The sequence below is a fragment of the Gossypium hirsutum genome, chromosome A05, assembly GCF_007990345.1.
Source record: "Gossypium hirsutum isolate 1008001.06 chromosome A05, Gossypium_hirsutum_v2.1, whole genome shotgun sequence".
In the NCBI taxonomy this organism is placed as follows: Eukaryota; Viridiplantae; Streptophyta; class Magnoliopsida; order Malvales; family Malvaceae; genus Gossypium; species Gossypium hirsutum.
In genome coordinates this window covers 45225774-45297862 of record NC_053428.1, presented here as the reverse complement: position 1 = coordinate 45297862, position 72089 = coordinate 45225774, and the positions used below count along the sequence as shown (strand labels likewise).

General features: G+C 35.0%; 1 protein-coding gene and 1 non-coding gene across 5 annotated transcripts; one reads left to right on the top strand and one right to left on the bottom strand.

Moving 5' to 3' along the window:
* Positions 1–3489: 3489 nt before the first annotated feature.
* Positions 3490–3596, top strand: LOC121229908 (small nucleolar RNA R71). Its single transcript, XR_005927861.1, has one exon. It is a non-coding gene; the product is annotated as a small nucleolar RNA R71 (small nucleolar RNA).
* A 34525-nt stretch (positions 3597–38121) lies between these two features.
* Positions 38122–41157, bottom strand: LOC107960331 (protein RETARDED ROOT GROWTH, mitochondrial). Of its 4 annotated transcripts, none has more exons than XM_016896658.2 (7): positions 40776–41151; positions 40459–40570; positions 39937–40096; positions 39679–39827; positions 39343–39527; positions 38584–38698; positions 38122–38460 (listed from the first exon to the last, which is right to left on the bottom strand). In XM_016896658.2, exons 1-7 carry the CDS (start codon positions 41066–41068, stop codon positions 38320–38322), a joined length of 1155 nt encoding a protein of 384 aa, XP_016752147.1. In that variant the 5' UTR covers positions 41069–41151; the 3' UTR covers positions 38122–38319. The 4 variants fall into 4 exon arrangements, with proteins under 4 accessions (XP_016752147.1, XP_016752148.1, XP_040968512.1 ...); XM_016896659.2 differs by having other exon boundaries at positions 39343–39494; positions 40776–41149; XM_041112578.1 differs by lacking the exon at positions 38122–38460 and having other exon boundaries at positions 38590–38951; positions 39343–39494; positions 40776–41152.
* Positions 41158–72089: the final 30932 nt, after the last annotated feature.

Below are 72089 nucleotides of genomic sequence, written 5' to 3'. Positions count from 1 at the left end.
TACATCTCTAGTGCAATCCCAAACTCGGGTACGCTCAACTGGCGTACTAGACCACCAAGGCAGAACTAGACCGTTCTAGGATCGTCGAAGTTGGTCATGACGGTCTGAAGATGGAATGTCGAGCAGAGCTTCAATGTGAACTCGAGATACGTTGGCTCGAAGATCTCAAAGAAAAGCCCCCACGGGTCAGTCGTCAGGAGGGCTTGGACCGCGTCAGCTAGTTGAATCTGTTCGAGTGCGGCCCACTCAATGCAGCGGCCCACACCTAGTGGTCGGGCCCGTAATATCTGATATAATTCCTCTTGGGGTCCCAAGGGAACCTGGAGGAATGGGTGCCTAATCTCTATGGTAGCACCCGAGGATGACGCTGCTCCTTTCCTCTTCTTCAAGGTAAGAACAGCGGTCTTCTTACCACGTAAGGACAACATTGTACCTGCATTGAAAAATCAAAGTCCAACCACTATGCCCCAAGAATAGTATGGAAAATCAAGACTAAATATGAATATTTCATGAGATTTACGTACTAGATAATACAAACAAAAACAACTAAATATATCAAGTTATAGGATTATAGGAATAATGAATGAATGCATGTGAGTCAGTATAAATTTCATGGAAACAAGGAAAAATGAAAGAGTATCACATAATGTAGTAACTAAAATGACAAAATTTAAAAAGAACAATCATAAGTATTTTAATATTCTAACTATGAAGATTCATTCAAAATAGTTCAATAGAGCAGAGAAATCGGGAAATAAGCAACATATTTAAAGAAAATAGAGAGAAAAGATTAAACAAATGCAAAAGGAAGGAGCTTGGGGCGTCAGAATCAGTGTTGTAGGCGGTGCACGAGCATGGGGGTAGGGCGTGTGGAGTTGCAGTGGCTAGGGTTAGGGATTTTGAGAGAGGGAGATGATGAATAATGAGGAGTTTATATAGATTTTAGGGCACAGGCCGTGGGACACACTCGTGTGGCCTAATTTTTTCCCGTGTGTTTCGCGAATTTTGAATTTGGGCACGTCTGATATTCAGACCATGCTCGTGTTCTTTGACCGTTTTGGTGTACATAGCTGTGTCTTGCTTCGTTCACTTCTCCCACGCCCGTGTACATAGGTCAATGCCCGTGTTCATTTTGACAGTGTCGACCACGGGTGGATGGCACGGGCGTGTCACACGTCCGTGTTACATTCTCAGTTTCAACCACGATTTCAAGGCACGGGCATGTCTCACGCCCGTATTGTTCTGGTAGTTTCGCCCACGGCCATATCGCACGGCCGTGGCAACTTATCGCACCCCGTGTTGGGGAAAAATCTTACCCTATTTTCACACGGCCTAATACACACCCGTGTGCCTGGCCATGTGGTCTTTAGAAAGCTAGCGTTCCCTGATTCGGTTAGTATGTTAGATGTTAAAAACTAAAATTTAAAAAAATTAACACTGTTAGTGCTCGAGTTGCCTCTTGAGAAGCGCTTATTTATAGTCTAAGCTTGATTTACCTCTCTTATGCATGGTCAAGGTGATGCGAGGAGTTTACACTCCTCATCCCTACTATAAACTTTATCAACATAAGGTTTAAGACGAGTATTGTTTACCTTAAATGTGTCGAATTTGGGATGATTTACCTCGACTGTACCATATAGGGAAATACTGAGTACCATAAGAGGAATTTCTTCATTAGGTTCAGAAGTGGTAATGCGAGGATCTGCTGCATCTAGTAATACTTTGTCTCCAACCTTAAGTTGATTTGGTGAGGTATTGAGCTCATCCTAGCTCGGTTTTAGTTTATCAGGTGTTCTCGATTTTTGTGTCCGTAATTCATCTAGCTCCTCGATTTGTAGCCTTCGTTCTTCATAGATAGATCCTTTGTTGTTGTTTGAACACGGCTCATATGCATTCTTCGTAATTGTTTCCTGCACAGAAAGTTTCACCACATGATCAGTACTAGTAGAATGATTTATGCAACCACCTTCAATTTTTGATGTGTTACTCGAATTACGAGCTTGAAGGATGACTGTTTCGTCTCCCAAAAGAAGTGTACGTTCACCTGTGCCAACATTAATAGTGGTTCTAGCAGTCGCTAAAAAGGGTCGTCCTAAAATTAAAGGTGCGTTACTATCCTCTTCCATGTCTAGAACAAAAAAGTCTACTATGTATATAAATTTATCGATCTTAACAAGAACATATTCAATAATACCCCTAGGAAATCTAATGGTTTTATAAGCCAATTGAATGCTCATCCTAGTTTGTTTGGGTTTCCCAAGACCTAGCTGTTTAAACATTTTATAAGGCATAACATTAATACTTGCCCCTAAGTCAGCCAATGCATTATGAACATCTAAACTACCAATTAAACAAGGAATCGTAAAACTCCCTAGATCTTTCAATTTGTTGGGTAGCTTATTCTGTAATATGGCTGAGCAAATTGCATTCAATTCCACATGCGACGCCTCATCTAACTTTCGTTTATTTGTTAAAAGCTCCTTTAAGAATTTGGCTGTGTTTGGCATCTGCGAAAGAGCTTCAATAAACGGTAAATTAATATGTAACTTTTTTAATAATTTAAGGAATTTACTGAATTGTTCTTCTGTGCGGTCTTTCCTTATCGCGTTTGGGTATGGCACACGAGGTTTGTATTCTTTACTTAACGGTTTCTGGTCATTGTTGTCCACCTCACCCTTACCTTTACTTACCATAGTTTATTGCTTCGGTTCTGGTTCAGGTGCAACTAACCCTTCCGCATCTTGAATAGTAATTGCATTGATTTGCTCCCTTGGGTTAGATTCAGTGTTACTCGGCAAACTACCTTGTGGTCATTCAAAAATTAGTTTAGCAAGTTGGCCTATCTGAGTTTCGAGCCCTTGGATTGATGCTTGTTGATTTTTAAGGGCTGTCTCGGTATTTTAGAAATGAGTTTCTGACACTGAGATGAATTTTGTTAACATCTCCTTAAGGTTTGGCTTCTTTTCTTGCTGGTAAGATGGTTGTTGAAAACTCGGAGGATGTTGTGGCCTTTGATTTCCTTGACCGCCCCACGAGAAGTTGGGATGGTTACTCCAACCTACATTATAAGTGTTACTATACGGGTTATTTTAGGGTCTAGAGTTACTGTTACTCATATATTAGACTTGTTCCTCCCCGATACTAGGGTTGAAGGGTTGATATTCTGTGCATGCTCCTCCTCCATTCGAATCGCACCTCATCACTGGATGTACCTGAGTAAAACCACACAAACTATCAATCTTTTTATTTAAAAGCTCTACTTGGTTAGATAGCATAGTAACCACATCGAGGTTGAAAACATCAGCTGCCTTCGTTGGCTTTGTCCTCATAACTTGCCACTGATAGTTATTCAGTGACATCTCCTCAATAAATTCGTAAGCCACCTCAAGTGTCTTATTACTGATAGTTCCACCAGCAGCTGCATCAATCATCTACCGAATCGAAGGATTCAGGCCGTTGTGAAACGTTTGAACTTGTAGCCAGAGTGGTAGCCCATGGTGAGGGCATCTTCATAAAAGGTCCTTGTATCTCTCCCATGCATCGTAGAGTGTTTCTAAATCCATCTGCACAAAAGAAGAGATATCATTACGTAATTTGGTTGTTTTAGCCAGCGGAAAATATTTTAATAAAAACTTTTCGGTCATTCATTCCCAAGTAGTGATTGACCCTCATGGTAACGAGTTCAACCATTGTTTAGTCTTATTCCTTAACGAAAAGGGAAACAATCGAAGGTGAATGGCATCATCAGAAACACCATTAATTTTAAATGTATCGTACAATTCTAGGAAATTTTCCAAGTGAGCGTTGGGATCCTCGTCCTGCAAACCATCAAAGTAAACAAACTGTTGTATCATTTGAATTGTGTTAGGTTTCAGTTCAAAATTATTTGCAACAATAGCATGTCTAACTATACTTGACTCAGTTCCTATTAAATTAGATTTAGCATAATTATACATAGTGCGTGGAGCAGGATTCTAATTTACCGAATCAGCAGCAATCGTAGGAGGTAGCGGATTTTCTTGGTTTTCAGCCATCTCCTCGGTTGTGGTTGAAGTATTGTCCTCTTGCTCGTCCTCTGTGTATCTTAGGCTCTTGTTTGTTTCTGCGAACTGTGCTGTAGATCTCACCGTCAAAAAGTAGTGATCCTAACTGGTTTCTTCTGGTCATAAACTAGAAAAACCTGTCAGAAGAAAATAAATGAAGAATTAGAAAATAAAATAAAATAAATAAATAATTTAAATTGCAATAAAAGTAAAATGGCTAAAGTAATAAAAATCGAGTGTTCCTAATATCCTAATTCCCCGGCAATGGGGCCGAAAACTTGATGCGTGATATTCGTAACAGGTTTTAAAGATTTATAAGTGAATCGTTCTTGAGACTAGCTTATTATCACGATTAAGGCAAGTGTACCTATCGAACAGTAGTATAGTTCAACAAGACCGGATTGTCGAACCCAAAGGAACTACGAGTACTAGTATTTACTTCCTTTTTATTATCTAGCCTAAAAATTAAGAGGTTTGGTTATCTAAACTAATTACTAACTAAGAATGCACAGAAAGAAAACTTGGGAAAATACTTTTGGGAAAATTCGATTGATTGAGACAATACCTAAGGAAAAATCCACCTAGACTTCACTTGTTATTTGACTCTGAATCAGACAATTTATTCATTTGACTTGATCCGTAGAAATCCCTAAGTTATATTATTATCTCTCTCGATATTAATAACATCTAACCCTAGGTTGAATAATTCAAATCTCTTTCTAATTAACAGCCTAGGATTGCATTAACTCGATCTATGGATTCCCTTATTAGGTTTCACCCTAATTCGGAAAAATCTTATAACCCTATCTCTAGGCGTGCAATCAACTCCGCTTAATTATGACAAATTTACTCTTAGACGGGGTCTATTCCTCCTCTGAATAAGAGCTTAACTTGAATCAATATCCTGGAATATCAAAACAAGAATTAAGAACAAGCCCAATATTTATCATACAATTCAGATAATAATAACAAGATCCATCTTAGGTGTAACACCCCGAACCCGAGTCCGACACCGGAGTCGAACACGAGGTGTTAACAAACTTTGAAAAATTTCCAGACACTGCCCAATCTGTGTACTAGTCACTTTAAAAATCATATCTTGAGCTTCACAACTCGAAAATCAGTTTCGTGATTTTTCCCTGAAACTAGACTCATATGCCCATCTACATATTTTTTTCTAGAATTTTTGATCAAGCCAATTAGTACAGTTTATTAGTTAAATTCTCCCATGTTACAGGAATCGACTACCCTGACCTTTGCGCATTACGACTTGGATATCTCCTTGTACAGGGCTCCAATACTGATGCTGTTTGTTTCTATAGAAACTAGACTCAGAGAGGAATCTATAAATATATGGTATGACTCCTAATTATCTCTGGTTAATTTATAATGAATTTCCAAAGTCGGAACAGGAAATCCAGAAACCGTTCTGGCCCTGTCTCATGAGAACCTGAATATCTCTTAACATACTATCCGTATGATGGTTTAGTTACTTTCCTATGAAAGTAGATTCATCAAGGTTTGTTTACATAATTTATTCACTATTTAATTCCCTTCCTACTATTTTTAGTGATTTTCCAAATCTACATCACTGCTGCTGTCAGCATCTGCCTTTAAGGTAGACTTTACCTATTTCATGGTTTCCATGATTCAACTAGCCCTTTTTGCATAAATAGCACAATTTATGAAAGTGATTAACCATCCCCATGGCCAATCCTTGTCAAGCATATCCACACCAAATGATTATAACAATATACTCAAACACATATAAGCCATTTTCGCATGGCTATCCAAAATTTATACAAGTCCAAAGGGTCCACGACCCACAACAAACGGGTAGTCCTATACATGCCATTTCGAAGTTCAACCAAAATTGTACCAAAAGGGGGCTTTGATAGTGTGGGCGACTTTGACCTCAAGATCCCGAGTCCGATAGCTGGAGAACCAAATCTATAAAACAGAGGAGCAATGAAACGGAGTAAGCAATTTATGCTTAGTAAGTTTTGAGCAAGGAATTCCAGCACAACAAAAGTATAGCATTCATATAGCTAAATGGATAATTTCATATGCACAAATTTACGATATCGTACTTGCTTCACATTATCAACCCTTATGTACATACACAAAAGATCAACTCGGCCAAAGGCCGGTAGCTCGTTTATCAACTGAGCGAATACTTATTTGTAAGGGCTCAACTACATTCAAGCACATACGAAACATACCTCAATGTCGGGATGTTTCGAGAGTATTAACTGGAATTTTACAGCAAGTTCATTCATTCCCAAATCACGTACCTTCGGAATTTAACCGGATATAGCTCCTCGTTCAAATGCCTTCGGGACTTAGCCCGGTTATAGTAATTCGCACAAATGCCTTCGGGACTTAACCCGGATTTAGTAACTCGCACAAATGCCTTCGGGCTTAGCCCGGAATTAGTATCTCGCACAAATGCCTTCGGGCTTAGCCCGGAATTAGTATCTCGCACAAATGCCTTCGGATCTTAGTCCGGATATGGTCACTTAGCACAAAGCCTTCGGGACTTAGCCCGGACAGCATTCAATTAATCATGCACATCTAACAATAATTCATGGCACATTCGTATTTCTTTTTCATTAGCAAAACTCAAACACAAGGCACATACCATCCTTGCACATTCGGCTCAATAGCCACACATAGAGCATGATTTTAATTTGCTTAAAACATGATTTAATCACATCGTAATTTAAGCTCTCTTACTCAAGAACTTACCTCGGGTGTTGTCGAACGATTCTGCTAACTATTCGACCACTTTTTCCTTCCCTTTATCGAATCTATTTCCCCTTTGCTCTTGAGCTTAATTAAACAAATAAATTGATTTCATCATTTAGGCATCGAAAAGATGAACACAAGGCACTTAGCCCATATTTATACATTAAACATTAAAGTCACATACATGTGAAATCATGCATCAACACAACATATTAGCTAATTTTTCCCCCTTGGCCGAATATGCATGTCTATTTTTGGGGTCGATTTCAACACTTAATACACACATATACACACTAGTAAAGCATCCTCTCCCTTCCCATCGATTTAACACATGCATTGCTCATTAACATGTAAAAGTTACATTCGGCCTTAGCACACAACTTGCTAGCCGATTCTTCTCCATTTAGCAACCAATGCACATATGTGCTCACACAAAAATGCTAAAAAGGAGGTTCAAGAATCATCAAGTCATCATCACATGCATCATTAACAAACTTCATATTTAGCATGCAATGGCATTAACACAACCTCCACCTAGGCCGAATTTTAACTCATCCTCTTGCCTCATCACCACCACATCAAACATCAACCAAGAATGATGCATCCATGGTCAAATGTCATTTCCATCACATAGCAAGATTTAGACCATGGGCTAGGTAGAACTCAAGCTAACAACTAAAACATGCATGCATCTCATGGAACATCATCAAACATACCTTAGCCTAGCTACATGCATGGCCGAACCTCTTCACCTTTCTTCTTCCTTCCTCCTTAAAATTATTGGCCAAGGATGAACCAAAGGATGAGAAATTTTTTTTTCTTTCTTCCTTAGAACATTCGGCCAAGGGGAAATGAAGAAAGATGGACACTTTTTTTTTGTTTTTCCTTCTTACTTTCACGGCAATGGGGAGGGGAAGAAACAATTACACACATCCTTTCCTTTTTCCATTTCTTTATTCCCCATACTTCTTATTATATTTTATCCTACATACCTCACTAGGCCAACATGTTCCCAACATGTTTCCACCCATAGCATGGCCGGCCACTACTTATTAGGGGGGGAATTTGACATGCAAGTCCCCCCTTTTTTTCCACATGCGCTAATAGGTCCTTACGCATTGACCTATCACATTTTAAAATTTTCTCACATAAGTCCTATTGACTTAATTCACATGCAATCGACTAAATCGAAGCTTGAAATTTTCACACATTCATAGTTACATATTCTAGACAATAAATATCACATTCAAACATTTCGGTGACTCGGTTTAACGGTCCCGAAACCACTTCCCGACTAGGGTCAATTTTGGGCTGTCACATTAGGTTTCATTCCCCTTAGGTATTTAGGGGGTTTAGTTCATACTTATGAAAAAAAATCTCAAAAGCATAAAGATAACAAAACGTAAGAAAACCCAAAACTCCTGAAGGAACTTGAAGGAAGATCTTCAGTCTTGATGATGAATCTGGCTTCTGAGATGGGTCAATCGGATTTCCTTGAGTAATTTCTTACTTCCTACTCTGTGTCCCCCTTCTAAGTGCCTCTTGAGGTATTTAAATAGGCTTTAGAATGCCTAAGAGCCCTCAAAATTGGCCTTTTCCGAATTGGACTAAACTTGGACTCGGTAAGGACACGCCCGTATGACACGCCCGTGTACGTTACTTAAGGCCGTGGTCAAGGCTGTTAAATGGGCACGGACATGTGATCTACCCATGTAAGTCATGCTTCGATCTTACCAAAAGGACATGCCCGTGTGACACGCCCGTGTGAGGAAGTCCGGGCCGTGTTGATTTGTACTGGCCTAAATTCAAGGTTATCGGAACAGTGGTTTCGTAACCACAAATCTAATTTAAAGAGAAATTTATTTTAATATTTTTTCATGAATATTTATATGATAGGAAAATCGTATTAAAATATCGATAGAAAAATTTTACCGATTTAGTGGTTAGTTAGAAAAAAAGGAATTATTGAAGGAATTGGATAAAAACAAAGTATCGAAACCTTGATCTCATAAAAATAAGTAGGAAATATTTTTATAAGTATTTATAAAATGTTGGTGATGTGGTATTAAAATTTCGTTAGAAAATTTTAATGTTTGGGTAGTTAATTAAATGAAAAGGACTAAATTGGAAAAGGTGTAAAAGTTGCTAAAATGATTAAATAGCTTAAGTGTCTAATGAGAAAGGATTTAAAAGGCAATTAAACCCAAAACTTATTTGGGCTGGACGGAAAGGGCTTGAAATCAGCTATAAACCCCTCAACAATTGGTGGTTTTGTACATTTGCCCTAAGCCACTTTTAGCAAAGTTGAAGCCATCAACTTTGGCACATAGGAGGCCGGCCAAGGGGTGGCTCTTTGGCTTCTATTTTTAGTAAATTTCAGCTTCCACATTCAGCTATAAAAACCCCCATTGGCTGATCATTCAACACATCCCTCATTCACATCTCTTCTCTCACAATTCTTCTCTCCTTTTTCACTTTTTCTCTCATTTTTCTCATTTAAAGTTCCTTACTCTTTTGCTGATTTCTCCCCTTGAGAAAGGGTTCTTCTTCAGCCATTTTGGAGCAGCAATTGAGTGTTCATAGTAGTCTTGATCAACGAGGACAACAAAGAAGGAAGACCGGAGCAACCTAGTCAAGCCATGGAAAAACACTGGATTTGATTCTTGTTCCCTATCTCTTTAATTTTTGTTGTTTTTGTGATGAACATATCTATGAATATTTATGTTGTTGGAATGGTTAATTTAATCAGCTTATCTTGAATTTAATTCATGTTGGGTTGATTGCAGTTCATCCTCTTAAATTATTAAAGTTGTGTTTATGCTGTTATAGGCCTCGGTAAAATGCTTGATTAAGTAAAATCATGCCTAAGTTATTCTTGCATTATAATTGTGAGGGAACTAATGAATTAATTATTTAAACGGATTGAAATTGTAACTAATGGACACAGTACTTAATCAGTGCATGTTTATTCTTCTAAGGTAGCTGAAGGTTAAATTAGCATTGTATCTGGCGATACACTTGCCTTACATAACTTGCAAGATTATTGTGATTAAACTGTTTCAAGGTAAGGATACCTTGTTACGTCACATAGTCTTTTATGTTCTCATTAGATTTAATTAATCGTTTGAATTGACATAGGAATGTGCAAGAGATTAGTTCAATTTAATGAGTATGTATGTGCAATAGCATGCTTGCTTATTAGAATTTGTTTATCGATTGAATTAATATAAGGATATGTTAAGAGATTGATGGATTTGTGTAGGTGAGTATGTTCAGAAGTTAGCAAATTACCGAGTTTCCGTGAATTTATTTGTAACAATATAAACATGAGTTTAATAATTCTAAGATAAGAAATGTAATTAATCTAACACAATTGTATCATCTTGATTAAAATCGTATTTTGAAATCGTGCATCTGAGATTTATTTATTTAGTTTACTTAGTTTAAAATCTTAGTTTTTAATCACCCTCTTCAAACAAAATATTTTTTTCTTCACCAAAGTGTTTTAAATAGCATTCATAAACAATTCTTTTCACAGTCCCTGTGGGTACGATAACTCGACATTTACGTTTCACTTTATTACTTGTTGTGATTGTGTACACTTGCACATTTTCGTCATTCTACACATACATACGTAACTTTAATATACATATTAATCTCTTATTCTTTCATACCATTAATATACCCGTTGAACTATTAGGAAAACTATTGGATACTTAAGAATCTCCCACACTAAGTGCCAATACATGGTCGAAACCATCTCAATCTCATATCTCATATAAATGATCACTCTCGAGCTATCACTGGGTCTGCTCACACAAGCTAAGAGTCAAGACATAACTACACAGTGCTGCTCACACAAGCTAACAAGTAACGTAACACATGCCGAAAAACTCATCCATCGGTAGAACGTTCAGGACCAGCACCTAAAACACGGTAACCCCTAATGACATGTCATTTGTATCCTATCTATTCCTAAGGTTCAATCGGGATTTATACATTGTTGATAACTCATCGAGAATTTCCATGGTATCGTATCATCTCAATTATAACAACTAAGCATTCAAAAACATATAATTTAATGCTTATTAAACATACGAACTTACCTCGATCACAAAAACGACGAAATAAGATTTTTCTTTCCCTCGATCTAGATCTGTACGAGGCTTAACTTGGTCTAAATAATCAAATTCAATCTATTTATTATTCATTCTATTCAATTCAGCGCAAAATTCATATTATTGCAAAATTATTATTTTACCCCTAAACATTTAACTTCTTTACAATTTAGTCCCTAACTCATAAAAATGCAAACTCATGCAATTTAATACAATCCGATAGCCAAATATTAAACATACTTATAGAAACCCATATATTTCACATATTCACACTTTTAACACACAATTTATCACATTCCTCAATTTAATCTCTAATTTTCAATTTCATTCAAAATCACTTAACAAATGTTGTTTATCTAACAACAACCATTCATTTTCTACCATTAAACTTCAAAACACATACACATTCAACAATGGTAAAACCCTAATACTTTAACAGTTTTTCAAATTAGTCCCTGGGCTAGCTAAACTTAGCTACAACGACTCCAAAAGCATAGAAATCATCAAAAACAAAGCAAAATTGCACTTACATGCACAAGGAACGTTGGCCAAAACTTCAAGCTTAGCTATGGCTTTTTCCTACCCTAATTTTTGGTGGTGAAATCTCAACTAGGAAGATGATAACATCTTTTACATTATTTTACTTGATTTATTTATCAAATTACTTAATTAACCTTATGAATAAACTTTGATTTCACTTAATAATATGTCCATATTTGTCCACTAATAATACTAGTAGTCTAATTACAACATAAATCCCTTAACTATTTAATTTCATAGCCATTTAGTACCTTTAACTTATAAAACTCTAATTTTGCACATTTTTCAATTTACTCCTTTTTTACTAAATTAAGCATACGTCGAAATTTCTTAACGAAATTTTAATACTAGACTACTAACATAATGTAGAAATTAAAATAATAATAAAGTAAATATTTTGACCTCAAATTTGTGGTCCCAAAAGCACTATTTCGATTTTACTGAAAACGGGCTGTTACAACTCTCCCCCTTAGAAATTTTTGTCCCCGAAAATCTTACCATAAAATAGGTTAGGGTACTGTTTTCTCATAGCTTCCTCGAGTTCCAACGTAGCCTTTTCAATACCATGATGTTGCCAAAGAACCTTCACTAGAGCTATGCTTTTGTTTCTTAACTCTTTAATCTCTCGGGCCAAAATTCTGATCGGATCTTCATTATACGAAAATCGGGCTGAATTTCAATCTCTGCCGGAGAAATTCTATGCGAAAAATCTTATCTATATCGTCTTCACATGGATATATGAAATACATTATGGATCTTTTCAAGTTCTGACGGTAAAGCTAGCTGATATGCTACTGGCCCTATTCTCTCGATAATCTCGTACGACCCGATAAATCGCGGACTCAACTTTCCTTTGCAACCAAATCAAAGAATCTTCTTCCATGGTAATACTGTTAGAAACACTCTGTCGCCAATTTGAATTTCAATATCTTTACGTTTCAAATCCGCATATGACTTCTGTCGATCTAAAGCTGCTTTCAAACTGTCGCGAATTACTTTCACTTTCTCTTTGGTCTCTCTGATCAAATCAACCTCGTGAATCTATTTCTTACTAAGCTTGTTCCAGTACAACGGAGTTCGAAATTTACGACCATATAAAGCTTTATACGGTGCCATATTTATGTTCAACTGATAACTATTATTATACGCAAATTCAAACAATGGTAAATATTTTTCCCAATTGCCTTCAAACTCTAAAACACAGTAACGAAGCATATCTTCGAGAATCTAAATCACTCTCTTGGATTGACCATCAATTTGAGGATGAAATGCAGTACTAAAATGAAACCGTGTACCCAAAGGCTCTTGCAATTTCTTCCAAAATCATGACATAAAATGCGGATCTCGATCTAAAATAATAGAAACTGGCACCCCGTGCAATCTAACAATCTCGTAGATGTACAATTCAGCTAATCTATCAAGTGAAAATTCTGTACCTACCGGAGTGAAATGTGCAGATTTCATTAGACGATCAAAAAAAACCAAAATAACATCTTTCTTTCTATGAGATAGGGGTAATCCCAATACAAAATCCATCGTAACTCTATCCTATTTCCACTCAGGTATCATCACAGGCTGTAACAGTCCCTGTAACATCCCGATTTTGGGCCTAATTGGAACAGTGGTTTCGAAACCACTATTCTGAGGCCAGAGAAATTATTTTTAATATTATTTTATGTTTTATAGCATGATTATATGAGTGCATAAAAATTTTGGTGAATTAATTTTAGCATTTATGAGCTTAATTTTGAAAAAATGACTAAATCGCACAAAGGGAAAAAGTTTTTTTTACTGGAAAAAAGTGTTAAATTGCTAGAGAACCAAAATTGGAGGTGTTTAAAGTGCAAATAGGCCCTTAAAAGAAGCTTGGTCGGCCATAGGGTCAAGATTTGACCAAGTTGTCAATGTTAGGTGGGTTGGTGACTTAAAATTGAATAAAAGAGAAAGAAAAGAGAAAGAAAAAGATATCATCTTTTTCCTCATCTTCTCCCCACCAAAATTAATAGCAAAGAAGAGGTTTTGAAGACTCAAAAATATCAGTCATTGCTATCCCTTGCAAGTAAGTGATTTAGATGCTTATTTTTTATAATTTTTGTATTTTTGGAACCCTTGTAGCTTAATTTAGCTAACGGGGGATTATTTTACAAAACGGTTGAAAGTATAGGGTTTTACCATGAGAATATTCATGTTTTTTTTTCTGCATTTTTATGGAACAAAATGAATCTTATTTGTGAAATAAACAACTTTTGTGAAAGGTGTTAGCATAAAAACACCTAAAAGTACCATTTTATAAAGGTTGTAAAATAGAGAGTAAATGTGTGTAATAATTGAAATTATGAGTTCTATAGTTATAAAAAGAATTCGGCTAGGCTTGGTAGAGGAAATTTGATGAAAATCGATTTACGAGCCTAAGGGCAAAATCGTAATTTTTGTAATGACTAAGGGTAAAATGGTTATTTTTCCAAATTGTGAATTGTAGAATGTTTTAATTAATTTAATGATTAAATGAGTGAATTTCATCATGATAGATCAAGAAAATTGACATTTGGGCTTAAATTGAAAAGTACAAGGTTATGGACTAAAATGGTGTAATTAGCCGAAATTGCATTCGAGGTAAGTCTGTGTGACAAATTTAAGCATGTTATCCATATTATTGCTAATATATTTGAAGCTTATCTTTCTAAGATTGAATTGAGTGATATTGTGTATGAGAAAGTGATATTGTGTATGAGAAAGTGATGTCGAACGTTAATGTTTTGATAATATGAGTATTGAGATGTTTTATTGTTGTCAAGAGAATGCATATATGCTTATTTGATTATTATGAAAGTATGAAATGTATGTTGGTAATGTAAATGACATTACGAGTAAGTGCAACGACAATGTGTTAAACAAGAAACCCGTTTGAACCATAGGAATAGTCTAGGATACATGTGATATGTCATGTGAAACAATGTGATTTGAACTCATGAGTTGTGGTCTGAGTTCATGAGATAAGTGATATATGTAATGTGGGACCAAGTACTGATTTAGTGATTAGACCCAGGAGTAGCTCAATAAGCGGGCATTGCATGATAATGCTTTAGGTTCGGGTGCTGACTCTGTGTACAGACCCATGAGTAGCTCAAATGTAGGCATTACATAATATGTGGTAGCTTCGACTACATACTTGGCATGCTATGAGTTGATTCTAGCTGCGTATATGACACTTATGTATAATGTTTCCGTGTATCCAATAGTATTCTGAGAGTTCAACGGGTAATTCGAGGTATGATTTGATGACAGACCCATTAAGATAAGTCAATGGTAAGAATAGTTGTAAGTTACATTTCATGTCGTACAGGTATTGACACTAAACTCATGTGAAATGGCCTTGATACATGTTTTTGGAAAGAATGAGAATATGTGAAGAGTAAGTTAAGGAGGTTTGAATGATATGTAAATTCATGTTTATTATGCCATGTTACGATAACCTTGATATTATGGATTCATGCTTATGTATAAATGTGTATTTTTACCATGATGGTAGAAATGATTTGTAAAGGTGTTATTAACTTAGTGATCATTATATTGCATTAAAATAGTTTTGGAAGCAACAATAGTCCAAATTTGACAATCTATCAAAAATAATAAAAAGTGAGTTAGAGATTGAACTAAATATGGAATTGAATCTTATCGAGTCTAGTTTCTTATAAAGGAAACGATGTGAGCAAAAGAATTTCATACTACTAGATATTTAAATTGTTGTGAGATGGAGACAGAATGAATTTTGAAATCCCTTGTTCTGATTTGATAAAATCATTTAAAATTATAAAAAATATTTATTGGTTATAATTTATATGATTATAATTCTTAATGAGTCTATTTTCAAGAAAAATAGATAGGAACATCATCTGAGTTCTGTATTATGAGAAAATTAATTTATAGTGAGGAAGGGTCGGAACTGTCAGAAAGAGAAAAAAGGGTGACTTTGAAGAATAAATTGTACTAATTGGATAAACCAAAAATTTTGAAAATTTTATGGTAAGAATTTATGTGAGTTTAGTTTTTGGGAAAATTAATTGATCTTAATTTAGAGTTCTATAACTCCAGATATAAATAATCTAGTGACTATGTCTCGAGAAAATAGCTTGACCTGAACATAGGTAAAAAGGTGATTATGATGGTATTACATTAAGAAAATGTTGTAAGAATTTGTGAAAGTATATTGATAAATTGCTTATTATTTTTCTTATGGACTTACTAAGCGTAAAGCTTACTCTTTTCCTTTCCTTTTTTTTTAGTGTTGTCAGGTGAGCTCGGGGTTGGAGATCGTCAGAGGCAGCACCACACTATCAAGTCCCTACCCTTGGAATAATGAAGCATATATTAGAAATTTCAAGTGTGTGGCTTGTATAGGGATCTAGTTTATTGACATGTGTTATTATGCTTTGGTCACATGTATTGGTTTATAATGATTTATATGTATATGGCCATGGGATGTGGCTCAGATTGATTACGGCTTGTAAACCTAGCTAATCATGCCATGTCTAATGTTTATGATGTGATTATGTTTGTTTGTCCTGCTTGATGGGTAATATGACATGTGTGTTGGATATATGCTAAATGACCAATTGAGGTGGTCATAGCCATGTAGAAATTGCATGATAAGTCGGTAACCATAGCATAATGGTAAAAATGATCATCAAAATGACAAGTCTTATGAATGTGAATTAAGAAATCTAGACTTGGTATTGCAAGAGTAGATGCATTACATATAAGAGGACATGTTAATGTGGTGAATATATCTTAATAAAGAGTGTTTAATCATTAAAATGATGCTATGATATGTGTCTATAAATTGGTTAAGTTTGTGAAAGATTAAGGCAACAAAAAGGCTTGGAAAATAGCCTAAGTGCTAGCCACACAGGCAGAGACACGACCATGTGTCTCAGCCGTGTGGAGGACACGGCCTAGCAGACGGGCGTGTGGCCTGACCGTGTGGTTCAATTTGTTGTGCTGACGTCATAAACAGAGAGTTACACGACTTGAGAACACGGGCGTGTCCCTGTGTCCATACAAGCGTGTGACCCTGATTCCTGAAAATTTTTCTAAGTTTTTTCCAAAACTTTCCAAAGTTTTCAATTTAGTCCCAAACCACCTTTAATGCATGTTTAGAGCCTCGGTAGCTCGTGTAAGGGACATTATGCATGTGTATGAAAATTTTTGATACGAATGAAATTTTATGGCCTGATTTATGAAATGGTGTACGTTTAAGTCCAGTAACGCCTTGAACCTTGTCTCGGCATCGAATACGGGTAAGGGGTGTTACAATCCCGAAGGTACTTGATGTTCAACTTTAACCTATTGACAAACCAAGCATCTCGACACAAATTCTGACATGTCTCGTTTCATGCCCGACCAATAGTACATCTATTTCAGATCACTGTACATCTTAGTACTCCCCAAATTAACAAATAAGCAACCACTATGTGCTTCATGCAAGATTTTCTATATAAGCTCTAGATTCCTTGGCATATAAATTCTACCTTGGAATAACAAACAATCATCGGATCTGATCTGATACTCTGAATCAGTAGTCGACTCGTACTATACTCTTTTAGCTCGCAATTCATTGTCACATTTCTGAGCTTCACAGATTTGCTAGAGAAACACCGGTTTAGCTTTTAACTCAGCTAAAATTGAACCATCATCAGATAATGTCAATCGTGTATTCATCGCTCCCAAAGTGAATAAAGATTTCTACTTAAAGCATCCGCGCCTACATTCGCTTTCCCTGGATGATAATCAATTACTAACTCATAGTCTTTCAATAATTCGAGCCATATTCATTGTCGCAAATTCAAACATTTGTGTGACATGAAATACTTTAAACTCTTGTGATCAATAAAAATATGGCATTTTTCACCAAACAAATGATGTCGCCAAATTTTTAATGCGAATACAATAATGGCCAACTCTAAGTCATGCGTCGGGTAATTCTTTTCATGGGGTTTTAACTGTCTGGAAGCATAAGCTATCACTTTGCCTTCTTGCATTAAGACACATCTCAACCGTTCAATAATGCACACTGAAAATCACAAAATCATTACCGACTCAGGCTGAACTAAAACTGGTGCTTCGGTAAATAGTGCTTTCAACTGATCAAAACTCTTTTGACATTTTTCAGACCACTCAAACTTCACATCTTTTTTTAATAAATGAGTTATCGATGTAGCTATCATCGAGAACCCTTTTACAAAACATTGATAATAGTTAGCTAATCCCAAAAAACTTCTAACCTTGGATATGTTTCTTGGTGTTTTCTAGTCAACAATCGCAAAAATCTTACCCGGATCAACTTAGATACCTTCTGCCGATACTATGTGTCCCAAAAATCCAACTTCTCGAAGCTAAAACTCACATTTGCTGAATTTAACAAACAATTGTTTATCTCACAAAGTCTGTAATACAATTCCCAAATGCTCAGCATGCTCAGATTCATCTCAAGAATAGATCAGAAATTCATCAATTAATATAACCACAAATTTGTCCAAATATGGTCTAAAGATTCAATTCATCAAGTCCATGAATATTAAAGGTGCGTTAGTTGATCTTAACCGCATAACAAGAAATTCATAATGTCTGTACCTGGTTCTGAACGCAGTTTTCGACACATTCGAATCTTTAACTCGCAACTGATAATAACCAGATCTCATATCAATCTTTGAAAATATTGTTGCTCCTTTCAACTAGTCAAACAAATAATTAATTCTCAGCAAAGGATACTTATTCTTGATCGTAACCTTGTTAAGCTGACAATAGTCGATACAAAATCTCTTCGATCTATCTTTCTTCTACACGAACAGAACTGGTGCACCCCAAGGCGAGAAACTAGGTCGTGCAAATCCTCATCTACTAACTCTTGCAACTGAGATTTCAACTCTTTTAACTCTGTTGGAGCCATTCTATACGGTGCTATTGATATCGGTGATGTTCCTGGTACTAACTCAATAGAAAATTCAACCTCTCTGATCGATGGTAACCCAAGTAATTCCTTTAGAAATACATCTGGATATTCGCAAACTACTGGCACTAATTCGATCTTCGATTCAGACACTTTTGTATTAAGTACATACGCAAGGTAAGCGTTGCAACCCTTTCTCACATATTTCTGTGCTAGCATCGTCGATATCACCACAGGCAACCCACTCGAATTATCAGATTCAATACGAAGAATTTCACTATTCTGACAGTTCAACTCAATAGTCTTTCATCTACAGTTTACAACAACATCATGTAAAGTCAACCAATCCATACCCAAAAATCACATCAAATTCATCAAATAGTAATAGCATCAAATCTGCCAGAAAACAGTAACCCCGTGTCATCAAAGGACAATGCTTGCAAACTTTATCAACTAGGACATAATGGCCTAAAGGGTTTGATACTTTAATCACGAATTCAGTGGACTCAACAGATAAACTCTTACTAACACTAAATTCATATAGACATATGAATGATTTGATCCAAGATTAATCTAAGCAATTACATTAGTCTCATAGAGAGAAAATGTACCAATGATAACATCTGGTGCTGATGCATCTTTGCGAGCGCGAATAGCGTAGGCTCTGGCTGGTACTACAACCTCTAGTCTCACAGCAAAATCTTTTGTTGCACCTTTACTACTAGTCACGTTTTTAGTATTTCGAGGTGGTCTTCCAATGGCAGCCATATTACTTGGCCTTGCATTCAGAAATTTATCTTTCTCGAGTAACTCAGGACAATCACGAATAAAATAATCTTGTGAGCCACATCTAAAACATGCTTTATTATTCATCCAACAATCTCCAAAATGTTGTCTTCCACACTGTTGACACCCAGGTTTGTTGACTTTGACACGACCAACACTCGATACTAAAGTAGCTTAAGCTTGTGGACTCGTGTGTTGCTTCCCACGATCTATGTTGGAATACCCCAAGAAAGAAGTCGAACGGTTGTAAGAATCCCTTCATTTTTTTGAAGAGGAATGATAGGGTTTACTCATTGATCTCTTTCTTGAGTCTCTAGCCTCAGAACTGGCTCTTCTCTTTTCTTTGCTAAGCTCATCAGCTTTGCAAGCTCTATCGACCAAAACAACAAATTCTTTCAGTTCAAGAATCCTGACTAGAAGTTTAATGTCTTCATTCAACCAGTCTTCGAACCGTTTACATATAATTTCTTCAGTGGAGACGTATTCTCGAGCATACTTACTCAGTCTCACGAATTCTCTTTCGTAATCTGTTACAATCACACAACCCTATTTCAAATCTAGAAATTCCTTACGCTTTTGATCAAGAAACCACTGACTTATATATTTCTTTTTGAACTCAGTCTGAAAGAATTCCCACGTAATCCAATCTCTCGGCACCACAGATATTAAAGTGCTCCACCACTAGTATGCAGTATCTCTTAAAAGTGATACAGCACATTTAACACATTCCGCTAGCGTACAAGATAGTTCATCAAAATCTCAAATTGTATTCTCAAGCCAAAACTCAGCTCTTCCAGGATCATCACCAGTTGTAGCTCTATATTCTTCAACCCCGTACTTTCAAATTTTATCAACAAGTGGCTTACTCACATGCAAAGGTTTCAAACCTTGAGGAGCTATGAGAATCGGTTGCGGAATAGGTGAGGGTGGAGGTTCTTGAACAACCAGATTCGTTCAGACAAACTTAGTGAACCATTCATTCATCATTTTAAAGAAGGCTTCCTTGGCCTCTCCTCTACGACCCTCAGATACAGGTCTCGATTTAGACAGCGCTGTTTTGTGAACGGAGGCTAGTGCATGACTTTCTACATCATCAGATAATACTCAATTGGGATCCATTTCTATATGAAAACATGAGTTAAAAATGTCAGAAGATATCACACTATCACAAGTTAAATATGGCTGTATAGCTAGACTCACACACGCTACATTAGTATGAGAATCGACTAAACTGTAGCTCTGATACCAATAAATGTAACACCCCTAACCCGTATCTGTCGCCAGAATAGGGTTACAGAGCATAATCCTACTTATTTCTTAAACAATCATACATTTCCCATTCATCTCTCAAATCCAAACAAAAGTCATTCAAATACAATCATATAGTCTCTAACACGAGCCCTTGGGGCTTAAAACAAGCATTAGAAGTGGTTCAAGACTAAATTGAATACTTAATAAATTTTTAGAAAAACATAGAAAATTTTTAATGTGCAGGGGACACACGCCGTGTGGCCAAGCCGTGCGTCTCACACCGCCAAGAGACACGCTCGTGTCATAGGCCGTGTGGACATTCGAAATAAGATCACATAGTCGTGTCCCGACTCGTGTCCAACCCCGTGTAACCCTCTGACTTGGGTCACACGACCAACCACAAACCCATGTGACTAACCTATGTACCCTTCAAAATGGCCTCATACGCCCGTGTGTCAAGATGTCTAAGTACTGTGAAAATTGAGGATATACTGACTTATACCACACGGCCAGGCCACACGCCCACGGACTAGGCCGTGTGAAGCTACTTACTTGATTTCTAAATAAGTACCAGGGAACACACGGCCGTGTCACCTGGCCGTGTGTCATACACGGCTGAGACACACGTCTGTGTCTCTGCCCGTGTAGACAAAAAAATAAACCATTTTCCAAGCAATTTTTCTCACCCAAATTTGCATCAACCTAAACTTAACGAATAGCATATGACCATATCACCAATTGGAATTCAAACCAATCTCAACCAAATCCAAATCATGCAATATCAATACCAATAACTTTAATGCTCATAAACATCACAATTTGCTATTTCAAAACATACCACTATCACTTTCAAGAATTCAACTAATGATCAATTTCATATATGCATTATCTTGCCTAATACTTACCATGCTAATACATTCTCAATTTTAACCATTTTCTACCTAATTACCAATTCACAACAAGTCATTCACATAGCAATTATAAATCACATATAAAAGGGCCATTTATACATATTTACATATCAAAATATATGACTACTTACAAGCCAATTAAAATAGCCAAAATTCATCAAGATATAGAGGCTACCTTAGCCAAAAAGACCTATACATGTCATATAACCACATTACTCAAAGTTCAAAAGTACCAAAATAAGATCTCCGATAACTTCCAATCTGAGCAAACTTCGAAATCACTATAAAACACGGAAAAGTAAACAAAGTAAGCTATTAAGCTTAGTAAGCTCATACGGCTACTAAGTACAACTTACCATTTAATCATATTTTGTAAAGAAATTTTTATCAATTATATGTTTCATTTAATGAAAAGGACCAAATTGCATAAAGTGCAAAAGTTGAATTCTAGTAGCTAAAATGATCAAATAGCTATGGAATTCAAAATTTGAGGTCCTTTTATGGCAAATAGACCATTTATAGGTGTTACATTTATTGGTATCAGATTTACGATTTAGTCGATTCTCGAACTAACGTAGCATGTACGAGTCTAGCTATACATGCCATTATATAACCTGTGATAGTGTGATATCTCCTGACCATTTTAAAACATGTTTTTCATATAGTAATGTCATCCAACCTAGCTAAATCAGCAGAAGCTACCTAGGAACCTGTGGGTACCACGAGAAAGCAATATCTGAAATTCGTTTCTGGTAAGATTTTCGAAGACGAAAATTCTTTAAGGGGGAGAATTGTAACAACCCGTTTTCAGTAAAATCGGAATAGTGGTTTTGGGACCACAAATTCAAGTCAGGAAGAAATTTTATTTTCACATTATTTTATGGTCTGCATTATGATAGAAATGTTGTATGAAAATTTCGTAAAGAAATTTTACCGATTATATGTTTAATTTGATGAAAATGATCAAATTGTATAAAGTGCAAAAGTTGAATTCTAGTAGCTAAAGGGATCAAATAGCTATGGAATTCAAAATTTGAGGTTCTTATATGAAAAATAAACCATTTATAAGTGTTATAAGCATTCTAGTAGATACAGAGGTAATCGGCGTTCAAGCCCAAAGCCTTAGGCTACACTGTAGCGAGTGTGGGCAGTGTCAGAGATAACATGCCAAAATGCAAATACTATAAAAGATCACATTTCGGCAAATGTAAATTGAACAACGGAGCATGTTTCAAGTCTGGTTCCCTCGAACATTATCTTAGAGATTGCCTAGAGAAATTTGAGAAAGAAAAAGTTCAGACTATAAGGCTGAGTAGCACTATTGCGAGAGGTAGACCACCTCGTAATCCTGAAAATGTGAGTAGTAGTTGTGGTGTAACAAAATATTCTACTGTGAGATCTGAAGCACGAGCACCAACTAAGGCTTACGCTATCCATGCACGGGATGAAGCTTCTATGCTGATGTTATTACTGGTACTTTCTCTATATTTGATATTGATGTTACTACTTTGATTGATCCAGGATCAACCCATTTGTATGTGTGCACAAATTTAGTATCAAGTAAGAATTTACCTGTTGAGTCCACTGAATTCATGGTTAAAGTGTCGAACCCCCTACGTCAATATGTGTTTGTTGATAAGGTTTGCAAGAACTATCCATTGATGACTCAGGGTTACAGTTTTCCCGCTGATTTGATTCTCTTGCCATTTGATGAGTTTGCTGTGATTTTAAGCATGGATTGGCTAACTCTAGACGATGTTATTATGAACTATAGAAAAAAGTTTTTTGTATTGAAATGTCAGAACAATGAGACACTTCGGATTGAATCAGACAGTTTGAGTTGGTTGCTTATTGTTATTTCAGCTATGTCATCCCAGAGATATGTGAGAAAAGGTTGCACCGCGTACCTTGGATATGTACTAGATTCTAAAGTATCTGAGTTGAAACTTGAATTAGTGTTTGTGGTTTGTCAATATCTTGATGTGTTTCTAGAGTAGTTACTCAGATTACTACTGATCAGAGAAGTTGAGTTTGCTATTGAGTTACTACTGGGAACATCACTGATATCGATAACATGTTACAGAATGTGTAACACCCATAACCCGTATCTGTCACTAGAATAAGGTTACAGAGCATTACCGGACTTTTTTCTTAAACAATCATACATTTCACATTCATCTCTTAAATCCAAACAAAAGTCATTCAAATACAGTCATATATTCCCTAACACGAGCCCTCGGAGCTTAAAATAAGAATTAGAAGTGGTTTGAGACTAAATTGAATACCAAATAAATTTTTAGAAAAACATAGAAAATTTTCAAAGTGCAGGGGATACACACCAGTGTGGCCAAGCAGTGTGTCTCACACAGCCAAGAGACACGTCCATGTCACAAGCCATGTTGACATTCGAAATGGGATCACATGGTCATGTCCCAGTTAGTATCCAACCTCGTGTAACTCTTTGACTTGGGACACACAACCAACCACACACTCATGTGACTAGCCCATGTACCCTTCAAAATGGCCTCACAATCTCGTGTGCCAGGCCGTGTGAAAATTGGAGGGTATACTGACCTATGCCACACAGCCAAGCCACACGCCTGTGGACTAGGCTATCTAAAGCTACTGATTTGATTTCTAAATAAGTACTAAGGGACACACGACTGTGTCACATGGCCGTGTGTCACACACGGCTAATACACACACTCGTGTCTCTGCCCTTGTGGGCAAAAAAATAGGCCATTTTCCAAGCCATTTTTCTAACCCAAATTTGCATCAACCAAACACAACTAATAGCATATGACCATATCATCAATTGGCATTCAAACCAATCTTAACCAAGTCCAAATCATGCAATATCAATACCAATAACTCTAATGCTCATAAACATCACAATTTTCCATTTCAAAACATACTAATATCACCTTCAAGAATTCACCTAAGGATCAATTTCATATATGCATTATCTTGCCTAATACTTAACATGCTAATACATTCTCAATTTCAACCATTTGCTACCTAATTACCAATTCACAACAAGTCATTCACATGGCCCATTTACATATCAAAGCATATTACTACTTACAAGCCAATTCAAAAGGCCAAAATTCATTAAGACATAAAGGCTACCTTAGCCAAAAAGACCTATACATACAATATAACCACATTACTCAAAGTTCAAAAGTACCAAAACAACTGCTAGATAGTGTGATGAGATCTCCGAAAATTCCAATCCGAGCAAATTTTGAAATCACTATAAAACACGGAAAAGTAAACAAAGTAAGCTATTAAGCTTAGTAAGCTCGTATGGCTAATAAGTACAACTTACCATTTAATCATGTTTTAAGTAATTAAACAAGGCATAATGCAACTCAATTTAATTAACAAACGTAACATATATTCATCCATAAGGTTAGACATAAAATTTACAAATCCATAGCTTCAATACTTATATGATTCACATACATACATACTTGTAATGATACATATTAATCTCTTATTCTTTCATACCATCAATATACCCATTGAACCATTTGGAATACTATCAGATACTCAAAAATCTCGCACACTAAGTGCCAATACATGGTCGAAACCATCTCAGTCTCATATCTCATATAAATGCTCACTCTCGAGTTATCACTAGGTCTGCTCACACAAGCTGACAGTCAAGACGTAACTACACAGTGCTACTCACACAACCTGACGAGTAATCGCAACACATGCTGAAAAACTCAGCCACTAGTAGAACATATAGGGCCAACACCCAAAACTCGGTAACCCCTAATGACATGTCATTTGTATCCTATCTATTCCTAACGTTCAATTAGGATTTATACATTGTCGATAACTTGTCAAGAATTTCCATGGTATCATATCATCTCAGTTATAACAATTAAGCATTCAAAAATATATAATTTAATGCTTATTAAACATACGAACTTACCTCGATCACAAAAATGACGAAATAAGATCTAGTCCGATACTTTATCTTTCCTTCGATCTAGATCCGTACGAGGCTTAACTTGATCTGAATAATAAAATTCAATCCATTTAGTATTCATTCTATTCAATTCATCCCAAAATTTGAATTATGGCAAAATTACTATTTTACCCCTAAACATATTCTTTACAACTTAGTCCTTAGCTCATAAAAATGCAAATTCATGCAATTTAATACAATCCCACTATAGTCGAATATTAAACATACTTATAGCAGCCCATATATTTCACATATTCACACTTTTACCATACAATCTATCACATTCCTCAATTTAATCTCTAATTTGCAATTTCATTCAAAATCACTTGACAAATAAACAACCATTCATTTTCTACCATTAAACTTCAAAAAACGTACACATTCAACAATAGTAAAACCCTAATACTTTAATAATTTTTCAAATTAGCCCCTGGGCTAGCTAGACTTAGCTACAACGACTCCAAAAACATAAAAATCATTAAAACCGAGCAAAATTGTACTTACATGCACAATGAATGTTGGTCGAACCTTCAAGCTTAGCTATGACTTCTTTATACCCTAATTTTCGGTGGTGAAATCTCAACTAGGAAGATGACAACATCTTTTACATTATTTTACTTCATTTATTTATCAAATTACTTAATTAACCTTATGAATAAACTTTGATTTCACTTAATAATATGCCCATATTTGTCCAATAATAATACTAGTGTTCTAATTACCACATAAATCGCTTAACTATTTAATTTCATGGCCATTTAGTACCTTTAACTTATAGAACTCTAATTTTGCACCTTTTTCAATTTAGTCCTTTTTACTAAATTAAGCATGCAAACGTCAAAATTTCTTAACGAATTTTTTATACTAGACTACTAACATACTGTAGACATTAAAATAATAATAAAATAAATATTTTGACCTCAGATTTGTGGTCTTAAAACTACTTTTCCAATTTCACTGAAAGCGGGCTGTTACAAAATGGCTCCTACTGAGTTGAAAGAGTTGAAAGCACAGTTGCAAGAATTGACAGATAGTGGTTTTGCTCGACCTAGTTTTTCACCTTAGGGTGCACCTGTTCTGTTCGTTAAGAAAAATGACAGATCAATGAGATTGTGTATTGACTACCTCCAACTCAAAAAAGTTACGATCAAGAATAAATATCCATTGCCACGAATTGACAATCTGTTTGACCAACTAAAAGCTGCAACAGTATTTCCAAAGATTGGTCTTTGTTCTGGCTACTATCAGCTACGAGTTAAAGATTCGGATGTGCCTAAAACTGCATTTAGGACCAGGTATGTACATTATGAATTTCTTGTGGTGTTGTTTAGTTTAACTAATGCACCTGTAGTATTTATGGATTTGATGAACAGAATTTTCAAACTGTATTTAGACAGATTTGTTGTGGTATTCATTGACAACATTCTGATTTATTCATGAGACGAGTATGAGCATGCCAAGCATTTGAGATTGTTTGCCAAATTTAGTAAATGTAAATTTTGGCTTCGAGAGGTTAGTTTTCTAGGACAGATTGTAATGGCCGAAGGCGTCAGAGTAGATCTGAGCAAAATTTTGGCTGTTATTGACTAGAAAACACCAAGGAATATGTCTAAAGTCAGAATTTTTTTGGGATTAATTGGTTATTACAGAAGATTCGTTAAGGGATTCTCAATGATAGCTATACTGATGATGATGCTATTATAGAAAGATGTAAAATTTGATTGGTCCAAAAAATGTAAGCAAAGTTTCAATCAATTGAAAGCACTATTGACCGAGGCGCCAGTACTAGTTCAACCTGAATCGGGTAAAGAATTTGTGATTTTCAGTGATGCATCTTTGAATGGTTTAGGCTGTGTTTTGATGTAGGAAGGTAAAGTGATAGCTTATGCTTCCAGACAATTAAAGTCGTATGAAAAGAATTATCTGACTCAGGATTTAGAACTGGCAACTATTGTGTTTGCGTTGAAGATTTGGCGACACCATTTGTATAGCAAAAAATGTCATATCTTTACAGATCATAAGAGTTTGAAGTATCAAACGTCACAGAAATATTTGAATCTGAGATATTACAGGTGGCTCGAGTTATTAAAAGACTACGATTTGATTATTGATTATCATCTAGGTAAAGCGAATGTGGTTACTGATGCTCTGAGTAGAAAGTCTTTATTTGCTTTACGAGTAATGAATACGCAATTAACATTATCTGAGGACAGTTCGATTTTAGTAGAGATGAAAGTTAGACTGATTCTTTTACAACAGATCTGCTAGGCTCAAAAGTGTGATGACGTGCTGTTAGCTAAACGAAAACAGATTGAGTCAACTTCTGATTTATAATTTCAAGTTGGATCCGATGATTGTTTAATTTTTAGAGGCAGAATTTGTGTACCGAATAACCCGGAGCTCATTTATAAGGTTTTACAAAAAGCTCATAATGGTAGCTTGTCTGTTCATCCGGGAAGTAATAAGATGTATAATGATTTGAAACAGATGTATTGGTGGCCGAAAATAAAACGAGAGATTTCTAACTTTGTATCGAGATGTTTATATGTTAGCAAGTTAAAGCTGAACATAAGGTACCTTCTGGTTTATTGCAGTTAGTGATGATATCGGAATGGAAATAGGAGCGAGTTATGATGGACTTTGTATCGAGTTTATCCTTGTCTCTGAGAAAGAAAGATGTAATTTGGGTTGTCTTTGATTGTCTGACGAAGTCTGCACATTTTATTTCGGTACGTACAGATCACTCCCTTGAGAGATTAGCTGCGTTATATGTCTCTGAGATAGTTAGATTGCACAGGGTACTAGTTTCTATAATTTCGGATAAAGATATGTGGTTTACATCACGATTCTGGAAAAAGTTACAGGAAGCTCTAGGTACACGGTTGCATTTTAGCACTACATTTCATCCTCAAACTGATGGTCAGTCCAAAGGAGTAATTTAGATCCTCGAGGATATGCTTTGTTGTTATGTGTTAGAATTCGAATGCAATTGGGAGAAATATTTATCGTTGGTTGAGTTCGCGTACAATAATAGTTATTAATCAAGCATAAAGATGGCATTGTATGAAGCTTTGTATGGTCGTAAATGTCAAACTCCGTTGTATTGGACTGAGCTTAGTGAGAATAAGATTCACGGGGTTGATTTGATTTTAGAGACTGGAGAAAAAGTAAAAATCATTCGAGATAGTTTGAAAGCAGCTTCAGATCTACAAAAATCATATGCGGACATTGTATTTCAAGTTGGCGATAGAGTATTCCTAAAAGTATCGCCCTGAAATAAATTTCTTCATTTTGGTAGCAAAGGGAAGCTAAGTCCGCGATTCATCGGGCCGTATGAGATTATTGAAAGAATCAGACCAGTAGCGTACCGTTTAGTTTTTTGGCCAGAGTTAGAAAAGATTCATAATGTGTTTCACATATCTATGTTATGACGGTACCGGTCTGACACTTCACATGTTATCTCACCGGTGGATGTTAAGATTCAGCTTGATATGTTGTACAGCGAGGAACCAATCAGAATTTTGGCTCGAGAGGTTAAAAAATTGAGAAATAATAACATAGCTTTAGTAAAGGTTCTTTAGCAACTTCATGGGATAGAGGAAGCCACCTGGGAATCTGAGGAAGCTATGAGAAAACAACATCCGAACCTCTTTTCCAGTTAGATTTTCGGGAACAAAAATTTCTTTAGGGGGAGAGTTGTAACAGCCCATTCTTAGTGAAATCAGAATAGTGGTTTTGGGACCACAAATCCAATGTGAAAATATTTATTTTATTATTATTTTAAGGCTTACAGTATGTTAGTATTACCATATAAAAAATTCGTTAATAAATTTTACCATTTGCATGCTTAAATTGATAAAAATGACTAAATAGCATAAAGTGCAAAAGTAGTGTTCTAGTAGCTAAAGGTATTAAATGGCTATAGAACCTTGAAGTATGAGTCCTTATGTGGTAATTATACCATTAATAAAAATAATGGATGTGCATGGCTTAGTATTAGTGAAATTTTTAATGTTTTAAAAGGTTATTAATGTAATTTGGTAAAAATGATAAATAAAATAAAACAAAATCAAGTTATCATATCTTTTATTCTTAGTCAACCAAAAATAAGGGTTAGGGATCCATTGGAGAAGCTTCAACATTCGGCTAGTTCATTTCTAAGTGCAATGTATGTATTTTAGTCCCGTTTTTAATAATTTCTATGTTTTCAAGATCGTTGTAGCTTAATCTAGCTAGCTCGGGGACTAATTTGTAAAATTGTTAAAAGTTTAGGGTTTTTCCATGAATGAATGTGTATGAGTTTTGATGTTTTATGGAAGAAAATGGTTAGTTGTTGATAGATAAACAACTTTTGTTAAGTGATTTTTGATGAAATTGTTAAATGAGGATTAAATTGAAAAATAGAAAATATTCATGGTGAAATTGTGAATTTGTGAAATAAATGAAATATAGGGCTTTATAGGGACCTATATAAAATTTGGCTATGGTGGGTTTTAGGAAAATTTCATGAATTTTCATTTTATGAGCTAGGGACTAAATTGAAATGAAATCAAAATTATAAGGGCAAAAATGTAATTTTTCTAAAAGATGAGTTTGGGTTAAATCGAATAAAATAAGTATTGAATTGATTTGAATTTTCTTTTAGATCAAGACAAACCTCATACGGCTTTAGATCGGGGCAAAGATAAAGTTTTGGAATAATCGCCTTTGTATTTACGTTTAATCGTCGAGGTAAGCTCGTGTAATTATATTGTATTTATGTATTTTTAATTGAATTATACATGTATTGTGGACTACCATATATATATATATATATCGATTGCATATCCAACGATGTTACGTCACCTACCGAGCCTCTTTGAACCTTAGGAATTCGTAGGATACAAATGACATGTTAGGGTTTACATGATTCGGGTGCTAGTCTTAAACGTCCTACCGATGGCTGAGGCTTGACATGTGTTGCGGATACTCCGCAGCTCGTGTGAGCAGCATCGTGTACCTACGTTCCGACCCACAGCTCGTGTGAGCATGCATGTACAGGAATTGATGGATTACATTTATATGAGCTAGCACACTATGTGTAAGCTATCCTGGGTATCCAACGGTATTCTAAATGGTTCAGCAGGCATGATTTGAAAGAGAATGGTAAGAGTTTGATAAGAACTAAGACATGAACACATGTGAATTACATTGAATTGGTGATACATGGTATAATGAAAGTTGAGATGGATGATATATACATATGATACATGATTAAATATTGTGATCATCCATGATTAATTGCTTATGTTATATGCTTATATGGCTAACATGTTTGGTGTAAATTCTTAGGCTTTGGCCAAGTTGTGGTTAGATTATGTCATGTTTAACTTACTTAACCTGTGTTGAAATGGTAAGTTGATTTTTACATTATATGAACTTACTAAGCATTTATTCTGACTCTATGTTATTTTCCATGTTTTATAGTGAATCGGAATCTCATTCAGGTTGGAAGCTTTCAGGAGTTATCTCGCACTATCCATCAGCCAAATCGGTAGATTTTGGTGTTTCTAAGTTTTGCTTATAATGGCATGTATAGGTGTTTTTGTTTGATGTTTTAGCCATTTGTTTTTTACTTGTGTTTATGGCATTTTGCATGGTGAAATGGTGCTAATTTTGGCATGTATATATTTGGCCTTAAAATGGTTGATATCGTGGCTTATGATGCTTGAATGATTGAAGATGGAATGATAGATTTTGGTGTTTCTAAATTTTGGTTATAATGCCATGTATAGGTGTTTTTGTTTGATGTTTTTTTGTTTTTTACTTGTGTTTATGGCATTTTGGATGGTGAAATGGTACTAATTTTGGCATGTATATATTTGGCCTTAAAATGGTTGATATCATGGCTTATGATGCTTGAATGATTGAAGATGGAATGGTAGTAAAAATGTATTTTATAAATGGTCTTGTGATATGTTTGAATGTGGTGGTTTGGTATATTGGTTATAGATGACATATATGGCTATTGGTGCTAGATGTTAAACGGCATATTTGTTACTTTTGGTGTAAAATTTGACATAAACTTACTTATAAATTAGTTAAACTTTTGGCCAAATTTTACTTATGGTTGTACATGTTTAATTGTTGTGATTGAGGTGCCTTTTAGGCATATTAGTTGTATGAATATGTACATTAATGGGATAGCTTGAATATGCATGATTTGAGTGCAATTTGAAGGCTTGTTCATATGTGGAAATTTGATTGTAGGTATGCACTTGAATGGATGAGAAAAATGGCCTGGAAATGGCCTATTTTTCGTCTACACGGGTGTGGCCTAGCACACGGCCTGTAACACAAACATGTGAGGCCATTTCGAAGGGTACTCGACTTGGCAGACAAGCAAGTGGCTTGGTTGTGTAACCCAAGTTAGTGAGTTATACGGGCACAGACACGGGCTGAGACATAGCTTTGTGACCCCTGCAGTTTGAAAATTTTCATCTTTTTTCTAAAAAATTCTATATGTTTTCGATTTAGTCCTGACTTCTTTCTAATGTGTTTCCGGAGCCTCGAAGGCTCGTGTAAGAGACAGTATGTATGTTATTATTAGTTTTTCTATGATTAATGATATGAATTAAAATGTTTAAATTTTTTATTTTTTGAAATGAAAACTCCGGTAATGCTCTGTAACCCTATTCTAGTGACGGATATGGGTTAGCGATGTTACATACATTTTCCCGAATATTATTGTTTGAGCTTTGAATTGAGAAATGCAATTTAATGGTATGTAGTTATGAATGACAGGAAGCATGTGTTGTTGGATCATTTTTTATTGAATTGTTATATTTACTTCGGTAAGATTTATTATTCCTGTACGTCAAACTTACTAAGCTTCAATAAGCTTACTTATGTTAATTTATGTTCTTGTAGATACTTTCAAAGGTTGGACGATCGAATCAACACTCGACTCACACTATCTATCCATTTTTTGGTAGTTTTTGGAATATTTGTTTTAGATTATATGGCATGTAATAGGCTTGTTTTGTCATTACTTTTGTTTTGGTATGTATATTTGTATAGAATGATTCTATGTGCAAGTTGGTAACATGAACATCACTATATGACCTTGATGATTATTTGGAAAATGTTTAGATAATGACTTGCTATGGATTATGAATGATGGAAGGTGTTTTTTACATTAATTTGTAGTGAAAGTATGACTAAATGGTCTCTCTTAAAATGTTGTGACTTGAGGTGTCTATGATAGGCATATTGGTTGGGTGTTAAGTTGTGTGAATTGACATGTTTTGGTTGATGATTCATATTTTTGTATAATTGTGTATACTTGTAGTACCAATAAGGGAACATTGGTTAGGCAGTTAAGATGGTTGAAAATAGTATGATTTGAGCTTGTTTAATGTTATTTTGAATAGGTCTAATGGTTGGTAAATGGTTTGCTTAGTGTCCAAGAAAGCTTGAAATGGTAAACTTAACATTTAAGGTTCACTTAGGTGCACACGGCTTGGGACACGCCCGTGCCACTTGACACACGACCTGCAAAACGGTCATGTGTATTAAGTTAGTGTGTTACATGGTCGTGTGTCACAAGTCAGGGAGTTACACGATCTGGCCCAACTCAGTGAGTTACATGGGCAGGGACACGAGCTGAGACATGGTCGTGTATCCCAATTTTGAAAGTTACAATGCCTGGGGCATTCCATACGACCGTGTGTTGCCTATTTTTGAATTTTTTTCTCATTTTCCTTAAATTTTCTGATTTGTTTCAAATTAGTCCTGAATTACTTGTAAGCTATTTTTAAGGCCTCAAAGCCTTGATTTAGGGACCAAAAGCTTATGTTTTATATATTTTGAATGAGAATATATTATTTAATGTTATGATAATAAATGTTTTCTGTTTGATTGGTAATGCTCTGTAACTCTAATCCGGTAACAGAGACAGGTTAAGGGTGTTACAATGGGCCATATACGTTTCTTTGTACTGCTATCTATAGAAGTCCACAGCCGTTGCTACGCAAGCCGTTATGGGATTGTTTACAAGAACTTGCTAATGGTATCTCAGACCCTTGGATATGCTGGGATTTTACTGACATTCTTAATGCCTATGAGAAGAAAGGGGGGCCGAAGAACAAAAGCACAGTTTGCAAGCTCTTCCGGTCCTTTTTACACAATTATAGTTTGCAAGATATGGGGTTTCATGGGCCAATGTTTACTTGGAATAGGGGTGAACTTTTTCAACAGCTTGACAAAGCCATTTGTAATGAAAAATGGGTAAATTTTGCTCTGAATTACTTTGTATGTCATTTGCACAAACTCAAATCGAACAATAGGCCTTTCCTTGTGGCCACAGATTCAACTACCTCATCTGTTGGTGGAAAACCTTTTTGGTTTTTAGCAAGTTAGCTATCACACCCTGGGTTTAATAATTTAGTACAAGGTAATTGGAATGTATCAACTAAGGTGGTTGCTAATATAAAAGGGTTTATGGATGTGGTGCAAGAGTGGAATAAAAGGGTCTTCAGAAACATTTTCGCAAGGAAGGAGTTGATGAAAAAGTTGCGAAATGTGCAAAGGTCTCTTGAATTGCGAGATAATCCAAGCCTACATTCCTATGAAATTGATTTAAAGACAGCTATTGAGGACATCCTAGAGCAGGAAGAACTTCTATGGTTCCAAAAGCCTAGAAGTACATGGCTTGCCAATGGTGATAGAAATACAAAATTTTTCCATAGTCATATTTTAGCTCGAAGAAAACAAAATAGAATAATTGCCTTAGGATTGAAGGAATGGGGTAGGGGTGTTCAATCGGTTAACCAACTAGTTAACCGACCGAAACTACAATTAATCGTTTTAACCGACCCTTTTAAACCCTTAACCATTAACCGAACTGAAATTTTTTCAAAAAAAATTAATTGAACCAAAATTTTTCGGTTAATTCAATTGGTTAACCGAATTAACCAAAATTTATACATATTTTTTATTTTTGGTTAAAATAAGTATAAAACATATCAAAAATTAACTGACTTAACCGACCGATTAATTTATATTTCCAAAAAATTAACCGAACCGACCGAATACTTATATATTATAATAATATTTATGAAATTTGGTTAACCGATCGATTCTGAACCGAATTAACAGTTAACCGAAGTTCCAAAAAATTATTAACCGACTCCCAACCGAATTAATTCAGTTAATCGACTGATTAACCAAATTCAGTCGACTAACCGAATTAATTTGGTTTTACCTTAAATTTGCACACCTCTAGAATGGGGTGGTGTTATGATGAAGACGTGCTTAAACAACATGCCATTGAGTTTTACACGAATCTATACACAATTGACGCACCCCCTCCTACTGAATAATTTTTCTGTCGAGGAAGATTTCTAGCCTTGGATAATGATGATTTGGGGGTTCTTAATGCTAAGTCTCAATTAATGAAGTTCAAAAAGTGTTCTTCAGCATGGCTCCTTTGAAGGCTCTAAGAGTGGATGGTCTTCATGCGAAATTTTACTAATCACGGTGGGAAGTGGTGGGGAACAGTGTATTTAATCTAGTTAAAAGTATTTTCAAGGGTGTCTGATTGATCCGAGTCTCAACAAGACTTTATTGGTGCTGATTCCTAAAGTGGAAGGGGTAGAAACTTTAGCACAGTACTACCCAATCAACCTATGTAATGTAATAGACAAAGGCATCACTAGAACTTTAGTTAATCAACTTCGGCTAGTAATGCAAAAATTGGTTGGACAACATCAAGCTAGCTTCATAGTTGGGTGTAGCATCTCATTCAATATTATTATTTCCCAAGAAGCAATTCACTCAATGTGGGTCACAAAAAACAAAAAGACTTAAATGACCATAAAAGTTGATTTAGAGAAAGTATTTAAAAAAGAGATAACTATCATAAGCAAATAAGAGATGCAAGATTGGGATACTCTTGTTGCTTACTTTGATCCTATTAATTCCCTTTTCCCTTTCTACTTTGATTATCATCAGAGATAAAACATTTTGACAAAAGAACAAATAAATAAGGGGATCCCCTTGTCTAATGTATTTATTTGGAATAATGTTGCCTGATGTTACTCCATTAAGAAGAATTTGATATGAAACTGTTGATATGCACGTTAAGACCAAATTAACTCATCTTCCTTCAAATACAATAGCAATGAGAACTGCCTTTATAAATTTTCAACTTAATCTATCATATGTTTTGCTCATGTCTAATTTAAGAGCACTTAAGATACCCTTCACTTTTTTTTTCTTTATTTGACCTAATAGTTTCGCACAAAGTATGATATTATCTCTAATCTGTCACCCTTCAACAATGGCATTTTAAAAAGGTGAGATAAGAAATTTTAAAATCAAATTAAGCCTTTTCATCAAAATTTTGGCTATAACCTTGTAAACCACATTGCACAAGCTTATAGAGCAATAGTGGCTAAAATGCTCTATAATGCCTTTGTGTAAACCAAAATTTTGCCTTTCGCGTAATATGGAAATTGAAGCAAGCATCTGTCACTAGTGGGCCCACTATCTCCCAGTTTTGTTGAAAAAATATGGTCGATTTTTTTGCTTACCTTGATCCCATTAATTTCCTTTTCACTTTCCGCTTTGTTTGCCATCTGAATTTTTAGATATGTTTGGTTTTATTGGCAAAATGTATTTACAATCATAATTATTTATATCAGATTTGGTAATATAAAATAGAATTAAGCAACTCATGATTTTAAATTCTAAAAAATAATATTAATTATTATAAAAAAAATCAATGATACTTGAGAAAAATTCTCTAAACAACTAACAATACTTAAAATTAGATCATCATACGTATTATGTTAGCCTAAAAAAGTATCCAATAATACAATTATAATAAAATTAAAGCTTAGTTCAATCATTAGTTAAATCGTTAAGTCTATTTAAAAAAAGATAATCAATTAAAAATTGACATGTGGAAAAAAAGACAAAAAATATTTTTTTTCTTAGATATATATATATATTTTTCTTCAAAACCAATCAGACCACCAGTTTTCAGCTAGATTAGTTCGTTGGGTTCGACCAAATAAGTTAATAAAAATTTTCATAAAATAGGGAAAATAGGTTCAACTAATTTTTTTAGCTTGGTTTAATCGGTTTGTACCAGTTTGAGGGTCAATCAGTTCAACTCCTATCTTCGAACCAGTACCCTAACCTATTTTCGATCTAATCAGTCCGACCGACCGGTCTATTTCTAAAAACATTGATTTAAATTAATGAAATAACTTTTTCAATCCCGTCAGGTAGAACAAGTAGTTGGTGAAGTTCAAAAATAGAATTAATCGCCAGCGTCTCAACCTTAATAAGACAAATTTAAAAGAAGAAAGGAAAATAAAAGAATGATTTTTTTTAAGTTTATATGATGCGGCAATTTATTATTGGCTTGAATATTTTTTAACAAAACATTTTAGCATAAAATGGATAAGAGAAAAATAGTTTAGGTCACACTTGTGACAAAAAGAAAGCTTAGGTACCAACTTTAGAAAAATGTATAATTTAGATACTAATTTATGGGTTAAACACTTTCTAAAATAGATTTAATTGTTTGACTAATGGTTAGACAAAAGGAGGTACCAACTTGGGGGAAAAAAGTAGTTTAACTACTTGTGACAAAAAAAATTTTAGGTACCAAGATGGAAAAATAATATAGGTTTTTGTACCAATTTGTGGATTAAACCTAAAATTAATAAAAAAAAAAGTACATATGCAATTTTATCTAATTACTCTAGTATTTTATATTTGTTGGGTTAATTCACTCTCTAAAATTAAACACGTACTCCTTGTCATCATCGATTAGTCCTTGACCATATATAAATAATTAATAATAAATAATATGTAATTTTGTTAAGATTAATATAAATAATTTATAATATGTAGTATATAATTTAGTTAATATTTAGTAGGTTGAAATGTAAGAAAATTATCTCGTTAATAAAATTTTAAACTATTTTAAATGAAATTGGTAAAATAAAACATAATTATATCTTTAAAAATAAAATATATGATTTAAAATTATAATACTAGTTGTATTGTATAAAAATAATGTATAAATGTATTTGAAAATTCACTTGATTTTAAATTCGAATATAATTATTTATATAATTACTCTAATTCTCAATTAAACATACTACATATATAAATCAAAATTCAATTAATAGATGAATTTCACTCACGCCCTTTATATTTTAGTACTTCAATTCTTCTTAAAATCCCACTTCAATTCGTCCCCTAAGATTATACAATGTTATATATCATAATTAAACTAAATTATGTTATAAAATTTTATTTACTATTGCGAGAGGTGTTAGCTGATGCTTTGGCTAAGCTGCAATTTTCAGACATCTTCAAGCACCCTCCTCATGAAGGGGCTCGCCTTGTAGAGGTTGACAAGGACCTGTAATTACTCCTAAGTTAATCTTAGGTTTATTTTCTTTACCAAAATAAGAAATAAAATTTTTAACAAATTATGATAAAAAAATATAAAAATATATAAAATAAAAAAGAGCATTTTAATACGAAAAATGTAGATTTTAATTTTAATGGATAAACTAACCAACTCGAGTTCGGTCCTTAGAATGCAGTGGGTAGCTTTATCAAAAATATTTCAAATTTTTTAATCTCATACTGCCTGCAAACACTGCTGTGGTTTCAATCTATTCAAAAGCTATACGTATATACATTTACACATGTATATACACACCAGTCTTTAATACAGTTGAGCACACAAAATTAGTTTTTTTTTTAAATATAATAAATGTTACTATTTCAATTTAAACCAGGAACTGTATCTTTGATTTGTCTGCTGCAGTGACTTATTACATAATTAATGTAATAAAAATTAGTGGCTAAAAAAAATGTATGTTAAACTCTTCCTGTAATTTCCTTTTTTTCTTGGTTATAAACTACTTTTAACTTTTGCTACTGTAATCAAGTTTGTATATCCTCACTTCCTCATCAGCTAGCCAAATCACAGAGAAACGCCGCTTGATTCGCGGACAATCTCGTATATTGCTATTACATTCTCGATGGTCAACAAGAAAATGATACACCATTCCAAGAGATCTGACCGTCTATTTTGGATAACTTCTTGAAGGAAACGAATGTTGTGCTGCAATAAACCAGGTGAAAGTCAAATTTAAGATTCCCAAGATTTGTGGTCACATGAAGCTCTAACACGCCATCCTTTTTTGCTTGACATTCAAATTACAGTGTAAATGGATCACGAAGGTACCTCCACAAATTTTAGCTTGAAATCTAGATTCCCGAACCGTTGCGTCACCTCATACTCCTCCCGAAGGTACTCGAATATTTGAGCATATTTTGCTTCTCTCCAAGCAATTTCCGATCTGGATAATGGAACAAAACCGACAAAGACAATTTCTTACATATACAACGCATGCATCTAGTGCTCGAATATTCAAATGCATTAAATTAATAAGAAATGAAAGTTGTTATTCCTATTCTTGACTAACTGCAGACAAGAAAAACTTCGAACCACACTAGAGTCAAGAAGTGACATGCGGCAAAGACAAACATTGATGCTTGCCGAGCCAGGGCAAGCTTATCTCACAAATTAGGCTTGCAGACCAAACTTCCGACCTGTGTGCACCATTTGAATCAATATTACTATATGGTTTTATTCAAATAAAGCCCACCAATATGAGATTCTAGAAGACATAGACACAATATCATACTATTAAAATGATTTTCAGAAGGCACTACTCTAATTATTCGAAGCAGCAGTCTTGCAGTCATCAGCCCAAGACATTTTATCGTTATTATACACAACTGTTCATGCTATTGCAAGTTTAAAGGCAAGAATCTTGCAATTTCGGAGCAACCAATTTATTAGGTATATTTCTCATATCAACCTTTAAATAACTGCCGAGCAAATACGGAGCACAATGATTCATAAAAAAATTGGAATTTATAGTATGGAAAATATGTAGCCACCTCTCAAAAAGACAAATAATTTAGCCAGAGATGTTACCTCTCGAAAAGACCAACTTTAAGAATTACATCAGCCAAATTTGAATTGGCTTTTCCAACGAGTTTAATGAGCTCTGTCCTATCCATTGTGAATGTTCCTGTCTTTTCCATTGCACGGTTTATATCAGCAAACCCTTCAACCATCCCATCTACCTGAGAGAGATTAAGAGAGACCATATTCAATCCCTGCAGGAAATACCATGCAGAATAACAGGCTTTCAAGCCAGAAATCATTAGGAATCAGCAGTATGGTTGTCAAAATCTAAGTGAACACCTTTTCTCGTAATAAGCTAAATGTTTAGACTATTTATGATTCCATGGAAATTAATTGAAGTACCTGCGAAACAAAATAATCCAATGCAATGCTTTGACCAAGAACACTTCCAATAATGCGGATACTATCAGTATCCAAAGTTTTGAGAACAATGTAGTCAGGTCCTCCTTGCATATCCCTTGTCATCAGTGGCTGCTCTTTTACAGTATAATCTAATGCAAAAAGGTCACATAAAAAAGAGAAAATTAGTTCATGATATATAGGAGAGATTATGTGTACCCCGAAACAAAAGGAAAGACAATAAATAATAAAGGAACTTACCATCTCTCCTCATTTCTGTAAGCAATCCAGAAGCATGTCTTCGAACCATTTCAAGGTGACTCTCAACTTCATGGTCCTCAATGTTAAACAAGACAGCAGATCCGTACTGAAAAACAACCATATATCTAAAGCAGCTGGCTTTGTTTTTCATTCCAAGTCCCTAAAGCCAATGGAAGAAAAGATATTGTTTAATCAAACAATATGAAAAGCCTCTATTTTTGAACTTGGCAGATTCCCCACAAAAACCTAACATGTTACTCAACTCATAACATTCTTAATGAACAGCACGACATATGCAGCTTTGTTAATAAAGTATTGGACACTAATATATCAAAATTGAGCATGCCAAATACTATACTGTTGTGAGCATGGGAAGCCTTAAAACTGATCAGTCTAAGGAACTAATGTATCTAACAATTCAAAGCGACTACAAGCAAAATCTCCATTGAACAAAAATGCTAAACAGTGGGAAAAATAACAACGTATGAACAGGTTTAACTGAAGTATGCTAAAACATCTTACAGTAATATCTGGAGGGAAATCACAATGTCTGAGGGCAATATAATTTGATGAACGAGAAGAAGGAGGTATAATGTTGCTTAAATTCTCAGCTTGCATACTCTTCAAATCGATACTGCCAAAACCATAAGTCTGAGAAAAAGAAAAAAAAAACCAACCTACCAACAACAAAAGAAAATAATATACCACAACGTACAAAAAGCAAGGGCAATGAAACATTGAACTATCCAATTTTAAAAAAAAAAGGTATTATCTTGAGAACTATCCATAAACACCCAAAGCTTCGAATACGAAATATTGAATATGAGGAGGAAGCAAACCTGGTGCAAAGGAAATAAGCTTTTACGGGTATCTTGCCGTGTTTCTCTTCTTCTTCTCCTCCTTGAGAAACAAACCCAAGATTTTGATGGGGAAATTCAGGAGACCCATTATCGAAATCGGTGGCATAAACAGAAACTGGAGAGGGCAGAGCGGAGAAATGTCTCGTGAATCGAAAAAGAAGAGGTGGGTTGGAAGAAGAAAGAGGTTTGGGTGAAAGGGATTTAGGAGAAGGGAAGGGTGTTTTGATTAAGTGGTTCAAGAGGATTGAAGCAGCTGCTCTCCATCTACCCATTCACTGCAAAGCAAAGAATGGGTTTTTTGATTTCTAATCTTCCTTAAATTAAGGTACAAAATTGTTGTAACTCCTTCGGAGAATCAATACACAATATATCAAACTTATTATATTATTTTCTTAGTCTAACCTAAATTAACAACTAATCAGATTGATTTAAAATTCGTTGTTGAGTTTGATTTAAAACTGTAAACGTACTTAATTTATAAGATTAAACAATTAATTATTTTTAAAAATAAAATTTACGTTTATTTATTTTTTTAGAGCTATTTATATGTTTTTGATTATTTCATAAATAATTATTAATTTTTCACAAAATTATATTTGCTTAAATAAATTCTTTTATTTTACCTTTCTAAATAGCTATAATTGTAACACCCTTAACCCATATCTGTCGTCAGAATATGATTACAGAGTATTTCTGGAATTTACAAATTAAGTACAGATATTTCATAATATTTAACATTCATGTCAGAAATTATTCATAAAGTCCCTTATATGAGTCCTTGAGGCCCAGAACATACATTAGAAACAAGTTGGGACTAAACTGGGTACTTAGAATTTTTCGCAAAATCTCCATGTAGGGGACACAGGCCTGTGTGGTCAGGCCGTGTGGGCATTCGAAATAGGGCACACGGCCGTGTCCCAGCCCGTGTCTGTACCCATGTAACTCTCTGACTTGTGTTACACAGCCAAGTCACATGCCCGTGTGCTAGTGTCACGAGCCAAAGTTCAAAGCACGTGACCATGGCACAAGATGCACCTCATGGAGGTCGATCGATTAGATGGGGATTATTTAGCCTACGAGAACTGGCCCGATTCCAAGAATTGTTAGAGAAGCATGTCAGATTGAAGCCTGGGTGACCCGATAATGAAGATATGACAACTTAGGCTATTTTGGGTAACTAATCTTAAAAGATAGAGGGAATCATATCTTGTAAAGATTAGATTAGATTAGATTTGATAAGGCATATCTTAAAAATCCCTTAAATCATGGGATATTGTTAATCTGGTCCGTCGATGTAAATGTATCTTGACCGTTGATTTTGGGGGAGTTCAACTATAAATAGAGAGCCTCCCCCTCATTTGTAACTCATCCATTGTATGTTGAATTCTTAAGAGTAATAGAATTCTTGGGCATTTACTCAAACACCTTGTGTGCATTCTTTCTTTGGCTTGCTTTTGTTTATTTATAGATTCTTTTGGCACAATCGCTTTCACTATACAAATTGGTACCTTGGAGGAATTCTTAAGGAATCCTCATTTTAGGGTGTAAAGGCTGACTTAGGCTAGTTTGGACGAGCGAATCGCCTAAAGCCGCACGGATTGTGAGACGAAAAGTCTAACCCTGTGACAAGTCGTATCCGAGCTATTGGTTTGAAGGCATTGTTGGGATGTCGAAAGAAGTTGTTGATCAGAATGAGCCAATGCAGACCCATGGAAGGGTTAGAAAAGCAAGCCGCTCGAGGGACATGCTGACAATTTTGGAAGATCGGGTTGTTAATCTCAAGGAGTCTATAGGGAATATGAAGGAGATGCTTGAGTTGGTCAAGGGACGCGCAAATGGGTTTGACTCAATAGAAGAGCAACTCAGAGATTTTGTGTTGGATTCTCTCGGTGCCAATACGCAAAAGCTGAATGAGTTAGTCAATTCCACTACGGAAAAGCTGGTAGAGAGGGATAAGAATCTCGAGGAAATGGTATTAGCCATGAAGAAAAAAATTGAAGAGCTTAAAGGGGAGCTCACGATTTACAAAGTTGCTTTGAGTAATGGGATGTTGTTTTCAAAGCCGAAGCAACAAGCAATGGTTGTTCCCAAACCGGAGAAGTTCAAAGGTGCAAGGTCCACAAGAGACATGGACAACTTCTTGTTGGAAATGGAGCAATACTTTTGAGCGATGGGCATCGAGGATGATACAATTAATGTAAACACAGCTTCAATCTATTTTACTGATGTGACTCTCTTGTAGTGGTGTCATAAGTCCACAGATGAGAAATATGGTGGGAATGCAATTGGTACTTGGGAAGAGTTCCAAAGAGAGTTGAAGAAGCAGTACCGAGAAGGAGGCTCGGGCTAAGTTGCATTGTCTCACGCAACAGGGTACTATTCGAGAGTATGTTCGGGCATTTAGCGAGTTGATGCTTCAAATCTCTTACTTGAGCGAGAAAAAAGCGTTCTATTGGTTCAAGGATGGGTTAAAGCCGTGGGCAAAGCATGAGTTGCGTAAGGAAGTGTCACCGAACTTACTGTAGCCATGGCCAAAGCAGAGTCCTTTATTGAATTTGGTCCAACGAAAGACAAGTTTGAATCGTCTCAGCCCAATGGAAAGGACAATGGTGAGGGAAACCATGAGAAAGATGAAGAGGGACATAGCGATGATGGCTACAATATTAATAGCACAAGTGGCAATAAGAAACCACGAGATGCGAAGCGAGGAACTGATACCACAAGTGGCAATGAGAATCACGAGATGCGAAACGGGGATCCAACAATCCAAGGGACAAAGGGAAGAGGATAAAATGCTTTCTTTGTCAAGGACCACACATACTGTGAAAATGTTTGAAGAGGTCGATAATGTCGGCTATCCAAAAAAAAGATAAGCCGAAGGTAAAGGCAGAGCCTATTGAGGGAAAGACATCGAGGGTTGGTTCGATGATGCTTATTCCTAACAAAAGGAATAGTAGAGAAGTGTTGATGTTTGTGGACATCAACATTGCGGGTTAGAAGTGGAGTGCTCTTATTGATACGAGAGCATCGGACTTGTTCATATCAGAAAAGGCTGCCAAGAAGCTTGGTTTGTCGATTAGGAAATCGAATGAGAAGATCAAGACAGTAAATTATGAGGAGGCCCCAACTGTGGGAGTAGCTCATAATGTAGAGCTACAAATCGGTGAATGGAAAGGCAAGGAAGACTTTAAGGTAATCCAATTAGATGATTACAATTATGTGATTGGCTTAAACTTCCTTGACAGGATTCAGACAGTTCTGTTTCCATGGGCCGATGAAATCCATATTGTCACTGGTCCGTTATCGAAGATTGTTGTGCCACTGCATCAGGATATGAAGGTTGGGACCAAGGTGTTGTCGTCAATCCAACTAGTCGAAGATGTTTTGTATGGGAAAAACATTAACTCGGTAGAATGGAATGCTACAAAAGCCCCTTCAGAAAAGTTAGTGGAACGTGAGTCTGATATGAAACCTGGGGAATCAACTATGGAGATGCCACCTTTGCGAAATGTGGATTGTGCACTGGACTTCGAGGGGAAAGAAGCAATACAAAAGCAATCGAAATGAGTAAATGCTGCGAGTAAGGTACATTGCAAATGCACTGGACTTCGAGGGGAAAGAAGCAATACAAAAGCAATCGAAATGAGTAAATGCTGCGAGTAAGGTACATTGCAAACACTCTGATAGAGTTTTGAATTTTGACTTGTTAGCTTGGCAAGGTCGTAGGGGCCCTTTCAAAGTTCAGAAGTAAGAAGGCTGAGGGAGTGGGCGGAAAGAAGCCAAGATGTGAGAATCGAGGGGATTCCAATGGGAACAAGTCAAAATCAGGGCAAGTTAGAGTGGAGATTTCTTGCCAACGAAATGTACCAACAAGTGCAACGGTTCAAGTTAAAAGGCAACGGAAGCCGAGGCAAAGGTTCCGAAGAAAGGGACAACTCGATTGCAAGGCAAGTCGGGAAGAGGCCAAGGCAACGAGAGAGTTCCAAGATGAATTAAGCCAGTTTCATTCAGAAGTCGTAACGAGGGCGTTGCGAGAATAGGTGGGGGAGAATGTCACAGGCTAAAGTTTAAAGCTCGTGACCATGGTACAAGATGTGCCTCATGGAGGTCGATCGATTAGATGGGGATCATTTAGCCTACGAGAACTGGCTCAATTCCAAGAATTGTTAGAGAAGCATGTCAGATTGAAGCCTGGGTGGCCCGATAATGAAGATATGACAACTTAGGCTATTTTGGGTAACTAATCTTCTAAGATAGAGGGAATCATATCTTGTAAAGATTAGATTAGATTTGATAAGGCATATCTTGAAAATCCCTTAAATCATGGGATATCGTTAATCTGGTCCGTCGATGTAAATGTATCTTAACCGTCGATTTTAGGGCAGTTCAACTATAAATAGAGAGCCTCCCCCTCATCTGTAACTCATCCATTGTATGTTGAATTCTTAAGAGTAATAGAATTCCTGGGAATTTACTCAAACACCTTCTGTAAATTCTTTCTTTGGCTTTCTTTTGTTTATTTGTAGCTTCTTTTGGCACAATCGCTTCTGCTATACAAATTGGTGCCTTAAAGAAATTCTTAAGGAATCCTCATTTTTTGGTGTAAAGGCTGACTTAGGCTAGTTTGGACAAGCGAATCTGATACGAGCATGCCCCGCGAACCTTATCGAACAAGTCTGTCAGGCCGAGCATTGACATGTTGGCAAGCTGATCCCAGCTTGTTTCCAGCTCCACGAGCTCCGTCCAGCTCAATTCAGCTCATTTGAGCTCATTTCAGCTCGTTTGAGCTCAACCGAGCTTACTTTCAGCTCGTTCTTTATTCCAATAAATTAAACTAAGTTTTAGTTTTATACTAATTAGTTTGCTACAGCTCAATTACGAAAATCCTAGCTCAAATAAGTTCATTAAAATGTTTTTCATTTAGTTTGAGCTAGTTGAATTAATAAGCTATTTAATTTCAATTTAATTTGTCCTAATTAGTTAAATTGTTATTTAAGTTATGTTTCATATTACATGTTTTAATTATGTAATAACCGAATTAATGTGTGGAATGTTTGTTCACATTTGGCCGAATTTAAGTTGTTCACATGGGATTTAATGAATTATTTTTCATTCATGTAGGTGCATGCACGGTCTTGTTCAATGTATAGGGAGATTCATGCACGATCGGATTCAAAGCAAAGGAGGATTCATGCGTGACTTCCTACAATGCATGATGTGCTGACCAATGGTCTTCCAAGCACCTATTCGGCCAAGGGGTAGCTAATAAATTAATTTCCAAGTCAAATACATGAAGGAAGGCTAATAGACGGTGCATGAACAGCTAGTTACAACGAACATGTATGACTAGTTACATGAATTGTGTTGATTGTTTTGGCTTCCCTAAGTGACTATTCGGCCAAGAAACACTTGTTAGAAGATTCATTCAAGCCATAGCCGAATCTAGACAAGGCCATTAAGCTTCTTGCATCCAAGTTCATTCATTGATTTTTCCTTCATCAAGAAGTTGTCCATTGAAGATACAATCAACCGAATTTAGACAAGCACATTTAGTGAATTTATTCTAGATCATTCTAGCATATTCAAGACGATTGCTTAACTCTTAAGTCTTGTTAATTTGTCCATTCGGCTAGCTTTATGTAATGCTATAAATACTTAGCATATTTCAAGTTGTAGGGACTTTTTGCCAAATTTTTATTGAATTTAATCTTGTGAGAATTTTCTTCTCTAAACTTTGTTTGAGACTTTGTTGACTTATCTATATAGTAGTGGCGTCAACCCTGTTTCGTTCACCCTTATACCGAGGTTCCTACTTTGCTAAGTAGCGAGTCGAGGTTTATCACTTTCATCCTCCACCTTGAAAGCCTATAAGCATTTGGGTCGATATTTTCTAATATTGGTTCGTGCTTGCTTTTAAGAACCCTTTTCTTCCATATCCATCATCTATTAACTTCTTTCACTTTCCCTTCCAATTTAACCGAACCTATACATATTATTCTTATCCATAAACCATCATAGAACCATTATACATAACTTCCGTCCTATTTTCCCATCAACTTCATTTCAAAAGTGAATTGAACGATACTTTCTTGTAGACGATCGGGCAACTCAGTATACAACTCGACTCTCCCCGAGGCGGTTCGTATCATTTGGTATCAGAGCTACCTAAAACGAGAAGCTTAGACGTTCGAAGTGGAGCATTCCCGAGGTAGGTTCAGAAAAAAAAAGAGTATAGAAAAAAAAATCGTATACCGAAGTTTTCTCATTTCGATTAGTTTGTTATTGTTACTATAAAAACAAAAATCTACGCAGCCGAAGAAAAAAAAATCGTGTACAAAAGTGTTTTTATTGTATTTAGTTTGTCAATATAGTACAACAAAAAAAAGTTACAAGTTTAAAAAAATCGAAAAAAAATTCAAAAAAAATATAAAAAAATACTGAAAAAAAGGTGTTTTATGCAATTCGATTGCTGTTCGAATGTCAAAGCCCTTGGTTTGATATCGTTCCCGATTCATCTTCTATTCTAATCTCATCCACGCCACACTTTTTTACCCAATTCCTTTTTTTCTTTCAACCAACCCGTAATCCCTCATTTGCTATCTTTTATAAAACTATTTGAAACCGATCCACAATACTAGAGATCAAATCATATTAAGTTTGTTACAAGGTTATAAGAGGAGAAAGGAGCGGAAAAAGGCATGAGCGAGTGAGATCATTCGAGTGGAGGTAAACGCCAAACGAGTGTAAACACAAGCGGGAGTGACACATTTTTTTTTCCTTCTTCTTTCCGAGTGAAATTGTGAGGTTTGTGGTGAGGTACTTAATTTTTATTTATTTTGTTTTGTGATCTAACATTTTCTTTTTAGCAACAAAAATCATGTCACGTGAAGAGTTCACCGAATCGGAATACCAATACTTGGTTCAAGAAATGCGAAGAATGGCAACTAAATGAGACCAAAGTGATTGAGTTTCTTCAAGTCTTAAAACGAAACCAAGAACCCCACGGAGATATACCCCCGACTACTACCCGAAAAAAAGTTCCAATCATGATTCCTTTTTGCCATCTACTTCAAGACAAAGAGATTCATACTATGACTCATATTCAGCAGCGAATTCGAGAAGTGACTTCGATCGAAAGTCCTTTTCATCAAAAAATTCGAGAAGACGAGAAGCCGATTACGATTTTGATTCGTTCCAAGATGGCGTTCGGAGAGAAAGACATACTCCTAGTATATTTTCAAAGAAATCATTCAAGGAGTATTCTTCACGAAGTTTTGATTGTGAATCATACGCAAATAGTTCTTCATCTTTCGAACAAGATTTGTATTCTTATCGTTCTTTTGTACATTCTTGTAAAGAGAAAACAAAGAAAAGAAAAGAAAAAGAAAAAGAAGAAAAAGAAAACAAAATAAAAAGAAAAGAGAGGCAAGAGACAAGTAAGAGAGAAAATGAGCGAATCTTGAGAGAATTTGAAAAAGCCTTTGAAAAAGCCTTTGAAAAGCAAAAAGAAAATGAAAAAGAAAATGAGATTGAAAAAGAGAGCGAAAAGAAATTTGAGAGTGAAAAAGAAGATGAAAAAGAAATTGAAACAATAGAAACGAATTATTCAGAAGAAAAAGAATCAAGTGAGAAAACAAGAGAGCAAGTGAGGATTATTTTTACTAACCCACCTGTTCGATCTTCTTGTGAATTAACTTTTCAGGTTCCTAGAAGTTTGTGCGACCAATTCCATCTACATTACCTTCCAAACGAGAGGTGTTTTAGGTTGTTCGAAAAAGGTAAGTTCGCGAATGAAAACCACCCACTTGCGATCGAAGGTAAGGAAGGTAAGGATTCTTTGTTTATCGAATCAAAGTCACTTGATTTGGATAAATTTTGCTCACTTACTGTTGTTAACGAATTTGTTTTAAAAGATGCCATATACAGCTTTTCTTATGATGATTACTACATTGGCAAATTTGTTGACAACATTGGATTAGTTTTCTCTAAGCGAATTTTGAATGTGTTTGATCAAAGTCTGTCACTTAAAAATTTTGATGTGTTAGACCATGCAAACTTTTTGAATTCATGTGTTAAATCTTTATGTTTAAATATGCCTGCTCAATTGATTTGTGATAAATCTGCCTGTTTGAAAAGTTGCATGTTCTTTAAAAATTCTTTGTTTGGCATCCATGTTAAAAGATCTTCACATGATATGTGCAATTGTGTTCTTCATGAACAATCTTTGAGTTTTTGTGCGAAATTTCCATGTAATGATTTGCATTCCCGATTAATACTCTTGAAGTATAAACCTTTGCATTTTGGTACGCTCGGTTTTGACAAATTAACATGTGTGTTTAAACTAGTGAAATATAATTCGTGTGGTGAGTTGATTATATCTTCTTCTAATATGTTGCTTGTTGGAATTCCTAATCAAGTTCATGTGTTCAAGCCTGGTATTTGCTACATGAATTCATTTTACGGAAACATTAAGCATTTTGCATCATTTGCATTCAAATTATGTTTGCTTGATGTTCGAACTTTTGATAAGAAGGTGAAATTCAATGATTTGGGTTTCAATTTTGATTCGTTTACTAATCACCTTGCTTGGCCACATCTGGAATTTTCGTTTCATTTCGAGAAGGTAAGACCAACCTATGTTTTTGGAATTGAATCAAATTTCCATGGTAACTTTCCTTTTCCATTTAAGCCCATAGTTTTCGTTAATACTAACCATTCTCATTTTTGTGAATTCCACCCCTCGAGGAGCATGACATGTTATGGTGCGTCACCACCTATTCAAATTTATCAGAATAATAGGTTTGTCTTACGTTATCTATCCAAAGAAAGAAGATTCATTTTGACCGAGAAAGGTAAACCCAATCCTCAATTGTCTTCTCTTCATATTCGTCAAGGTAAGTCATCTGAAAATTTTCAAATATCTTTGCTCAATTCGATTGAAGTTGAAAATTCCATTGATTTATTGTTTGGAAATTATTTATACTTTGATGTGATGGATTTTTTCTTTTGGCATTGTAATGATGTGATTATTATGTTGGAATTTGGAGACAACCCTCATGTTGTTCAAAAACGAAAGAAAGAGTTAGCATACCTGTGGCCATGGCATACCTTGCATGAGCAAGACAAAGGATCAAATGAGTTGCTATATTCGATTAAAGAAATTAAAATATTTTGGATGAGGAATAATGTGTTTAAGTGCCTGCCATCATTTACAACCAATTATCCCTTGATCCAACTTAGTTTTCATGTTTGCAACGATGGTCTAATGAAACTCTTTGATAAATTTACGTATGCTTGCTTTGTCCAATTGAGATTTTTGGCATATGTTCGATTGAATGAATTTTTTATGAACTATCGAACACATTTGAATTTGACTCCTTTGAGTTTCTTTTTACCGGCTGTGGTAAGAATTTTCCAGGTTTGTGTGACATCTTCCATCCCATTTGATCGAGGAAAGCCATGCACGAGTCAAATTTCTCCCATGGACAAACAGCTCGACTTGAGGACAAGTCGCCTAAAAGAGGGGGGATGATACGAGCACGCCCCACGAACCTTATCGAACAAGTCTGTCAGGCCGAGCATTGACATGTTGGCAAGCTGATCCCAACATGTTTCCAGCTCCACGAGCTCCGTCCAGCTCAATTCAGCTTATTTAAGCTCATTTCAGCTCGTTTGAGCTCAACCGAGCTTACTTTCAGCTCGTTCTTTATTTCAATAAATTAAACTAAGTTTTAGTTTTATACTAATTAGTTTGCTATAGCTCAATTACAAAAATCCTAGCTCAAATAAGCTCATTAAAATGTTTCTCATTTAGTTTGAACTAGTTGAATTAATCAGCTATTTAATTTCAATTTAATTTGTCCTAATTAGTTAAATTGTTATTTAAGTTATGTTTTATATTACGTGTTTTAATTATGTAATAACCGAATTAATGTGTGGAATGTTTGTTCACATTTGGCCGAATTTAAGTTGTTCACAAGGGATTTAATGAATTGTTTTTCATTCATGTAGGTGCATGCACGGTTTTGTTCAATGTATGGGGAGATTTATGCACGACCGGATTCAAAGCAAGGGAGGATTCATGCATGACTTCCTACAATGCATGGTGTGCTGACCAATGGTCTTCCAAGCACCTATTCGACCAAGGGGTAGCTAATGAATTCATTTCCAAGTCAAATACATGAAGGAAGGCTAATGGACGGTGCATGAACAGCTAGTTACAATGAACATGTATGACTAGTTACATGAATTGTGTTGATTGTTTTGGCTTCCCTAAGTGACTATTCGGCCAAGAAACACTTGTTAGAAGATTCATTCAAGCCATAGCCGAATCTAGACAAGGCCATTAAGCTTCTTGCATCCAAGTTCATTCATTGATTTTTCCTTCATCAAGAAGCTATCCATTGAAGATGCAATCAACCGAATTTAGACAAGCACATTTAGTGAATTTATTCTAGATTATTCTAGCCTATTCAAGATGATTGCTTAACTCTTAAGTCTTGTTAATTTGTCCATTCGGCTAGCTTTATGTAATGCTATAAATACTTAGCATATTTCAAGTTGTAGGGACTTTTTGCCAAATTTTTATTGAATTTAATCTTGTGAGAATTTTCTTCTCTAAACTTTGTTTGAGACTTTGTTGAATTATCTACCTAGTAGTGGCGTCAACCCTGTTTCCTTCACCCTTATACCGAGGTTCCTACTTTGCTAAGTAGCGGGTCGAGGTTTATCACTTTCATCCTCCACCTTGAAAGCCTATAAGCATTTGGGTCGATATTTTCTAATATTGGTTCGTGCTTGCTTTTAAAAACCCTTTTCTTCCATATCCATCATCTATTAACTTCTTTCACTTTCCCTTCCAATTTAACCGAACCTATACATATTATTCTTATCCATAAACCATCATAGAACCATTATACATAGCTTCCGTCCTATTTTCCCATCAACTTCATTTCAAAAGTGAATTGAACGATACTTTCTCGTAGACGATTGGGCAACTCAGTATACGACTAGACTCTCCCCGAGGCGGTTCATATCAGAATCGACTAAGGCCACACAGATTGCGAGACGAAAGGTCTAGCCCTGTGACACTAGGCCGTGTATAGGTGTAGGGGTCACACGGCCAAGTCACACGCCCGTGTGCCAAGCCATATGAAAAATATTGAGCATTCTATTTTGTATTTTAATGATGTAGGGGACACACGGCCAGATTAGACGCCCATGTACTAGGTCGTGTGTCATACACGGCTGTGACACACGCCCGTATCTCTGCCTGTGTTGATGAAAATAGGTCATTTTCAAGGCTAATTTTTCTCACTCAATTTTTCTTCCACCTACATAAACACTTTAACACATTCACAAGCCAGTCCAAGACATTTAAACCAAGCCAAAATCAAGTCTTATGCATGACATATCACTTCATAAATCTATATATCCAAACTTACCTATTTTTAAAAAAATGCATATTTTGACCAAAAATGCATATAGACATACTTATGAAGTTTACTGTCAATTAACCATACTAAACACTCATATCAAACATGACATTATCTCATATATATACATCTAAACACATTCATCACAAGCCATTCTAATGGCTAATTACAACCAAGACATTTATATGCCAATATTGGCTATTTAAACCTATACATGCCATTATAACTAAATTTAATTTACTATTTATATCGAAATGAGCCGATGGATAGTGTGATGTGTTTCTAACCAACTTCCAACCTTAACGAGCTTCATGCTAGTATAAAACAAAGGAAATAAAATAGAGTAAGCATTTTATGCTTAGTAAGTTCGTATAACGGGAAATTAACTTATCATTCAATTACAATTAAGGTAAATATTCAAAGCATACTTAAACAATTTGACAATTTGCCTAAACACATATAACCTCAAGAAACATGTTAGTCATGTACTTTATATGAATATCAAGAAATAAGGATGAGCTCATCATGTAACAATTTTCATATTCATATATTTTTCCACATTAATTCTTCATATAACATATACATTTCCATAATAATTCATCTCAAGTTCATAATATTCTATGTCGAAACTTTGCATGTTGAATTTATTTGAAATATCGATGGATATACAGGTAGTACACTTGAAATGAACAAAACGGTAATCCGTCAATTTATATTCGGGAATGCTAATAGAGCACATAAGTGGGAAGCTCTTTCTCTCGAGCCATATAATAGGAAGCTCATGTGAGCCTTACAACGGGAAGCTTATCTGGGCTACATAACGGGAAGCTCATAAGATCCATATTCAGAAAGATCAAGCGAGCCAATAATGGGTAGCTCTGAAAAGTCATTAATTAGGAAGCTCCGGATAGCCATATATTGGGAAGTTCAAGGGAGCCATATCGGGAAGCTCTGAAGAGCCATTAATCAGGAAGCTCACGAAGAGCCTTTTATCGGGAAGCTCACGAAGAGCCATATATTGAGACGCTCATAAGAGCTGCGATGTGTCCACAACACATGCAGGATCACAAACGATAAGGATGCTCCGAAGTGCTATTAGTGGGAAGCTCGCAGGAACCATATAATGGGAAGCTTAATAGGGCTAATAACGGGACGCTCTTTCGAGCTGTGGTGTATCCGCAACATATGCAGGACCACAACCAATACGGGAACCCTATATCCATCGAATTTTATTTATTCAATCGGGACTTAATGTTTCTCAAGCATTGTCGAATATAAGATTAATTTCATATACATAGCAACAATACAATCACATACATACAATTCAATTAACACATATGAATTCTCAATTTAGTTACACGAATTTACCTCGACAAGTGTTCGTGTATTTGTAATATACTAATCCGGCACTTTTTCTTTTCCTCGATCTAATTCCATATTTGATCTATCCGGATCTATATGAATAAATTTAACATAAATTCATGTTCATTTCAATTCAATTTACATCTTTGGCAAAATTACCATTTTTCCCCTGTATTTTTGATTAATTATAATTTCGTCCCTAAGCTTGGAAAATGAAATTCATGAAATTTAATCATTATTCCAAGCCTAGCCAATTTTTACATATCACAATAACAGCCTGTGTATTTCATAAAATTTAAAATTTTATAACTTTTTAGTTTAGTCCCTAAATCATAATTTCACCAAAATTCTCTTTACAAAAGTTGTTTATCTATCAACAACCCTTCCTTTTCTACCATAAAATTTCATAATTCAATTATATCCATCGATGGAAAAACCCTAGTACTTTAATAACTTTGTAAATTAATCTCCGAGATAGCTAGATTAAGCTATTACGATCTCAGAAACATGAAAATTATTAAAAACGAGACTTCAGTACTCACCTAATTGAGCCAAAATAACTTGCTATCTTCAAGTTATTCTAAATAGGGTTTCCATGAAGTTTATATAGAAAAATATAAATGATGACATTTTTATATTTAATTAATTTATCATCTTTTATTATTTTATCTTTCCAATTTAGTTCTTTTCTCTATTTAATTTTCCGTAGATAAATCATCATACTTATCCACAAGCTCCTCTTAATGGTCTATTTGTCATATAAGGACCTCTAATTTTGAATTCCATAGCTATTTGATCCTTTTAACTACTAGAACTCAAATTTTGCATTTTGTGCAATTTGGTCCTTTTTATCAATTAATCATGTAATCGATAAAATTTTCGTAACGAAATTTTTATACGATATTTTTAATGACCCGATAGTCACGGGTAATTATAAAGTGTATTTTCATGCCTAAGTTTTCATAAAAAGGACTCATAAATATTTCTTAAAAATATTTATGAAGTTAATTGTGTGGTTAATTAGGTCTTAATTAGGTGAATTAGCTTGAATTAAGAGTAATAAGGAAAAATGACTAAATTGTATAAAGGGTGAAAGTTAAATTATAGATCAAAGAAAAAGAAAAGGGACTAAATAAGCAATTAAGCCTTAATTAACAAGTGAATGGTGATTGTGTGTACATGTAAAAATAAAATACATATGTATAAAATAATAATATATGAAATACTTAATATTTAAGTATATAATAATATATTATATTGTATTATATTATTATAATAACTAAAAGAAATAAAATAAATAAAAGAAAAGAAACAAAGAAACAACAAAGTTAAAAACGAAACAGAGAAGAAAAAGAAAGAAAAGAAAAAGAGAAAGAAAAGGAGAAAAGCTAGGGATTTCAAAGTTCAAAGCTTAATTGGTAAGTCAATTTAGTCCATTTTCTTTTGATTTTTATGTTTTTAGAATCCTAGAACTAAATACTACCCAACCCCTGTCAAAATTTTAGAAATTATTGAGATTTTAAATGTTGTCTATGTTGAATAATTAGAGTATTAAGGACTAAATTGATAGATTTTTAAGTTAGAAATGAAAAAGGATTGAATTGTAGAATAAATAGTAAATTTTGAGTAAAAGGGACTAAATTGTAAAAATTTTACAATTTAGGGATTTAAGTGAAATTAGAGAGTTAAATCTAGTTCAAAGTGGAAATTGAATGAAAATATAGAATTAATTGTAAAGAAATAAAGTTAGTATCGGTATTGTATTGATAAATTTTATTTGTTTTAATTCCGTAGCTAACGTTGTGCCGGAAACCTCAACTAAAAAGGGAAAAAATAATTCGACAAGGAATAGCTCGAAAGTTCTGGTTTGCATTTCTATAATCCGAATCTAATTATTAATTATTGTATTTAAATTTAATATTTATGGCAAGTGATTAAGGTGAGTAATTAGCATTTTGATACTGAATTGAATTTATATGAATTTGTGATTAATGTGAAATGTGGATATTGGATATTGATTATTTTTGAAATGTAGAATTAGACCCTAGTAACTGTATCGGGCTGAGTCGAATATAGATGGCATGCCATAAGATTGGAAGAATTCAGGGATTCTTCGACATCGAGCCGATGAGACACTGGGTGTCAATCTATTACTTCGGATTAATTCGATGATGCACTGGGTGCCAATTTACTTCGGTTTAGCCGATGAGACACTAGGTGTCAACTTATTACTTCGAATTATCCGATAAGGTACTGGGTACCAAACTGGTGTGTTTTGGTTGGATCCATGTATCCGTCCAGGTCCGAGTCGTGTTAATAGGGGTAATTAAAAGAAGGGATATTATGAAATGTATTTGGAAATACTGAATGTGAATGGAAATGATACATATGAATTGTGTAACATATTGTGAAAAGCTAATTGAGATAGCAAATTATGAGAATTGAATGTATTATGAATAAACTGATAAATTGAAATGACTATTGTTAATATATGATAAAATGTTTATGTTATATTATTTTACTTAAAGTATTCGGATTATAGAAATACCACTAAGTTTATACTCAGCGTACGTTTTGTTATCCGTGCACGGGTTATAGATACTTAAGTGTGATCATTGATCCAACATTCATCAATGATCATCAACGATCCTGAACTCAAATGTGGTGATATATGTCTTTTTTGTATCGGCATGTATCTAGGGCATCTAAATGTTAACTATTGTTTGCTTATGGATTGTAGATAAGAATATAAATTAATATTGGTTGCTTATATATATAAGTATATGTTTTATGTCAAAGTTATGGAATGGTATGTTTCATTTAGTACATAAATGTTCATTAATTAGGTAAATGTTGATTGAATTAAGTAGGTTTAAAATATGAATTATATAGATGTTTTGATGGCTAGTTTTGATTATACAATTTTGAGGGTACATTGGTTAGATATCTAGGCTAACTGTTTTGACATGTTTGAAATGTATTTGATTGTGTTTTGAATAGGTTGAACTAATGGTTTTTGAGTTGTTTGGTGTTCAAGATTGCAGGGTATGGTAAACTTGATGTTTAAGGTTCATTTTGAGTCCACACGGCCAGACACACGGGCGTGTGACTGGACTGTGTGAGACACATGGCTAACACATGGGCGTGTGGTTTGGCCATGTGTCCCCTACAACTTTAAAATTTAAAACAAAATGCTCAAGTATTTTCACACGGGCAGAGACACGGGCATGTGTATTAACCGTATGTGATACACGGCCTAGCACACGAACATATGTCTCTTGTTTCTATGAAAATTTTTAATGTTTTCAAAAAAAAAATTTAGTACCCGGTTTAGTTCCGATTTGTTTTTAACACATATTTTGGGCCTCGAATGCTCATAAAAGGGAAAATATGATTAATTTATTATATAAATGTTAATATGATATGTAATGTTTATATTTGATTTGAAAAGTTTGGTAATGCTCCGTAAAATCTGTTCCAGTGACAGATAAGGGTTAAGGGTGTTACAATTTATTGGTATCAGAGCTTTACAGGTTTAGCCGATTCTCAGACTAAATCGAGCTCGTAATCAAGTCTATATGTACATGTCATAATTGAGTCAAAATTGAGTCGGGATTTGGATGCTAATATATATTTTTGTTTTTGTTTTATAGTTAAAAATATCGAATGATTATAGTGATGATTTTGATCAAGAAATGTATACTGGGGATGATGTCTCTAATAAGTTAGATGAAACTGAATCGACAACATCGAGTGTTAACCCAGTTAGTCATCAACAACAAATGTCGAACGAGGTAATATAAGGGAAAGAGATGATTCACAATTACTTAGAGCTATTGCTGATGCTCTTCAGCGAGTGGCCGGAGCCACATTCACTATGATATCTACCCTACTGTTCATAGAGCTCCGATTAAAGAATTACATAAGTATGGTGCAATTGAACTTTTGGGTATAAAAGGAGTTGATCCTTCTATAGCTGAAATTTGGACGGAATCTACAAAAAGAATTTTACAGCAACTTGAGTGTAATCTACAGGAAAGTTTATCATGTGTTGTTTCTCTACTACAAAGAGAAGCTTATACTTGGTGGCAGTCAGTAACACGACATGTACTTGTAGAATAGGTAAATTAGGAATTTTTCCAAAAGGAATTTCAGAAGAAATATGTGGGTAAATTGTATATCGAAGATAGAAAACAAAAGTTTTTGACGTTGAAACAAGGTGAATTGTCTGTGATTAATTATGAACGAGAGTTCTCACGACTTAGTAGGTATGCTGCTAAGTTTGTATCGATTCAAGCTGACAGTTGTAAGCGATTTCTACATGATTTATGTGATGAATTACGAGTACAGTTGGTATCACACAGAATTACTGAATTTGTAGATTTAGTTGAAAGGGCAAGAATAGTAGAATAAGTACTGGGTTTTGATAAAAAAACTGAGAATACTCGTACAGTTGGAAAATGTCCTAGAACTACTAGTTCAAATCCACAACCGAAGAGATCAAAAGAATTCCATGGTAGCTGGAGGTCAAATTTTAGATCAGACAGAACTAATAGAAATCGTGATATACAACTGAAAGTGTATACGGGTAGTATATGATGTCCATCTCAGGATATTGAAATTTTGAATTGTGAGCATTGTGGGAAAAAACACCATGGTGAATGTTAAAAATTAACTCGAGGCTATTTTCGTTGTGGAACTATAGAACATTTTGTTAGAGGTTGTCCGAAGAATGAAAATGCTACCCCTATTACTTCTCAGAGATCTATGCCTACTTCTAGAGGTCACGGGTCAAGTCGAATTGGTTCATTTTCAAGAGGTGGTACTAGAAAGGGAAATGATGTGGTTACTCAACAGTTAAGAGGCTAGAACTCTAGCTTGAGCTTATGTTGTACAGACTCGTGAAGATGTTGATGCAAATGATGTTGTAACAGATATATTTTTACTGTATTTTGACCCTGTTTATGCTTTGATAGTTCCGGGATCTTAACATTCATATATTAATACTAAATTGGTTGAGTCGGGAAGTTTAAAGTCTGAGATGTCTAGAGTATCGATAGTGGTGTCTAGTCCATTGGGACAATTTGTGTTAGTGGATTGGGTGTGTAAGAGATGTCCATTGATAATACAAAATATAATATTCCCAATTGATTTGTTGATAATGTCGTTTGGTGATTTTTATGTAATTTTGGGAATGGATTGGCTTACGAAGCACGTGGTAATTTTGGATTGTTGGAAAAAGAAGTTTGTTGTTCAGAGTGAAAACAGTGATAAAATTGAGGTGAATGATATTCAAACAAGTGGTTTAACACATATCATTTTATCAATTCAAGCTAATAAACTTCTTCATCAGGGTTGTGAAGCTTTTCTAGCTTATGTTATCAATTCAGATTCTGTTAAAAGTCAGTGCAGTAAAATTTGAACTGTTTGTGAGTTTCTTGATATATTTCCTAAAGAATTATCAAGATTACCACCAGATCGGAAAGTTTGAGTTTGCAATTGAAGTATTTCCTGGTACAGTTTCGGTGTCAATACCCCCATATCTATGTCATCTACAGAGTTGAAAGAATTAAAAGTGCAACTGCTAGACTTATTGAATCGTGGTTTTATCCATCCTAGCATATCTCATTGGGGAGCTCCACTGCATTTTCTCAAAAAGAAACATAGTTCGATGCGACTTTGCATTGATTATCGGTAATTGAATAAGGTGACGATTAAGAATCAATATCCTTTACCCCGTATTGATGACTTATTTGATCAACTAAAGAGAGCTTTTGTCTTTTCAAAGATTGATTTGAGATCGGGTTATTACCAGCTAAAAATGAAAAAAAGTGATGTACCGAAGATGGCATTTTGAACATGGTATGGTCATTATGAATTTTTAGTGATGCCTTTTGGATTGACAAATGCTCCGGCAGCATTTATGGATCCTATGAATCAAATTTTTCAATCGTATTTGGATCAGTTTGTGGTAGTTTTCATTGATGATGTTTTGGTTTATTCAAAATCTGAATCCGAGCATGAACAACATCTCAGAATTGTTTTGCAAATGCTACAGAAGAAGTAGTTGTACGGGAAGCTTAGTAAGTGTAAATTCTGGTTATCAGAGGTTGTATTTTTGGGTCATGTTATTTCGGCAGATGGAATTAGAATTGATCCAAAAAATATTAAAGCAATTGTTCAGTGGAAAGCACCGAGGAATGTGTCAGAGATTCGTAGTTTCCTTGGATTGGCTGGTTATTACCGAATATTTGTAAATAGATTTTCGAAGATAGCTTTGCCGATGTCAAAGTTGTTGCATAAGAATGTTCAATTTGTCTGGGATGATCAGTGTCAGGAAAGTTTTGAGAAATTGAAACAAATGTTGACTGAAGTGTAGATTTTGACTTTATCGGAATCAGGAAAGGAATTTTGTTATGTATGGTGATGCTTCCTTGAGCGGTCTTGGTTATGTTTTGATGCAAGACGGGAAAGTGATTGCTTATGCGTCTCGTCAACTAAAAACTCATGAACGTAATTATCCGACACAGATTTGGAGCTAGCTACTGTGATTTTTACTCTAAAGATATAGAGACATTATTTGTATAGTGAGAAATGTTATATTTATACTGATCATAAGAGTCTCAAATATCTTTTATATCAAAAGGAGTTAAATTTGAGACAGCGTCGTTGGATAGAGCTTTTAAAAGATTATGATTGTGTTATTAATTATCATCCCGGTAAAGCTATGCACTGATGCATTAAGTAGAAAAATAGCAATTGAATTACGTGCAATGTTTGCTCAGCTCAGTATCAGTAATGATGGAAGTCTGTGGGTTGAATTGAGAATTAAACCGGTGATGTTTGATCGAATCAAGTCAGCACAGTTAGAAGACGACAAGTCGATGAAGAAAAGAGAAATGATTCAAAATGGTATGTTAGAAAATTTCAGCATTGGTGATAATGATTGCTTGAGATTTCATAACCAAATCTATGTTCCGGATGTTTCTGAATTGAAAGAATTGATACTTCACGAAGCTTATGATAGTCCTTTTGCTTTACATTCTAGAGGAATGAAAATGTATCGTAATTTGTGAGAAACTTATTGGTGGTCGAGACTAAAAAGAGATATGGTTAAATATGTGGCTAAATGTTTTACTTGTCAGCGAGTTAAGATAGAACATCAGGTTCCTACCGAATTACTTTAGCCTATTAATATTCCTAAATGGAAATGAGATTGTATTACGATAGATTTTGTAACGGGGTTATCATTATCAGCAAGTAAGAAAAATGATATTTGAGTGATTGTTGATTGACTTACAAAATCAGCTCATTTCATTGCGGTTAAGATTGATTGGTCACTTCAAAAACTTATCGAAGTTTATATTCAAGAAATTGTGAGATTGCACGGTGTTCCTATATTGATAATTTCTTAATGGGATCCGCTGTTCACTTCTAGATTTTGGAAACAATTGCATGAATCTTTTGGTACGCGACTTAATTTTAGCACAGTTTTTCATCCACAAACTGACGGACAATCTAAGCGAGTTATTCAGATTTTGGAAGATATGCTTCGATTATTAATTTTGAATTAGGTTGGGAGCGCTATTTACCCTCGGCTGAATTTGTATACAACAATAATTTCCAATCAAGTATTCAAATGGCTCCGTATGAAGCTTTATATTGTCATAGATGTTGATCACCTATTTGTTAGATGGAATTGAATGAAAGAAAAATGATTGGGCTAGAATTAATTCAAGAAACAGAGGATATTGTTAAGAAAATTTGAGATAGATTGAAAGTAGCTTTTGACAAACAGAAATCATATGCAGATTTGAAATGTCGAGATATTGAATACTCTATTGGCGATAAGGTATTTTTTAAAGTTTTGTCTTGGAAGAAAATTTTGAGATTTGGCCGAAAAGGGAAATTGAGTCCTTGTTTTATTGGACCGTATGAGATTACAAAAAGAGTGGGATCAGTTGCATATCGTTTGGCCTTACCTGCAGAATTACAGAAAATTCATGATGTTTTTCATGTTTCAATGCTCAGAAGATATCGATCAGACCCATCTCATGTTTTTCGATGAAATATATTGAAATTCAACCTGATTTGTCATGTGAAGAAGAGTCGATTGAGATTTTAGCACTGGAAGTAAAAGAATTAAATAATAAACGGGTTCCGTTAGTAAAAGTGTTAAAGAAGTGACTTGGGAACCGAAAGAAACTATGAGATTTTTCAGTACCCCCAACTCTTTTCAGGTAAATTTCGAGGACGAAATTTATTAAAGGGGAGAATTGTAACGACCCGATAGTCATGAGTAATCGGAAAGCGTATTTTCAGGTCTCCATTTTCATAAAAGGATTCATAAATATTATTAAAAATATTTATGAAGCTAGTTGTGTGGTTAATTAGGTCTTGGTTAGGTGAATCAGCTTGAATTAAGAGTAATTAGGAAAAATGACTAAATTGTATAAAGGGTGAAAGTTGAATTATAGATTAAAGAAAAAGTAAAGGGACTAAGTAAACAATTAAGCCTTAATTAACAAGTGTATGGTGATTGTGTGTACATGTGTAAAAATAAAATACATATGTATAAAATAATAATATATGAAATACTTAATATTTAAGTATATAATAATATATTATATTATATTATATTATTATAATAACTAAAAGAAATAAAATAAATAAAAGAAAAGAAACAAAGAAACAACAAAGTTAAAAACGAAACAGAGAAGAAAAAGAAAGAAAAGAAAAAGAGAAAGAAAAGGAGAAAAGCTAGGGATGTCAAAGTTCAAAGCTTAATTGTAAGTCAATTTAGTCCATTTTTTTATAATTTTTATGTTTTTAGAATCCTAGAACTAAATACTACCCAACCCATGTCAAAATTTTAGAAATTATTGAGATTTTAAATGTTGTCTATGTTGAATAATTAGAGTATTAGGGACTAAATTAATAGATTTTTAAGTTAGAAATGAAAAAGGATTGAATTGTAGAATAAATAGTAAATTTTGAGTAAAAGGGACTAAATTGTGAAAATTTTACCATTTAGGGATTTAAGTGAAATTAGAGAGTTAAATCTAGTTTAAAGTGGAAATTGAATAAAAATATAGAATTAATTGTAAAGAAATAAAGTTAGTATCGGTTTAGGGACTAAATTGGCATTTAGGCAAATGTTGAATAAAAATTTAAATATTTAATGTGAAATTGAATTGTATTCTATTGATGAATTTTATTTGTTTTAATTCCGTAGCTAATGTTGTGCGGGAAACCTCAACTGAAAAGGAAAAAAATAATTCGACGAGGAATAGCTCGAAAGTTCTGGTTTGTATTTCTATAATCCGAATCTAATTATTAATTATTGTATTTAAATTTAATATTTATGGTAAGTGATTAAGGTGAGTAATTAGCATTTTGATATTGAATTGAATTTATATGAATTTATAATTAATGTGAAATGTGAAATGTGAAATGTGGATATTGGAAATTGATTGTTTTTGAAATGTGGAATTAAACCCTATTAACTGTATCGGGCTGAGTCGGTTATAGATGGCATGCCATAGGATTGGAAGAATTCAGGGATTCTTCGACATCGAGCCGATGAGACACTGGGTGTCAATCTATTACTTCGGATTAATTCGATGATGCACTGGGTGCCAATTTACTTCGATTTAGCCGATGAGACACTGGGTGTCAACTTATTACTTCAAATTATTCGATAAGGTACTGGGTACCAAACTGGTGTGTTTTAGTTGGATCCATGTATCCGTCCAGGTCCGAGTCATGTTAATATGGGTAATTAAAAAAAGGGATATTATGAAAGGTATTTGGAAATACTGAATGTGAATGGAAATGATACATATAAATTGTGTAACATATTGTGAAAAGCTAATTGAGATAGCAAATTATGAGAATTGAATGTATTATGAATAAATTGATAAATTGAAATGACTACTGTTAATATATGATAAAATGTTTATGTTATATTATTTTACTTAAAGTATTCAGATTATAAAAATACCACTAAATTTATACTCAGCGTACGGTTTGTTATCCGTGCATGGGTAAGTACTTAAGTGTGATCGTTGATCCAGCATTCATCAACGATCATCAACGATCTCGAACTCAAATGTGGTGATATGTGTCTTTTTTGTATCGGCATGTATCTAGGGCATCTAAATGTTAACCATTTTGTGTATGGATTGTAGATAAGAATATAAATTAATATTGGTTGCTTATATATATAAGTATATGTTTTATGTCAAAGTTATGGAATGGTATGTTTCATTTAGTGCATAAATGTTCATTAATTAGGTAAATGTTGATTGAACTAGGTAGGTTTAAAATATGAATTATATAGATGTTTTGATGGCTAGTTTTGATAATGCAATTGTAGTACCTTTGAGGGTATATTGGTTAGATATCTAGGCTAACTGTTTTGACATGTTTGAAATGTATTTGATTGTGTTTTGAATTGGTTGAACGAATGGTTTTTGAGTTGCTTGGTGTTCAAGATTGTAGGGTATAGTAAACTTGATATTTAAGGTTCATTTTAAGTCCACACGGCTAACGCATGGACGTGTGGCTTGGCTGTGTGTTCCCTGCAACTTTAAAATTTAAAACAGGATGCTTAGGTATTTTCACACGGGTAGACACATGGGCGTATGTTTCAGCCGTGTGTGATACACGGCCTAGCACACGGACGTGTGTCCCTTATTTCTTTGAAAATTTTTGATGTTTTCGAAAAAATTTCTTTAGTACCCGATTTAGTCCCGATTTACTTCTAACACATATTTTGGGCCTCGAAAACTCGTAAAAGGGACAATATGATTAATTTATTATATGTATGTTAATATGATATGTAATGTTCGTATTTGATCTGAAAAGTCCAGTAACGCTCTGTAACCCTGTTTCGGCGACGGATAAAGGTTAGGGGTGTTACAATATTCCTATCATACGGTAGACCATAAAATAATATTAAAATAAATTTTCTTCCGGACTCGGATTTGTAGTCCCAAAACCATTGTTCCGATTTCACTAAAAATGGGGCTATTACAACTCTCCCTCTTAAAAAATTTTAGTCCTCAAAAATCTTACCAGTAAAAAGGTTCGGATATTGTTTTCTCTTTGTTTCCTCAGGTTCCTATGTAGCCTCTTATATACCGTGTCGTTGCTAGAGGACTTTTACTAAAGCTTCCTTTTTATTTCTCAATTTTTTTACTTCACGTGCAAGAATTTTGATCGGTTTTTCACTGTATAATATGTCAGGCTGAATTTCAACATCTGTTGGAGAAATAACGTGTGAAAGGTCTGACCTATATTGTATTGACACATGAAAAACATTGTGAATACTGTCAAGCTCTGGGGGCAGAGCCAATCGATACGCAACAGATCCGATTCTTTCAGTGATCTCATATGGCCCGATAAATCATGGACTCAGTTTTCTTTTACGACCAAACCAAAGAACTTTCTTCCAAGGCGAAACTTTCAGGGATACTTGTCACCAACTTGAAATTCTATTTCTTTCCGTTTAAGATCCGCATAGGATTTCTGACGATCAGAAGCTGCTTTCAAGCTGTCTCAAATCACTTTTACTTTTTCTTCGGTTTCACGGATCAAATTAACTCCATGTATCTTTTTCTCACTAAGCTCAGTCCAATTCAATGGAGTTCTACATTTATGACCATACAAAGCTTCGTACGGTGCCATTTTAATGCTTGATTGGTAGCTACTATTATATGTGAATTCGACTAATGGCAAATATTTTTCCTAGTTGCCTTCGAAATAAAAAATACAGTACCAAACCATATTTTCAAGAATCTGAATCACACGTCTGAGGGTGCACTGAAATGTAATTGAGTACCTAGAGCTTCTTGCAAAATGTTCTAGAATTGGGAAGTGAACAGTGGATCTCTATCAGAAATAATGGAGACTGGCACTCCATGTAATCTGAAAATCTCAGAAATATATAATTCTTCCAATCTGTCCAGAGAGCAATCCATACGTACCAGAATAAAGTGTACAGATTTCGTCAAATGGTCGACGATTACCCAAATAACATCTTTCTTTTTTGGAGATAGGGGTAATCTTGACACAAAATCCATAATAACTCTTTCTCATTTTCATTCCGGTATCGTGACTGGCTGTAAAAATCTTGAAAGTACCTGATGTTCAACGTTAACTTGCTAACATATCAAACATGTAGATAAGAAATCAGAAATGTCACGTTTCATCCCTGGCCACCAGTACATCTTTTTCAGAGCATTATACATTTTATTACTATCCGAATGAACAGACATAGTACCATTATGAGCATCATATAAAATCTTCTGTGCAAGTTATGAATTCTTTAGTACACAGACTCTGCCTCGAAATAATAGACAATCATCAGGTCCAATCTAAAATTCTAAATCAGAAGTCGATTCACACTGTACCCTTTTAGCTTGTAACTCATTATCACTTTTCTAAGCTTCGCAGATCTGCTGTAGAAATGTCGGCTTAGCTTTTAACTCAGCTAAGACTGAACCATCATCAGACAATGAATTCGGGTATTCATCACTCATAATGTAAACAGAAATTTTTTACTCAAAGCATCAGCAACTTGTAATGCCCCCACGCCCCAAACCGTCACCGGAGTCGAACTTGAGGGGTTACCGAATATAATTTATCAAATTAAGAACTTCAAATCATTTGTTTCTACATTCACAGCTTTCTAACTACCCGCGTCACTGTTACAAGAAAAATCATATCTCGAGTTACGAAACTCGAAATCAAGATCCGTAAATAAAGAGGAGGGAATAAGCATAAATGCTTAGTAAGTTCATATGTAAATAACAAGTAACATGTAACACCCCGAACCCGAGACCGTCACCGGAGTCGAATACGAGGTGTTGACAGACTTTTAAAAATTTTTTTTTTCCAGACACTGCCCAGTCTGAGTACTAGTCGCTTCAAAAATCATATCTTGAGTTTCACAACTCGAAAATCAGTTTTGTGATTTTTCCCTGAAACTAGACTCATGTCCCCACCTATATATTTTTTTCTAGAATTTTTGGTTGGGCCAATTAGTACAGTTTATTAGTCAAAGTCTCTCATGTTACAGGGGTCGACTACACTGACCTTTTCCCATTACGACTGGGATATCTCTCTGCACAGGGCTTCAATACTAATGCCGTTTGTTTCTATGGAAACTAGACTCAGAGAGGAATCCATACGTATATGGTATGACCCCTAATTATCTCTGGTCAATTTATAGTGAATTTCCAAATGCGGAACAGTGAATCCAGAAACTGTTCTGGCCCTGTTCCACAAGAACCCGAATATCTCTTTCTGTACTGTTCCTATAATTGTTTCGTTACTTCCATATGAAATTAGATTCATCAAGGTTCGATTACATAATTTATTCACTATTTAATTCCACTCCTACGAATTTATGTGATTTTTCAATTCTACACCACTGTTGCTGTCAAAATCTGTTTTCAAGATAAACTTTACCTATTTTGTGGTTACCATGGACCAACTAGGGTTTTGCCATACATAGGTCCACATGTGATCATATTTAGCCATTCCAATGGCTGATCATTAGCCCAACACTTCCATTTCAATCCATAGTCACATCGTGAAACCATATATATACATACATAAACACAAATGGTCTAATGCCATACTCCACATCTACAAGCCATTTTCGCATGGCTTTACACACATACATCACAAAAGAACTTAAACAACAGGGGGTAGTCCTATACATGCCATATCCAGAGTTCAACTAAAGAGTACCAAAAGAGCTTGATAGTGTACATGACTTCGACTTCGCTGATCCCGAATCCGATAGCTAACGAACAAAATCTATAAAACAGAGAGCCAAAGCAACCGGGTAAGCATTTTAAGCTTAGTAAGTCTCAAGTAATGAAATCGGCTTTGACTACAGTATTACATTCACATAGCTAACTAAGTCATTTTATTTACACACATTCTCATAATCCTACTTACTTCACACTTCATCAACATATATACACAAGGTATCAACCTTTCTAAAAGCCGAAAATTCGTTAGCCGATCGCACGAATACTATTTAAAACGAATCGACTTTTCCAATGCACATGCAACATACCTTATCGTTCGGGTTGGTCGAGCATATTTATTGAATTAGTTACAGCACAAAACGCTCACATTCAAACCCAAGTTTCTTCGGTATTTAACCGAATACAACCGCAAACACATTTGCCTTCGGGTCTTAACCCGGACATATCAACTTGCATAATTGCCTTCGGGTCTTAGCCCGGATATATCATCTCGCATAATTGCCTTCGGGTCATAGCCCGGACATATTAACTCGCATAATTGCCTTCGGGTCTTAGCCCGGATATATCAACTCGCATAATTGCCTTCGGGTCTTAGCCCGGATATATTAACTCGCATAATTGCCTTCGGGTCTTAGCCCGGATATATTAACTCGCATAATTGCCTTCGGGTCTTAGCCCGGATATATCAACTCGCATAATTGCCTTCGGGTCTTAGCCCGGATATATTCCAATGCTCATGCACACATATATCAATAATCATAACACATCCATATCATTTCTTCGTTACTAAGGCTCAAACACAAAACATTTATTAAACCTTTCAAATTTCGGCTCAGTAGCTGCACACAAAGGGCATAATTTCAATTGGCTTTATAACATAGTCTCTAAGCACATTCGACTATCCGTCATAGTATGACTATTCATTTCAATATAATTCAAGTAGGGTCATTACTCGAAGACTTACCTCAAATGTCGTCGAACGACTTCAACGGCTATTCAATTACTTTTTCCTTCCCTTTATCGGATCTAGTTCCCCTTTGCTCTTGAGCTTAAGTTCAACAAAATTTAAAATAGTCATTAATCGACTATTCAAGTATTACTTTCAGAATAATATTATATATATTGATCCGACTTTCACACACATAGATTATAGTAAGCTTTATATTAATCAATAAATAATTCATCGGCAAACTTTCATTAATGTTTACAACAAAATCACATATTCACTACGAGCTGTTTTCCTGAGCAGTAGTTACTAAATTACTTATAACTGGAGCTACTAAACTCCAAATCACTTGCCGTTAATTTTCCCTGAATATAGACTCGTATATCTTCCATCCATAAAATTTTCAGAATTTTAGGCTTGGCCAATCAATACCAGATTTTTCTTAAAGTTTCCCCTATTTCACTGTTTGACTATTCTGACCACTCTTCACTACGAATCCAATTTCTCACTTTACAGAATTCCAAATGTGTTGTATTTAATCTCATTTGAAACTAGACTCATTAAGGAGTCTAAGAATATAAATTTTATCTTATAATCATTTTTGTACAATTTATAATGATTTTCTAAAAACAGAACAGGGAATCCAGCAGTCATTTTGACTCAGCCCCACAATACTTCAAATATCTCTAGATCGGCAACTCTTTTGTTTCTATAGTTTCTTTTGTAAGAAAATAGACCCTTGAAGCTTTAATGACATAATTCACTCAGCTTCTAATTCAGCTCCTACAAATTATGGCGATTTTCGAAAACCACCTTACTACTGCTGTCCCAAGTAGATTATGACCTAATACAACAATCTCATATAGGTTTCTTCTAAGCTAACCATAACCGAACCATTTAGTCAAGCTTAAGGCTGATTCTATTTTGTTCAAATTAAGGTCATACTCCCTTAAAAGAAATTCTAGCCTTCTTAACTTTAATTAGCTACTACCTATTCTTTAAACATTAAGTACAATGCACTTAACATTTAAACCTTTATACCGAATTTGCTCACACAATAGTCCTTGACCGAAAGTTCTTAGACTCTAGCTACCCTAATGTCATTCCTTGAAACACATCCGAATATCACGTTCAACACCTCCCATCAACAAGTTAAAATTTCTCAAATTCAATTACTAGTGCTTTTATAAAACATAAACAAAAATACATTAAACATTATCTCACCAAGAATCAATAGCATAACCGAATACATATATTTTTTCTTTCTCTCTAAACTAGATTCGGCAATCCCATAAGCCATATTAACCTTAACTTTCAAGCTAAAACAATTAACAATTTAACACATCCAACCTAACTATCCATCTAATGTCATCAAAACTTCTACTAAAAATTTTAAGCTCCTAGGCCGAAATTCAACCCTCATAATAACCTAATTTCAATCCAAGATTCAAGTAGCTTTTAAACCAATCCTCCAAATTATGCATACATTTTCAAGAGTGGCATAAAACATACCTTTTTGTATCAAAACACCTTAGCCGAAATTCAACAAGAGTTTTTCTTCTTTCTTTCTTCTAGTTTCGGCAATGGAGAAGTAAGGATGAAACACTTTGGTTTCTCCTCCCACTTCTCATTATATTATTTCCTTTCATACTATAATTCCTTTAATATCAATTATTAAATCATTTGTTAATACAAAATTATTTTAATTTTTGAATTAGTGGAGCATATTCCTTCCTTGGCCGGCCACCATGTTTATCATGGGTAAATTGACATGCAAAACCCCTCCTTTCAATGCATGTACTATTAGACCATTGTAAAATTAACCTCTCACTTTCCAACAAAGTTTCATATAAGTCCATATTAATAAATTCACATAAAGATGATCAAATTAATGCATGAGACTTTCACACATGCATTTACTCACATCATAAACACAGAATATAACTTTTAATTATTTATAAGACTCGGTTTAGCAGTCCCGAAACCACTTCCCGACTAGGGTCAGTTTTGGGCTGTCACAACTCTCCCCCACTTAAGAAATTTTCGTCCCCGAAAATCTTACCGGTGAATAGGTTTGGGTATCGTTCTTTCATCGAGCTCTCAGTTTCCCAAGTAGCTTCCTCGATCCCGTGTTTGAGCCATAACACCTTAACTAACGGAACCCTTCTGTTTCGCAACTCTTTCACTTCACGAGCTAGGATACGAATCGGTTCTTCTTCATAACTCAAGTCAGATTGAATTTCAACTTCCGAGGGATTAATCACATGTGACGGATCGGATCTATAACGTCGTAGCATCGAAACATGAAAAACATTGTGAATCCTTTCAAGTTCAGGGGGTAAAATCAATCTATATGCCACTGAACCAATTCTTTCGGATATTTCATACGGCCCAATGAATCTTGGGCTCAACTTGCCCTTACGGCCGAACCTGAGTATCTTTTTCCAAGGTGAAACCTTAAGGAACACTCTGTCTCCCACCTGATACTCGATGTCTTTTCGTTTCAAATCTGCGTACGACTTCTGACGATCCGTGGCTACTTTCAGACTTTCACGGATTACCTTTACTTTCTGTTCAGCATCTTTAATCAAATCAACTCCGAAAATTTTACTTTCACCGAGCTCGGTCCAAAACAATGGTGTACGGCATTTACGACCGTACAAAGCCTCGTAGGGTGCCATCTTAATACTTGACTGAAAACTATTGTTGTAAGCGAATTCAATCAAAGGTAAGTACCATTCCCATGAACTACTGAACTCGAGGATGCAACATCTCAACATATCCTCAAGTATCTGAATTATCCGCTCGGATTGACCATCTGTTTGTGGATGAAAAGCGGTGCTAAAATGCAGCTTGGTACCCAAAGCTTCTTGCAATTTCTTCCAAAATCGCGAGGTGAATCTCGGATCTCTATCCGACACAATAGAAATCGGTACCCCGTGTAATCTCACAATCTGAGAAACGTACAATTCAGCTAGTTTATCCAATGAAAAATCCGTACGCACGGGGATAAAGTGAGCCGACTTAGTTAGTCTATCGACAACAACCCATATCGCATCCTTCTTACTTGCTGACAAAGGCAGTCCGGACACAAAGTCCATTGTGACTCGATCCCATTTCCACTCGGGTATCATGATCGGCTGGAGTAATCCTGAAGGCACTTGATGTTCCGCTTTCACTTGTTGACATATTAAACATCTCGAAACAAAGTCGGAGATGTCCCGTTTCATACCATGCCACCAAAATTGACGTTTCAAATCGTTGTACATTTTCGTACTCCCCGGGTGAATTGACATTCGGCTACAATGGGCTTCGTTCAGAATCATCGAAATGAGTTCCGAATTCCTTGGAACACACAAACGATTTCTGAACCTCAAACAATCATCGTCATCAATTTGAAACTCTGATCCCTCGTTCAGAAAACACTTAGCCCGTTTTGCAACCAATTCATCATCGACTTTCTGAGCTTCACGAATTTGGTGAGTCAATAATGGTTTAGCTTTTAATTTAGCTACTAACCATTGTCTGGTAGAACAGACAAATGCACGTTCATCGCTCGTAAAGCAAACAATGACTTCCGGCTTAAGGCGTCCGCAACCACGTTAGCCTTTCCCGGGTGGTAATCAATGACAAGCTCGTAATCTTTCAACAACTCAAGCCAACGTCTTTGTCGCAGATTCAAGTCTCGTTGAGTCATCAAATATTTGAGACTTTTGTGGTCCGAAAATACATGGCACTTCTCACCAAACAGATAATGTCGCCA

Excerpts from the sequence above, each read along its gene's own strand:
- LOC107960331 (XM_016896658.2), bottom strand. The coding sequence starts at position 41,068 with ATGGGTAGATGGAGAGCAGCTGCTTCAATCCTCTTGAACCACTTAATC. Across the intron at positions 40,097-40,458 it reads ATTTCCCTCCAGATATTACT|GGACTTGGAATGAAAAACAA; the intron begins GTAAGATGTTTT and ends CATTGGCTTTAG. Across the intron at positions 39,828-39,936 it reads TACAGAAATGAGGAGAGATG|ATTATACTGTAAAAGAGCAG; the intron begins GTAAGTTCCTTT and ends TTTTTGCATTAG.